Here is a 72,089-nt window from a genome sequence, read left to right as displayed (position 1 = left end):
GAGTCTTCAAAGTGGGAGATTGTTAGTTAATTGAAGACTAATTAATTATTTCCTAAAGTTAGCCAATGATATTTTAGGAAAGGAGTTTCCTAAACCGGTTATAATTCTTAGTGGCCAAGTTTGTAACCTATATAAATAGGTAATTAGGCCTTGTAGAATTGTATTGTGTAGAAAACGATTAAGAGGTCGGTGAGAGATTTCTTGTACAACTTTTAGGGCTAAAGCTAGGGTTTCGTTGTGAGAGCATATTGGTGAGGAACAAGAGACAAGGTTATCATCTCGGGTAATTATTGCGGTGTAACCAAGGGTTTGATGGGATTCACACGATGTTGTAATCGTTTTTCTTCGTAGTGGATTTGAGTTGGTGCGTCTCAAAGTGGACGTAGACAATATATACACGTTGTATGTATTGGTCGAACCACTATAAATCTTGTGTCTTGTGAGTTGATTTATTTTTCTCATATTTTCATAGTTGCTTGTGCTTGGTTTACTTATTATTCATCATAATACCTCAAGATCCGTTATTCCGCAGTTGTCAGTGATTCTCTAAGAAAATCCTGACATTTAGCTGCTGGATGATCTATTAGCATTCACATGTATTTATAAATTAATATTAATATTAGTTTTTAGTGGTATACATCAGTTTTCTTTTTCTTAAAAATTGAAATATCCATTAAAGTTCTTAATTAATAGATAAAACTTAATGATCCATGTTAAAACGTCAAATCATACACTAGAACCCAACTTCCACGGTGAGGAAGGTCGACCGAAGAAAAACGAAACACCGCTGATTTCATAAAGTGTTATTTTTTTTTTGTTCGAATGTTATTTTTGAGGCATATACATCGTTTTAGTGGTTGCATAACCAAATTAGTGGATGCATGAATTAAAACACGACTGTATAAATTGTTGTGCATCCTTTGTGGTGGCTTCATAATTCGTTATGCATCTTTTTTTTCGTTGGAATGATATTTTTAGGCATATACATCGTTTTATTAATTGCAGTGGAAAATTAGTTGATGCATAAACCAGAACATGGCTGCGTAATGTGTTATGATCCTTTGTGGTAGTTTGCATAATGACTATGCTTTCAATTTTCGAAAATTGTGCCTAAAAGGATAAATACCTCCGAATTTTTTTGTAAAAGCTCTAAATTTAATATTGTTGTTTCTACTCATTGTGTAAATCCCTTTAAAATCTTTCCAACGAAATAAAATTTGTAAAATTCCTAGGCATGGATTTTTAGATACGTTATATTCTAGTTTGCTTGCCAATTATACCCCTGGAAAAATATGATACATAAGAAGTTATCACATTTGACTAAAGGGGAGGGTCACATAAGTAATTCAATAGAAGACTTCACCAAAATGGTTTGCGTACCCGTTTGCAAACTGTCGGCTTGTGACCAATGTCCGGAACCTAAGTTCACGTACCCGTTTGCAAATTTAAGCAGTTCTTAAATCGGTTAAGTATGATTTCATAATCATGAATAAATACATTTACAAATTAAGGAATGCAATCTTTGTAAACCGTGGCTCAAATGTTCATGAACTGATGCTTTTTAATCAATCCGATTTTGCTTCAATTGTGTCTTGTATACTTCTATGAGAATATAAACAAATGAATAACTCTATGAGTAACACAATTAGATTCATTTTATTATCAATTGATCTAGAGGTGTTAAGATGGACAAGGTTAAGAAAAAAGTGTGCATATGGCTAACTTCGGTTAACTGTTATTGAGCCAACTCAATATACACTGAAAAAAACGGGGTCCAACAACCACACCCAATATTTCGCTTAGCAATCTATATGGACTAACTCCAATATACTTTCAAGATAATCAACTAGACAATTAAACTCAATCTTAAGAAAAATATTTCAAAGAGTTATATCTCAATTTCTCAATTCAATCTGCAATCAAACAAATAGGAATTTGCGAGCCTGATTGAATAAGAGAAATAACTTGGACAGTATCAAAAACCAATATCCAAGTGTCAATCAATTTAATCAACAACCAAAGGTTTGGATTCACAGCTGATTGAACTTACGCAAAACCTGTGATATTTCAATTATATAAACGAATATAATGCAGAAAAGAAATAACACAGACCCCAGAAGTTTTTTTAACGAGGAAACCGCAAATGCTGAAAAACCCAGGGACCTAATCCATATTTGAACACCACACTATATTAAGCCGCTACAGACACTAGCCTACTCTAAGTTAACTTCAGACTGGAATTTAGTTGAGCCCTAACCAATCTCACACTGATCAAGGTACAGTTGCGCTTCTTATGTGTATGAATCCCAGCAGGACTCTACGCACTTGATTCCTTTAGATGATCTCACCCACAACTAAAAGTTTCTACGACTCAAAGTCAAAGACTTGATAAACCAATCTGTCTCAGACAGAAAAGTCTATTGAATAGATAAATCTGTCACCCACATATAAACATATGTGTTTTGTTCCGTCTTTTGATAAATCAAGGCGAACATGAACCAGTTGATGTACCAGACTTATATTTCCGAAGAACAACCTAGAAATATCAATCACCTCACAATAATCTTAATCGTATGGTAGAGAAACAAGATATTGTGGAATCACAAACGATGAGCCAAAGATGTTTGTGACTACTTTTTATCTTGCCTATCGGAGATTAAATCTCGAGCAAATCTTAGAAAAGATAGTACTCAATCACGATAAAAAACAGTAAGATCAGAACATGCAACTAAAAAGAAAATAGTTGAGTCTGGCTTCACAATCCCAATGAAGTCTTCAAGTCGTTAACCTACAGGGTTTTGGAAAAACCTAAGGTTAAAGGAGAATCGACTCTAGTCGCAACTATTATCACACAGGAAGTGTGGGGATTAGGTTTCCCCAGTTGCTAGAGTTCTTCCTTATATAGTCTTCAAATCAGGGTTTGAAATCAATGTTACCTTGGTAACAAAGCATTCAATATTCACCGTTAGCTGAAAACCTGATTAGACTCAAGATAATATCTTTCAATCGTTAGATCGAACTTAGCTTGTTACACACAAATGAAAAGTGACTTCATTTAGATATGAGTAGCCGTACCTAAACGTGTACACCTTTGTTGGCTCAACAATAGTTAACCGAAGTTAGCCATATGAACACTTTCATATCAACCATATTCATCTTAACCATAACTAGTTCAAATGACTTAAATGAAACTAGTTTTAGAGTTGTTCAATTGTTTATATTCTGATAGAAGTATACAAGACACAATTGAAGCAAAATCGATTTTGATTCACTCGAATCAAGTCATGAACATTATAGCCACGGTTTTCAAAAAATTGCATTCCTTATTATATAAACGTATTAGTTCATGAACAAACCGATTTTAGAACATAACCACTCAAGTATGCAAACGGGTATGCATACCTTAGTGGTCGGACAAAGTTTGGGTTCACCAATATGCGAACGGGTACGCAGACCACCAAACTCAGTAAAGTCCCGGAACTTGAACCTCCCGCCAGTACGCGTACCGGTATGCGTACTTAGTTCCCGGACCGCTACTAAACCAATCATTACGCATACGGGTATGCATACCACGGTTCCCGGACTTGCATATGCAAGTACGCATACTTTGCTTATATCCAATTGTTCTAAACTCTCATTTCAACCATTGAAACATTCTCGAAAGACGAAAATAGCTGTCTCACACAAACTGTTAGCTTCAAAGAATTTTTCAAATGATCGAATGATCAATACGAAACATTCCGAGTCTACATCAAATGACTATCTCACACAAATCATGTAAGATGTTACCAGGAGATTTTCACATGATCATCTTTTAACTTTCGTCAAGAATATAAGATGAAATTGGTTAAAGCGAAAGCTTACCAACACATATTTCGAAAAATATATAAGCGAGTTAAACTCAGCTCGCAATATCAAATGTATATAATTGAAGTCTATACAACTATACGACTTTTGTTTCAAATAGGAGATAAAGTAGATAGACTTTTGAGTTTCAAGTCTCCGCATACCTTTTGTTGATGAAGTTCCACAATATCCCCTTAGTAGTTCTTCGTCTTCAATCGATAAACATCGTGAAGTCTAATGCTCAACTGCACTTTCTATCCTAATCCGAGACTTAGCTATAAGTAGACTATAAATCAAGACTTGACAAACAAGCTTGAGATAGAAACGCTTGCGAGTTCGACCGAGCAGTGCTCTAAAAATCTCCCCCTTTGTTAATTTTAGTTACAAAATTATCAGTACATATGGAATACAAAATAAATAAACTCTGGAGCTCTCAATCCAAATGCTTGATTTCCTTGGTTCTTCAACATTACTCGAGATCTTCGTCACTTCCAAGTACTCTAGTGATTCTGAATGTGTTCAAATCAGCATCATAGTTGTTGAATATCCGTAGCTATAAAAATGAGAAAACAGTATCTCTCAATCATTGTTATACAGCGCCATAGTATTATTACACAACATCGAAGTCCAATTTATCACAACTTTGATAACAATACTATGATGATATGTATCACTCACCCTTAGTCAATACTTCATCTCACATGAAAACCACTTCCCCTTACATAATGATCCATAAACCATATGTATTTGTAGTGTGAACTACACATTAATTCTCCACCTTTTTTTTCAATATAAATTGGCAAAGGAACGAAAACTAGCGGGATCCTATGAAATTTTCATAGAGATACTTCATGACCAAAAGAGAACATATCAACTTTGTTTCGATGATTTCACACAGCCGAAACTAGTGTATTCATCAAGGAGTTTATAAAGATACAAGAAAACTCCTACAACATTCCACAACCGCACTCCCCACAAAGATTTTGCAATTAAGCACAAGTTCAATTAAGAACTCTCCCCCATAAAATGTCATTCCCGAAAGAACAATAAGAGCGACCTTACTTTCACAAGAAAAGAAGGATTTAAAAGAATACTTTGATACCTAACAGAAGTGTTATCTACGTAGGAACAAATGTGAAATTGAAAAAACACTACACTGACGTTCTAAGCCTTGATTGCCCAAAAGATATGAATGAGTCTAAGGTCAAAAGGCTAGAAAACTAGTGAACCAAAACAACACCAATAGACTTCCATAAGTGTTGAAACGTAGCAATATCTTAAGGTTTGGTGATAATATCATCCAATTGTTGTTCGGAAGGCACAAATTCCATATTGATGATACCATTTTCATAAAGATCTCTAATAAAATGATACCTTATGTCAATGTGATTTTTTCTTGAGTGCTCAACATGATTCTCAGTGATGCGAATCGCACTTGAGTTATCATAAAATATCTTCATTACACCAATGCCAATTCCATAATCACCAAACATTTGTTTCATTCATAGAAGTTGAGTACAACATGAACCTGCAGAAATGTATTCTGCTTCGCATGTAGACATGGATTGTGAGTTTTGTTTCTTGCTATACCGTGCCACAAGATTCAACCCAATATAGTAAAATCCCCCGAAGTATTCTTTTTGTATTCTACACATCCTGCCCAATCTGCATATGAATAGGCAGTAAGATCAGTGTTAGTATCAAAAGTATAGGATAGACCATACCCGCTAGTATGTTGGATATATTGCATAATCCTCTTCGCAGCTGCAAGATGAGATTCCTTTGGATTAGCCTGAAAATATAGCACAACAACCATCACTAAAAGCAATATCAGGTCTAGTAGTTGTAAGATGTAAGAGGCTTCCAATGATAGATCGATAAAGCTTTTGATCCACATTTACTCCTTTCTGATCTCGATGTAGTTTACCAGCAGTGGGAATAGGTGTCAGTTTTGGAGTTGACTTATCAAGACCGAACTTTGTCACAAGATCCTTAGCATATTTTTCTTGAGATAAGTAGATTTCATCCTTATGTTGTTGAATCTGTAATCCTAAAAAGAATTTTAATTCACCAACATTGCTTATTTCAAACTCCTTTCCAAGAGAGACTTGAATTTTTTTTGAAAGTTTCCCAGAAGTCGATCCATAGATGATATCATCTACAGAAAATCGAGCAACGACAACATCTTTCCCACTCCACTTGGTAAACAAGGTTTTATCAGCTCCACCTCTCGAAAAACCTTTCCTGAGAAGGGAAGTAGTTAGTTTTTCGAACCAGGCAAGAGGTGCTTGTTTCAACCCATATAATTCCTTTTTGAGTTTAAGGACATGATCTAGGAAGTCAGTATTTTCAAATCCCTTTGGTTGAGCAACATAGACCTCTTCCTTTAAATTTCCGTTTAGGAACGCGGATTTTATGTCCATTTGAAATAGCGAAACCTTAAGAAAACAAACATGAGCTAATAGTAACCGAATGGAATCAAGGCATGCCACAGGAGCAAAGGTTTCGTCAAAGTCGATACCTTCAATCTGTGAATATCCTTGAGCGACAAGTATGTCTTTGTTTCTGACAATACTTCCAAATTCATCAGACTGGTTCTTGAATATCCATTTGGTACCAATAATATTGATATTTGAGGGACAAGGTACGAGCTCCCATGCATATTGTCTTTGAAATTAGTTTAACTCTTCATTCATTGCATTCAACCAAAAGGGATCGCTAAGAGATTTATCAATATTTATAGGTTCTACCTGTGAAAGATAACAACTTGAAAAGACGAGGGTACCCAAATATACCTCAATCTAAAACTTTTCCACATATAAGTCCTTTCTCCGAAAGTGATTGTCTATGGACCGAGTCGATACAATTCAACGAATCGGTTCACACTTCGTGTGATCATCTATAGATACGAGATCAAGACAACACGACAACAAGATAACTTGCGTGATTGACTATGGATACAAGATCGAGACAATACAACAACGAAGTATGATTACTTGATAATAGGTTCAGATTTAACCAAACACAATAGGATTGCTATCAAGTAATTAGGAATTAACGTTTGTGTATTTTACTTATAATTATTATAAAAACAATCAAATTATGTCTCGGTATGACATGTATTTCTATTACTATGAAATTCATAAATGAAGTAGTTAAAATGGCGGGGTTACCATTCTCCTTTTTGTAGTGACGAATCTTGTGTGTGCTCATAAGAAAATAAATTTTTCCATTTTTCGAGGTCTCAACGGGGTGTGGAAACACATAAGAAATATTGAATAAAAATTGAAAAGAGATGTAGCTTCAGTTTATTCGGAAACGCATTTCGTCGCTTGCTACGCCCTTCCTCGTCTCTGGTGCCTAGATATCCGCCGTAAGCCTTTCCTCGTTTGAAAATAATTGCGGAAGCAGAAAAGTAAAATACACAACAATATTTTGTTAACGAGGAAACCGCAAATGCAGAAAACCCCGAGACCTTGTCCAGAATTGAATAATCTCAGAATTAAGCCGCTATACAAAATCTAAACCAACTTCGTTTGGTTGATACCAAGAAACTAAACCTATAGTTCACCTAGTTCCCTCAGTATCCCTACGCCTCCAACTTGCAATAAGTCATGCACTTAGAACGATTTCTCTGGTTCGTATTCCAAACAATAAAGAAACAAAAAATATGTTCGGTAACAACTCTTTTCAAACAACGTGATATGAATTTGACAAAAAGGCTCTCCCGTTTATCCCAATAACTCCTTTGTCAGGTTCTTAGATCAATCTATTTAACAACTACCAAAGTAATTGTTTAGACTATGCAATCAATACTATTAATCACAACGAATTGTATTGATGATGATCTACTCAACTAATCAATCAAGGTTATCACAAAGATAAACCGATTATAGTTAGATCCCCAGCCGACCAAGTTTTGTGCACACCAAAGATTATGAACTCAAATAAGAAATCTTCTTTATCTTGAAATCTTCTTAGATCTTCAATAAACACCTGCACACAAACAACTTGAATCTCTTATGATCAATCACACACAGAACGGAGTCTGTTAACAATGGATTATCACAAGACTTCTTTAGATCTAAAAACCGTTCTAAATATCCCAGTCGATACTTCGATCTAGTTTGAGTGAATCTTATATCAGAAGAGAAGATTCTCAAGCATAAACAAACTAGTTGCAATCAAAGTTCAACAACCGTTAGTCAATCAACTCAATCGAAAACTAATAATAAACTGAAATTATCTAGTTTCCCACCAACGGTACTCGAAGAGATTCTCAATCCCAAAAAAGTCTTTAAAACGAGCGGTCGTAAGAGATTTCGCCTAATTAGGGTACTTTCCTTTCCGAATAGACGGCTCCACCAGTAACAACACAACTTGGTAGTTTTTCTGACTCTGAGGATTAGTTTGATCGAAATGCAAACTTCAATATTTATAGACCAAGGAAGTTTGGACACCAAGGAATTTCCAAAACCGAATATTCTCAAAGATATGCAATAAACACAAAAAAGGTTTTCATAATTCCTGGAAATGCTCTGTCCAAATATTGATTGAAATCTCAGTAGAAAATCTCCAATTAGTAAATGCACATTACCAATTTTTATTTTCTAAAGATATGCATTTAATTGCTGGAAATTAAAAGTATATAAAACTAAAAACCTTAATTAAAAGATTCTCAATTTATTTCGATCTGGGATTCTCTTTTAGTTATTAAGGAATATCTTTGAACAATAAAAGATAGTAATTACTGCATATGTTCAAAGTATGTCGACATATTTACTTTGTAAACCCTTTTTCATATTTACAATCTTGGAACCGATTTTCCACACTTCCAAACGAGTTTAGAATTGGTTCATATGACTTCCAAGAACTATGTGATTGATTATTCTATCAAATCACCATTAATGGGTTTCACGGTTCTACCAAAACACAAAGCTTCGGTTCTACCTCCATGTGGGTACTAGGATCGGTCACACTAGCTTTCCAAAAATTGGTTAACTAGGTACTAGAATCGGTTACCACATATTTATGGTATTTTACTTGTGATCGGTTGCACAATTCATATGATCGGTTACCAATTACTAAGACTTGTTATACCTCTTACAAGGATTGATTCCACATACTTGTGATCGGTTGCACATCTTACTAGGATCTGTTCCCCAATGTCTAGAGTTGGTCATACCAATTACAAAATATCGATCATAGCATCTCAGGTGATTACTTAAGATCGGTTTCACTAATAAAAGTCATACCAATAAAAAAGTCAGGCATTGTGAATAGTTTACCAACATACATATTGGTAATCCAAAGATTTGCAATGAATAAAAATACCAATAAGCCTAGCGATTTCCCTTTCGATTCACAAAAAAAGTTTATGAATTGTACTTCATTTAAACAAATGTAAAACATTGTTTCCTATGACGAAATATTCACCCATACCCATACATAATCACAATAGCTTCATACGATTATGTCGATGTCTTATATACGAAGTTCAAAAGATAGACGTTATACTTCGTATTGTAATTCCTTAATATTATGTCTAACTAGAGTATAATCATTCACAACTTCACAGTTATGTTTTCAATATGCACGACTTGAAAGATACATTAGGAATGAAACAGTTCAAATCAAATATTACTAACCTCAAGAGGAAGGATGATGTTGTCGATGTAGCTCTTTACTTCTTCACATTCTTCAGTCTTCACGTAATACTTGTAAGTCTCATATCCTAGTAACTTTCTAGCTAACCTATACGAAGTTGACTCTAGTAAATAATCAAGCGACTCTTTAAATGAGTTTTGCTTCACTAAAATATGACAACCAAACTTGACATACAAACGCTTGGTGGGCTCAACCGAGCTATGCTCCAAAAATCTCCCCCTTTGTCAATTTTAGTGACAAAACTCTTACATCATATGAATAAACAAATTAAAAGAATTCATTACACATACGCTTGATTCCAAGTTTCAACAACACAATAACCTGTATACATTCAATCCATAAATGACGTTGTTAACATTATAATAAAAAAGCTAATACTCCCCCTAAAGGTAAGATAAGTAGATTTGCAATCCACATATCTTTTTTATTCCCTTTGTAGTTAAGATAACCACAAGTATTAATATGATATGTTACTCCCCCCTAGTCTATGCTTTACTCTTTCGTTAGATATAACGTTTAAGCTCCATTATCCTTTCCTTAGTGATACCAAATCACTTGTTTACTCCATATATTTCTCCCCCTTTTTGTCACAAAATTACAAATATACGAGCAAATAAAGGACAAACTGAAAGGATCTTACAAATCTTAAAAGACTTGCAAAACCTATAAGAGTAGAGCACGAGGGTTCCATACAACATTTTAGATAACCAATATCAAAACCGAAACTACAAAGCAATTTTTTTTTTGATATATTACCAAGGAAACAATTGCCCGAAGCAATTTTCCCTAATAGTTTAGCAAATTAAAAATTAACTAAGCACCTTAGTTCTTTTGCTAAACTGATTTTACAAATACAATCGCTTGTTTGATAAGACCAAAATAAAGATTAGAATTAACTTTATTTTTCTCATCAGGTTCTAATTATTCGAAAAATAACTTAGACCTTTCACTTTTAAATAAGACAAGTACTAGGTTAGTTAACTAGCATTTCTTGTTAAGGCATTCGATTAGACTTGAATAACCGAAACCTCCACTTTGATAAGTCTAACTAAGATCATAATTAACTTGGTTTCTCTTATCCGGAATCAAATTGGACTAAACAATTGATCCCGAAAACCTTTTTGTTAAGCCATAAACAATTCATACAAACCAAATAAATCAACTTGCATAATTATTTACCTCAACCGGAAGCAATTGAAACAAACATAGACATTATAGTACCGCAATTGCACCGAAATTTCGTAAGCCTAAACAATTGATATCAAACCATAAAGAAAGATAACAATAGTTTTTCTTAACCGAAAACAATTGAATCACGCACACGTCCATACACAAATAATGGAATAAACATCAATTGTACTGAAATTTTGTTAAGCAAAAGCAATAAATATATGCAATAAAAACAGGCTTTTCTTAAACAGGAAAACGATTAACTAACAAATTTGTTACCTCAAGTTCTGCATCCTCTTCCCCTTTTCTTTGCATATTTCCTGGGAGGAATATCATTGTGTTTTCATCTTCTTGCAAGACAAAAGAACAACAACAAACACCAACCTTTACCAGAGAAAGGTTGAAAATCGGTTTTAACTAATGCATAGAAAAAGTTGAAACCCCGAATCACATATGATTTTATGCTAAACCAAACAATTCAACATATTGTGACTTTTCATATATTAGTTTCAATCGGAACCCCTTATGATCCTTTGTAAAGCATACCAACATGGGCTAGAACTTAATCCTGCTAAACCAAAAAGTCACCCAAACCATAAGGGTTCACATAATATGAGATCGAATATTAAAGTTATGAAAACCGAAATCAAACATCCCATAAACATACATAGCAATAATATAAAGCATTCAAGCACAAGTTATGTAATCGAAAACTATCACAAGAAAAATTATAAAATAATAATTTTATTCATAAATAAGATAGTTTATTCATAATAGAGCTTAACAATTTATTGATGGAAATAAAAAACTGATGTCTATTCTCTTTCTAATCTCAATTCTTGTGAAGATTATTTCAAAAATTGGATTCAGATTCTTCTGAGCATTTCCTTTCCCAATAGACGATTTGTTCATCTCAAACAGTTGAGAAGGAAAATAAGATAGTACTTATTTTGAATCCTTTATCATCAGCTCATGATGTCTAGTGCAACTTCTAACAGTAAGAATCTGTTTTCTTAGAGAATCTTGAGGATTATCATGCTGAGATACATCATGATTTTCAGTCAGAACTGATGCACAGAGTGCTAAATCATCAACAAACGATCCTTCTTTTGCCGAATTTTCCATTGACACAATATAGTTTACTTTCAGCCAAGAACAATATATATATATATATATATACAATGGAATAAAATCAAGGGATAATTGGGTTTATGGAAACCGGATGTATTTTTCCCAAAAGTAACAGATATCGGTTAAGACTATTTTTACTTAAGGAACAAATATGTACATCCTGCCCAGATTTATGCTTCCTCACAATCAGAATTTTGGGCAACAAGTGAGGAAGCATTTTTCAACACAATCAGTGTGTGTTGAGATGAAAATTATTCTCACCATTGGTAACAAAGACATCCTTAGAATGACTTATGAACACAATAGACTGTGTTTCCTTATGTTCTTTCTTCCTCTTGTAATTGCAAGAGTTTGCAATTCCCTTTTGAGATTTAATAAACTTACCATCCTTCAAAATATTTATCCCCTTGCGAAGAGCCTTGATAATTTTATTTTCATGGAAGATTGTAGTGTGGTTATTTCCTCCACATGAAGAACTTAGTATATTATCAGAACAACTAGTTTCTGACCCTTTTGGTTTGTCAACCAATTTTTCTTGCTCAGACTTCACCTTTCGGGTTTTATCTGATAGGAATTTCAAAAGGTTTTCAGATCTAGGCTTAACCTTTTATTTTCCTTAATTCCCAACTCAAGTTTTTCTAAAAAGTTCTTTAGGAGTTGATTAGACTCACATGATTCATCAATGTTAGAGTTGGAAAGAAGTGCATTATAGTTAGATATTCCTTCATAGTGTTCTTCCTCCGGAATATCATCAAGAGTAGAGACATAAGCCTTGTTGCACTTCTGAGCTCTTCTGCTGGAACAATGTTTAGCCATATGACCGAATCTACGACAATGAAACATTGGATTTCTTCACTACCCTTTTTATGGCAAAAAGATAATGTATTAGGAACATATTTATCATTAGATAAGATGTCCTTAATTCGTTTTGCTAGAAGCACAATTGTTGAGTCAATCTCCTTTTCAACAAGTACCTTGTCCTCTTGACAACGTTTCTCAGTTTGATTCTTCAGCAGAATTTATCTATCAAAGATCTTTAACTTTCCTACAAGAGAGCTTCGATAAAGTATAGAAAGATCATTTGCTTCTATTATTGCATGTTTCTTGGACTCGTAACTGGATAACAACGATCTGAGAATTTTGCATACTATTTCCTTTTCAGGTGTAGTCTTTCTAAGCAAGAAAGAGGCATTCACAATCTCATAAAGTTTAGAGTTAAACTCCTCAAAGGTATCGTTATCATCCATTTTAAGATATTCCCATTCAGAAGAAAGGGACAGAATTCGTGCTTCTTTCTCGGAATCATTTCCTTCAAATACGGTCTCAAGAGTATCCTATACCTCCTTAGACGTTTCACATGACATAATATGATGAAGAAGATAATCACTTACTGCATGTATGATGGCATTAAGACCATCAGAGCTCTGTTGTGCAAAATCTCTTTCTTCGTAACTGTAGAATGCTAAACGTTTAAACTCTACTTATGGATATCCTACTCTTGGACTTTGATATCCGTCTTCGATTAATAGCCAAGTATTAGAATCCGGGATTGAAGAAAGGTTCTCATAGAAGCTTTCCAAAATGGGTAATTCATCCCATTAAATCTTGGTGGTACGTTAACTGAATCATTCATAAGATTCATTTTCTTATAGGTTGGATGGCACCAAACACAGATTGTTAGATCTTTTCGTGTTTGCCTGCTCTGATACCAATTGAAAAGACGAGGGTACCCAAGTATACCTCAATCTAAAAATTTCTCACATATAAGTCCTTTCTCTGAAAGTGATTGTTTATGGACTGAGTCGAGACAGTACAACGTATCGGTTCACACTTCGTGCGATCGTCTATGGATTGAGATCAAGATAATACGACAATAAGATAACTTGCGTGATTGACTATGGATACAAGATCGAGAAAATACAACAACGAAGTATGATTACTTGATAATAGGTTCGGACTTAACCAAACACAATATGATTGCTATCAAGTAATTAGGAATTAACGTTTGTGTATTTTACTTCTAATTATAATAAAAACAATTATAATTGCGGAAATAGGAAAGTAAAAGACACAACAAGATTTTGTTACCGAGGAAACCGCAAATGAAGAAAACCCCGGGACCTTGTCCAAAATTGAATACTCTCAGAATTAAGCCGCTATACAAAATCTAAACCAACTTCGTATAGTTGAGACCAAGCGACGAAACCTATAGTTACCTCAGTATCCCTGCGCCTCCAACTTGCAATAAGTCACGCACTTGGAACAATTATTTTGGTTCGTATTCCAAACAGTAAAGGAACAACAAATTTGTTCGGTAACAACTCTTTTCAAACAACGTGATATGAGTTTGACAAAAAGGCTCTTCCGTTTATCCCAATAAACTCCTTTGTAAGGTTCTTAAATTAATCTATTTAACAACTACCAAAGTAACTGTTTATACTATGCAATCAATATAATTAATCACAAAGAATTTTATTGATGCCGATCTACTCAACTAATCAATCAAGGTTATCACAAAGATAAACCGATTATAGTTGGATCCCCAGCCGATCAAGTTTTGTGCACACTAAAGATTACGAACTCAAATAAGAAATCTTCTTTGTCTTCAAATCTTCTTAGATCTTCAATAACCACCTGCACACAAACAACTTCCATCTCTTGTGATCAATCACACACAAAACGGAGTCTATTAATAATGAATTATCAGAAGACATCTTTAGATCTACAAACAGTTCTAAAGATCCCCGTCGATACTTCGATCTAGTTTGGGTGAATCTTATATCAGAAAAGAAGATTCTCAATCATAAACAAACTAGGTGCAATCAAAGTATTAGAGCACTACTTGGTCGAACTCGCATGCGTTGCTATATCAAGCATGTTTGTCAATGTTAGTGATCAAAACTATAAGTCTTGATTTCTAGTCTATTATAGCTAAGTCTCGGACTAGGATAGTAAGTGTAGTTGAGCTCAAGGACTTCATGTAGATTCATCATACAAGTGGAAGAACTACTCAAGGAACCGGTGGAACTTCTCGACAAAAAGGTATGTGAAGACTTGAACTTATCTGTCACTCAAAAGTCTATTATTCTATCTCCTACTTCTTGAGACAAAAGTCGTATGCTATATATATAGACTTAGATTATACACATTTGATATTTCGAGCCGAGTATACCTCTCCTATCTATATCTCGAAATATGTGTTGGTAAGCGTTTCGCTTCGACCATGTTTTTTCTTTACCTAGTGACGCAAGTCATGATATGTTTCAATCACTTTGAAAATTGCTTTGACGATAAATAGTGACAACTATATAACGTCCTCTAAGAATGTTTCAATGATTGGAATGAGAGTTTAGATTACATAACCATAATGGACATAAGTATGTTGTGGAAACACATATGTGCATAAGCCCTATACTGGAGAATGGCTAGTAGCCAAGTCCGCGAACTCATTCTGCGAACAGCCGAAGTTCTAAAACCCGAGAATTTCTGTTGAGTTAACAAAATGTTGCGTGAGCCAATTCCGCGAACCGGCGAAGATCTCGAACCCGAGAATTTCTGATGGAGTTTGAAAACTCTTTCCAGTACTTCAAGTCCGCGAACCTAGTCTGCGAACTTGTGAAGGTTATATATCTGAAAATGATTTCTGAACTTAAACTTATAAAGACTAAGGAATGCTTTTGCAAACCGTGGCTATAAAGTTCATGAACCGATTCATGAGAATCAAATCATCTTTGCTTTAATTGTGTCTTTTGTAGTACATGAGATTTCCTTGCAATTGAACAACTCTCTAACTAGTTCATATGAGTCATTTGAACTAGTTATGGTGAAGAAGAAAATGGTTGGTATGAAATGCTCAAATGGGTAACCTTTTGGTTGACTATTATTGAACCAACAATGTACACGTTTGGGTGTGGTTAACAAAACTAGGTGCGTGCATTTCATTTGTGTATAACAAGCTAAGATTTTGATCTAACGGTTGAGATATATTAGCTTGAATCTAAAACAGGTTTTCATCTAACGGTGGATAGAGTTTGCTTTGTGAGCAAGGAGAAACCCTGATTTGAAAGACTATATAAGGAGACATTTAGCGTTGTGCAAAATTAATCCCCACACCTTACGTGTGATACTAGTTTGCGTTCTAGAGTCGGTTCTCCTTTAACCTTTCGTTTTATTCTTCTAAAACCAGGTTAACGACTTAAAGACTTCATTGGGATTGTGAAGCCAGACCGATACTACTTTTATAGTAGTTGTGTGTTCTGATCTTGCATCTTCTATCGTACGATTACAATTAGATTTATTGGATTGAGATTTGATATTTCCGATAGGCAACATATAAAAGTAATCACAAACATCTCCGTCTCATCGTTTGTGATTCCACGACGTCTTTTTTCGCTACCATACGATTAAGATTGTTGTGAGGTGATTGATTAATTTAGGATGTTCTTCGGGAATATAAGACCGGATTATCAATTGGTTTCTGTTCACCTTGATTTTATATCAAAAGAGGAAACAAAAACTTTAGGGTTTTTCTGTGGGAGACATATTGAACCTTTGATAGACTTGTCTGTGTGAGACAGATTTGTTTATTGTTAAAGCCTGCGATTTGGGTCGTAGCAACTCTTAGTTGTGGGTGAGATCATCTAAGGGAATCAAGTGCGTAGTATCCTGCTGGGATCAGAGGCGTAGGGGTGCAACTGTACCTTGGATCAGTGGGAGACTGATTGGGGTTCAACTACAGTCCATTCCGAAGTTAGCTTGGAGTAGGCTAGTGTCTGTAGCGGCTTAATACAGTGTGTATTCAATCTAAACTAGATCCCGGGGTTTTTCTGCATTTGCGGTTTCCTCGTTAACAAAACTTCTGGTGTCTGTGTTATTTATTTTACGTATTATATTTGTTTATATAATAGAAATAATACAGGTTGTGCGTTAGATCAATCAATTGTATAGTCCGACCTAACGGTTGTTGATTGATATTGATTGATCCTTGGACATTGGTCTTTGGTACCGTCCAAGTTTATCCCTCTTTGATAAAGACTCGCATATTTTTATTTGCTTGAGTAAAGATCAAATCGAGAGATTGAGATATTAACTTCTTGAGATACTTTTACCTAGATTGAGTCTGACTGTCTAGTTGATTCTCTAGAAAGTGTTTCGGGGTTAGTCCATACATATTTCTAAGGAGAAATATTGGGTGGTGTTGTTTCACCCCCGATTTTTCAATTGGTATCAGAGCAAGCAAACACCATAAACCTAATAAGTTTGTGTTTGTTCGTTCCTCATAAATTATCCTATGGGAAATTTCTTTGGAAAACTTGCTCTTGGCATCTGTAACGCACGCCAGAATTCCTTAAATTTTTTTCAAATATTATAATGGCTAAAACCTCTAGTTTCTCATGATAATCTCACTTCATCTAAAAGGGAAGTTTTAGATGTTGAGGATCAATAAGAAGGAAAAAATAAAAAGAAGGAAAAATTGAGAAAACGCTCAATACGCTCAAGGATATGGAACCTCACTAGATTAACTCTTGATCTCTATGAGGAATACAATCGCAACAGATCAATTGATAAAGATTTTTTCCAAGCGTTTGAAGGCGTTTTTAAATTCTTAGAAAAACTTAAATCGGTTAAGTATAAGAATCTTTCCGAAAAGGGGTCTGTTTGTGTTAATGCTATGCAACCCAGAAAACGGAGGTATCCTTCTGCTATCCAGGACAAACAAAAGATAGAAAGCTCTAACTGTCCTGACTATCATCGTTATTTTGATTATACGACAGGGATTGTTCACACATATCAACCAAAGATGTCGCATGAGAATTCCTCTGCACAGTTTTCCTCTTGGTAACAAGACTGGCATTTCCCCATTTGTAGATATCTTGGAATGGGGCAAGAAATGGTTTGAGTTGTGTACAATTTTGTTATTCATTATTTGAGTATCAATTTTAGCTTTCTATTGTATCCGTTTGTTTGTACATGTGTGTTGTCACGGATTGCATAACCTTTAAATGTGTAAATGGCTAAGAAAATCATTTTTCTTCTGGTGGGTCGCGTTTCATAAACGGGTCCAAGCCCATGTACGGTCTTTATAAAGGAGAAGTTCGCGCACCCTAGTCTTTTTCTCTACCCGTCCGCGTACGTGAACCTAGGGTTTTGTGCTTGTTACTCTATTAAAGCTTCCTTGAAGAAATTGAAAGAAAGGGTGTTAAAATCTCTCTCCAAGTAAGTAAAATCCTCTTTCTCCTTTCAATTTCTTAGATCTATGATGAATTCTAAGGGCACAAAAAGGAGTTCTAAAAGGTCAAAATCCTCTAACTTGAATTCATCTTGTGACCAAAACTCTCTTAGAATTAGGTTTGTGAATGATTCTTGTGAAAGGATGTTTGATATGATTGATTCAAAAGGTTTCATTCTAGAAAAGAGGTTGGATGTCTCTAGTAGGTATGAAGAGGATTTGGTATGCTTTTCAAAATTCAAGCTTGGAAATATTTTTTATGTCCTTGGTCAAGGATTTGATTCTCTTACAAGGATTTTCTATGCCAATATTCATGATGTTGATCACAACAAGATGGAATTCAAATCCATGATTGGTAGAAAAATGTTCCTTTTTAATAGAGAATTCATTTCAAGGATTACCAAAATCCCGTTGGGGAACGTACGGCTTCCTAGACCATCTGATGAACGTCCTTCATGTGATGATATCTCTATTGGGATTTGTGGTAAGAAGTTCGGTTGGAGTCAAGGAAAGTTCCCCACTAATGATCTTAGTATTGCCTTGATGGCTTTTGGAAAACTTGGTATTTCCAATCTTTGTCCCTCCACAATTGAAAATTCTTGGTGGAGTCACGAGTTTGCAGAATTGGTATATTTCCTTGATTCGGGTATTTCTAGTCTCGATATTTGTGGTTTCATTATCTCTCAAATGATTTCGATGACTTCACCCGTCAAAATGTTGGATTACCCTTGCTTGATTAGTCGTATTTTCCGTGATCATGAGTGTGATTCAATTGGAAACTCTCTTGGGGTCCCCAAACCGGTTCTCCCGTGTACCTTTAGGCGCATAAGGGAAAATGCTTGTAAGCGACAAAGAATTGCTTCTCTTGATTTTAGTGACCCTACTACCATAAGCCTTCTTCAAAAAATTCATAAAGGTGTGTGTAAGGTTGATTTAAGAGTAAAGTGTGTTCAAGAACAATTGTCCTTGGTTGCAACAAAGTTTCCCGAGGTCAAGGAAGATTTGAATGCAATTCAAGCATCTTGGAGTATCTCTGATAAGGAAGAAGAAGAGTAATTCGTGTTTCTTATTTTGTGCCTAGGATGTCTTCTTTTTGGTTTAGTTGGAAGAATAACTAGTGCTTTGAATAGCAATGATTGTGACTACACATAGCTATTATTTTCATCTTATTGTATTATTTTTTAGGTTTATTGGCTTTAAATTCTAAAAATATTTGGAGGATGATGGTTTGCAGTATTTAATCTTTATGGTTTGTTATATTGCAATTTGTTATGGGATATTTGTGTTTACGACTGTGAACTTTGTTGTCCCATATTTGTCAAAAGTAAAGTCGTTCATGATCGGTATTCGTGTATTTATTTAAGGATGAATAGACTTTTGACAAATACAAAATTTAAGCCTCTATTGTCAATTCTTTGATGGAAGATAGGTTAAAATCTTTTGTGTTCAAGGATGATATCTATCAAATATCGTTATCCAAATAGTGATAGAAGATAGAATGAATCCTTGTGTATTCTACAGTATTGATCTTCATTGATTCATATTTTATGTAATACTGTGAGGCTCTGTAGTATGTCTTATGTTGAGCACGATACGACTAAGATGATTAATCTTTTGATTAGCTTGGTTGGTTGTTCCGTAAGGTATGTTATGTTGAGCATTTGTGAACTAAATTAATCATCTTGTTTGGTTATTTAGTTATTGCTCTGTAAGTTCTCTTATGTTGAGCAAAACAATTGACAGTTAAATTGATTACTTTCATGATTAGTTTGGTTGTTTGTATTCCAATTAGATTAATTATGGGTTCTCTTGTAATTAGTCTAGTAGAATATTCATATATTCCATAAGTTTTCTTGTGTTGAGTATATGAACCGTTATCCTAATCGTTTTCTAATGGTTATGTTAGTCATATGTTCTGTAAGTTTTCTTATGTTGAGCATAATCAATTAAGTTGATCACCTTGTGTGTTTAATTTGATTGCGTATTTTGATTAAATTAATCATGGGTTTACTTGTGATTAATTTGATTGAGTTTTTTGGATATAGAAAATCATTATCATGGTTTTTTGGTGTCCAATAAAAATCCTTCTTTTCTCTCGAAATTAAGGTCGCTCTTGTTGTTCCCTTGGGAATGACATCAAATGGGGGAGAGTTCTTTTGAACTTGTGCTAAATGGTCATATCTTGAGGGGTGTGCGGATGTGGAATTTTAGAGGGGTTATATTGTATCTTTAAACTCCTTGATGAATGCTATTATCTTCGGCTATATGATTGCATCTAAATTAAGATGATGTACGTCCTTTCTTTTAGTCATGAAATGTCTCTTGTGGAAATTTTATTATGATCCCGTTCTTGTACCTTTGCCAATTTTATTGACAAAAAGGGGGAGAATTAATATGTAGTTCACACTACAAATACATATGGTTTTCGGATCATTGTGTAAGGAGGAGTGGTTTCCATGATCGAGATGGAGTATTGACTAAGGGGGAGTGATACATATCACCATAGTATTATTGTTGAAGTTGTGATAAAATTGGACTTTGACACTATATAATAATACTATGACATTGTATAACAATGATCGAGACCAATGCTTTCTCATTGTTATAGCTACGGATCTTCAACAACGGTGATGCTAAACTTACAACCTTTGGGATCATTGGAGTACTTGGAAGGACGAAGATTTCAAGGAATGTTGAAGAATAGACTTATGGAATAGGAGCTACTAAAGTTTCATTATCTTTTTGTATTCCATATGTATTTATAGTTTTGTCACTAAAATTGACAAAGAGGGAGATTGTTTGAGCACTGCTCGGTCGAACTCGCATGTGTTGCGATCAAAACTATAAGTCTTTATTTCTAGTCTATTATAGCTAAGTCTCGGACTAGGATAGTAAGTGTAGTTGAGCTCAAGGAATTCATGGAGATTCATCATACAAGTGGAAGAACTACTCAGGGAACCGGTGGAACTTCTCGACAAAAAGGTATGTGAAGACTTGAATTTATCTGTCACTCAAAAGTCTATCTATTCTTTCTCCTACTTATTGAGACAAAAGTCGTATGCTATATATATAGACTTAGATTATACACATTTGATATTTCGAGCCGAGTATACCTCGCCTATCTATATCTCGAAATATGTGTTGGTAAGCGTTTCGCTTCGACCATGTTTTTCTTTACCTAGTGACGCAAGTCATGATATGTTTCAATCACTTTGAAAATTTCTTTGACGAGAAATAGTGTAACAACTGTATAACGTCCTCTAAGAATGTTTCAATGATTGGAATGAGAGTTTAGATTACATAACCATAATGGACATAAGTATATTGTGGAAACACATATGTGCATAAGTCCTATACTGGAGAATGGATAGTATCCAAGTCCGCGAACCCAGTCCGCAAACTGCCGAAGTTCTCAAACCCGAGAATTTCTGCTGAGTTAACAAACTATTGCGTGAGCCAAGTCCGCGAACCGGCAAAGCTCTCGAACCCGAGAATTTCTGCTGGAGTTTGAAAACTCTTTCCAGTACTATTAGTCCGCGAACCTAGTCTGCGAACTTGTGAAGGTTGTATATCTTAAGATGATTTCTGAACTTAAACTTATAAAGACTAAGGAATGCTTTCGCAAACCATGGCTATAAATTTCATGAACCGATTCATGATAATCAAATCATCTTTGCTTCAATTGTATCTTGTGTAGTACATGAGATTTACTTGCAATTGAACAAATCTCTAACTAGTTCATATGAGTCATTTGAACTAGTTATGGTGAAGAAGAAAATGGTTGGTATGAAATGCTCAAATGGCTAACCTTTTGGTTGACTATTATTGAACCAACAATGTACGTGTTTGGGTGCGGTTAACAAACTAGGTGCGTGCATTTCATTTGTGTATAACAAGCTAAGATTTTGATCTAACGGTTGAGATATATTAGCTTGAATCTAAATCAGGTTTTCATCTAACGGTGGATAGGGTTTGCTTTGTGAGCAAGGCGAAACCCTGATTTGAAAGACTATATAAAGGAGACATCTATCCTTGTGTAAAATTAATCCCCACACCTTGCGTGTGATACTAGTTTGCGTGCTAGAGTCGGTTCTCCTTTTACCTTTGGTTTTCTTGTTCTAAAACTAGGTTAACGACTTAAAGACTTCATTAGGATTATGAAGCCAGACCGATACTACTTTTTATCGTAGTTGTGTTTCTGATCTTGCATCTTCTATTGTACGAGTACAATCAGATTGATTGGCTTGAGATTTGATATCACCGATAGGCAAGATATAAAAGTAATCACAAACATCTTCGTCTCATCGTTTGTGATTCCACGACGTCTTGTTTCGCTACCATACGATTAAGATTGTTGTGAGGTGATTGATTAATCTAGGCTATTCTTCGGGAATATAAGACCGGATTATCAATTGGTTTCTGTTCACCTTGATTTTATATCAAAAGACGAAACAAAAACTTTAGGGTTTTTCTGTGGGAGACAGATTGATCCTTTGATAGACTTGTATGTGTGAGACAGATTTGTTTATTGTTAAAGCCTGCGATTTTGGGTCGTAGCAACTCTTATTTTTGGGTGAGATCAGCTAAGGGAATCAAGTGCATAGTATCCTGCTGGGATCAGAGGCGTAGGGGTGCAACTGTACCTTGGATCAGTGGGAGACTGATTGGGGTTCAACTACAGTCCAGTCCGAAGTTAGCTTGGAGTAGGCTAGTGTCTGTAGCGGCTTAATACAGTGTGTATCCAATATGGACTAGGTACCGGGGTTTTTCTGCATTTGCGGTTTCCTCGTTAACAAAACTTCTGGTGTCTGTGTTATTTCTTTTCCGCATTATATTTGTTTATATAATAGAAATAATACAGGTTGTGTGTTATATCAATCAATTGGATAGTCCGACCTAACGGTTGTTGATTGGTATTGATTGATCCTTGGACATTGGTCTTTGTTACTGTCCAAGTTTATCTCTCTTTGATAAAGACTCGCAGATTTCTAGTTGCTTGAGTAAAGATCAAATCGAGAGATTGAGATATTAACTTCTTGAGATACTTTTACCTAGATTGAGTCTGACTGTCTAGTTGATTCTTTAGAAAGTGTTTCAGAGTTAGTCCATACAGATTTCTAAGCGAAATATTGGGTGGTGTTGTTAGACCCCCGCTTTTTCACAAAGTTCCACAACCGTTATTCAATCAAATCAATCGAAAACTAATAATAAACTGCAATTATCTAGTTTCCCACCAACGGTATTCGTAGAGCTTCTCAATCCCAAAGAAGTCTTTAAAACGAGCGGTCGTAAGAGATTTCGCCTAATTATGGTACTTTCCTCTCCGAATAAAGGGCTCCACCAGTAACAAAACAACTTGGTAGTTTTGCTGGCTCTGAAGATTAGTTTGATATAAATGCAAACTTCAATATTTATAGACCAAGGAAGTTTGGACACCAAGGAATTTCCAAAACCGAATATTCTCAAAGATGCAATAAACACAAAAACGGTTTTCATAATTCCTGGAAATGCTCTGTACAAATATTGATTGAAATCTCAGTAGAAAATCTCCAATTAGTAAATGCACATTACCAATTTTTATTTTCTAAAGATATGCATTTAATTGCTGGAAATTAAAAGTATATAAAACTAAAAACCTTAATTAAAAGATTCTCAATTTATTTCGATCTGGGATTCTGCTTTAGTTATTAAGGAATATCTTTGAACAATAAAAGATAATAATTACTGCACATGTTCAAAGTATGTCGACATATTTACTTTGTAAACCCTTTTTCATATTTACAATCTTGGAACCGATTTGCCACACTTCCAAACGAGTTTAGAATTGGTTCATCTGACTTCCAAGAACTATGTGATTGATTATCCTATCAAATCACCATTAATGGGTTTCACGGTTCTACCAAAACACAAAGCTTTGGTTCTACCTCCATGTGGGTACTAGGATCGGTCACACTAGCTTTCCAAAAATTGGTTAACTAGGTACCACATAATTATGGTATTTTACTTGTGATCGGTTGCACAAGTCATATGATCGGTTACCAATTACTAAGACTTCTTATACCTCTTACAAGGATTGATTCCACATACTTGTGATCGGTTGCACATCTTACTAGGATCTGTTCCCAAATGCCTAGAGTTGGTCATACCAATTATAAAATTTCGATCATAACATCTCAGGTGATTACTTAAGATCGGTTTCACTAATAAAAGTCATACCAATAAAAAATTCAGGCATTGTGAATAGTTTTACCAACATACATATTGGTAATCCAAAGATTTGCAATGAATAAAAATACCAATAAGCCTAGCGATTTCCCTTTCGATTCACAAAACAAGTTTATGAATTGTACTTCATTTAAACAAATGTAAAACATTGTTTCCTAAGACGAAATATTCACCCATACCCATACATAATCACAATATCTTCATACGATTATGTATGTCTTATATATGAAGTTCAAAAGATAGACGTTATACTTCGTATTGTAATTCCTTAATATTATGTCTAACTAGAGTATAATCATCCACAACTTCACAATTATGTTTCAATATGCACGACTTGAAAGATACATTAGGAATGAAACAGTTCAAATCAAATATTACAAACCTCAATAGGAAGGATGATGTTGTCGATGTAGCTCTTTACTTCTTCACATTCTTCAGTCTTCACGTAATACTTGTAAGTCTCATATCCTAGTAACTTTCTAGCTAACCTATACGAAGTTGACTCTAGTAAATAATCAAGAGACTCTTTAAATGAGTTTTTCTTCACTAAAATATGACAACCAAACTTGACATACCAATGCTTGGTCGGTTCAACCGAGCTATGCTCTAACACAACCAAAATTGCAAATATTTTGAAGTTTCCCTCTTGCCTTATCTGTAGAATCTTTTTCTCCAATAATACTGTTAGTATCATGATTCCTATGAACCCAGAGGTGTCTTGGAGGAACACGTTCTTGTTGAACAGGAAGAGCATGATTAGTCCTCTTCTCTTCGTTACTGAAAATATCAGGATCAACGACTGTTGAAACAACTTCAAATGATTCTGCGATTTCCTTGACATTCTCAATTGTCTCAGTTGGAGGCAATTCAACAGGAGGACTATCATGAAGAAAATTGCTCAGATCACCAATGATGACATTTGCAGATTCCATCATAACTTGGGTTCTGAGATTGAATACTCGAAAATAATGACTATCATATGCATAGCCAAGAAAGATTCCTTCATCCCTTTTAGAATCAAATTTTTCTTTCTGTTCTCGATCTTTCAGAATGTAGGACTTACTTCCAAAACTCTGATATAATTTAAGTTGGGCTTCCTACCTTACCACAACTCATAAGGAGTGTTTAGGGGTTTAGACCGTAGGTAAACACAGTTGATCAAATAACATGCTGTGAACACAACTTCTCCCCGAAACTTTAATAATAGGTTTTTGTTGTGGAGCATTACCCTGGCCATTTCCTGAATGTTCTTATTCTTCCTTTCTGCAACTCCATTAGCACGAGGAATAATGGGTGGTGAGTATTGTTGAATAATCCCCAGTTTGTCACAAAATTCAAACACCTTAGTATCCTTGAATTAAGTTCCACGGTCGCTTATAATTTTCTTTAACTTGCGACCTTGTTCATTCTGGATTCTATTAACAATAATCTTGAATTCACCAAGGGTATCATTCTTATGAGCTAAAAATGCCACCCAAGTGAATCAGGTGTAATCATCTGCCATAATTAAAGCATACTTCTTCCCAGCAACCGTAGGTTTTTGAATAGGACCAAAGAGATCCATATGAATTAAATCAAATGGAGCTTTAGTGAGAATGTCTCAAGATGATTTATGTGGAACTTTCGTTTGTTTACCCTTTTGACAGGGACCACATACACCATCAATCTTTGCATTGATTTTGGGAACGCCTCTAACAAGCTCTTTGTTAATGATCTTAGTTAGAAGGCGATAATTGATGTGACCAAAACGCTCATGCCAAAGATGTGTAGATTCCACCTTAGTCAAATTGCAACAATTACTAAACTGAGTATCAAGAAGATAAAAATTATTTTTACCACGAGTTCCCTGAAAAATTACTTTTCCAGATTTGTCTACAATGTCACATCCATTCGCATTGAAGGCAACTTTATGGCCTTTGTCACAAATTTGATTAACAGAAAGAAGATTTACAGTCATACCTTTAACGTATGTTACATCATCGATTTCAGGAACACCGGGAGGTTTGATCGTCCCATTCTTGCTTATGTAGAAACAACTCCCATCTATGAATGTTACAGGACCTCGTTCAAAATCGCTTGAATTCACAAACCATGAAAGATCTCCATTCATATGTCGGCTACATCCACTGTAAAGAAACCATTGAAAGGATGATGTTGATTTTAAAGGAAAAGCTCCTATACTAATTAACACTACTATCCCGTTTGGGATTTCTTGTTAGATTTAGCAACCTTTAAACTTTTCCTGAAGGATGTACATGTATGTTGAAAACGATTGTGAGAATCACAGAACATACATGGACCAACATATTCAATCTCATCTGAGTGGTTATGAGTCCTACCAGGTTTTACAAAGCCTAAACCTCGCTTATCCCCTGACTTGCGATAATCCTTCAAAGAAGAATTAGAGGATTTATTCAAATCCATTGAAGGTACTTTGACAGACTTCAAATCCGTATACTTTGCGATTTCTGCAATAAGATCAGAATTGATCCGGATTTGTTCATCCAACTTCTTCTGGAGAATAACCATCTCTTCAGAACTTTCTCTAAGATCAGAGTTAAATCCTGGTGAAGCGTTTATTGAGACTTTACTATCCATAAAGTCAGATTGCTACAAACACATATTTATAAGGTTTTAAACGTGTTTTCCCGCTCTGATACCAATTGAAAAAGCGGGGGGTCTAACAACCACACCCAATATGTCGCTTAGCAATATGTATGGACTAACTCCAACATACTTGAAGAGAATCAACTAGCCTGTCAGACTCAATCTTAAGAAAAGTATATCAAAGAGCTATATCTCAATTTTTCAATTCAATCTGCAAACAAACAAATAGGAATTTGCGAGCCCGATTGAATATAAGAAATAACTTGGATGGTATCAAAAACCAATATCCAAGTGTCAATCAATTTAACCAACAACCAAAGGTTGGATTCACAACTGATTAAACTTACGCACAACCTGTGATATTTCAATTATATAAACAAGTATAATGCGGAAAATAAATAACACAGACACAAGAAGTTTTATTAACGAGGAAACCGCAAATGCAGAAAAACCCCGGGACATAGTCCATATTTGAACACTACATTGTATTAAGCCGCTACAGAAACTAACATACTCCAAGTCAACTTCGGATTGGAATGTAGTTGAGCCCTAACCAATCTAACACTGATCAAGGTACAATTGCGCTCCTTACATCTCTGAATCCCAACATGACTCTACGCACGTGATTCCCTTAGCTGATCTCACCCACAACTAAGAGTTGCTACGACCCAAAGTCGAAGACTTGATAAACCATTCTGTCTCACACAGAAAAGTCTATCGAATAGATAAATCTGTCTCCCACAGATAAACCTATGAGTTTTTTGCCGACTTTTGATAAATCAAGGTGAACATGAACCAATTGATATACCATACTTATATTCCCGAAGAACATCCTAGAAATATCAATCACCTCACAATAATCTTAATCATATGGTAGCGAACAATATATTATGGAATCACAAACGATGAGACGATAATGTTTGTGATTACTTTTTATCTTGCCTATCGGAGATTAAATCTTGAGTAAATCTTAGAGAAGATAATAATCAATCACAATAGAAAACAGCAAGATCAGAATACGCAACTACATAGAAAATAGTTGGGTTTGGCTTCACAATCCCAATGAAGTCTTCAAGTCGTTAACCTACAGGGTCGAAAAACCTAAGGTTAAAGGAGAGTCGACTTTAGTCGCAACTAGTATCACACAAGAGGTGTGGGGATTAGGCTTCCCAGTTGCTAGAGTTCACCCTTATATAGTCTTAAAATCAAGGTTTGGAATCAATTTTACCTTGGTAACAAAGCATTCAATATTCACCGTTAGATGAAAACCTGATTAGACTCAGGCTAATATCTTTCAACCTTTAAATAGAACTTAGCTTGTTACACACAAATGAAAAGTGACTTCATTTAGATATGGTAACCGTACCTAATCGTGTACACCTTTGTTGGTCAGCAATAGTTAACCGAAGTTAGCCATATAAACACTTTCATATCAGCCATATTCATCTTAACCATAACTAGTTCAAATGACTCAAATGAAACTAGTTCTAGAGTTGTTGATACATGTGTATCTTCCTCTCCACGGGAACCAATAAACCTCAAGATAAGTTGAGGGAAGAATCCTATATTAGGAAGGATTCCTTATTTGGACAGAATTTTTTGTTGGGAAAGGGTTTTGTTTTAGGCAATACTCTTAGTTAGGAAATAGATTCCTAAGAGGTTTGAGAAACCAAACCAAAGTAAGGAAGTATACCTAGATAAGGAAATACTTCCTAGAAAAGGTATTATTACTAAATAAAGAAATATACCTAGAAAAGGTATTATTCTTAGATAAGGAAATAGATTCCTATAAGGTTTGGGAAACCGTTGAAGCTATAAATAGAGATGTTTAGCTCATAGCTAAGACATCTAGAGTGTGGTTTGTGATAAAGACACACCTAGATATAGAGTGTGGTTTGTGATACAGACACACCTAAGTCTAGAGAATGTGGTTTGACACCTAGAAAAGGAGGTTGAACGCACATACCTAAAAAGAAGTTTGTGAGGCAATTAATTATTGTAAAAGCAAGATTAGAAAATATTTTAAGGTTATTTACCTAGAGAGATTGTGAGCGTAACAAATAGAGAATTGTAATAGTTTTCTTGTTCATAATCTAGATAAGATATATTTCTTCGAACCTGGTTTCTAGTGTGTTCTGTTTTCTAGTTTTCGTCTATTATTATTCTGAGTTCCGCCTCTATAATAATAGTCAGCAAGGTACAGAGATCAATATGTATCAAGTTGGTATCAGAGCAAGATTCGTTCTTTTAGGGAAGATTCATGTGGTTTATGGTTTTCACTAGGTCTCTCTACGTAAACTTGGTGAGGTGCTCGAGAAACTAAAAGACGTTAGGAGAACAAGGGAATCAAAGATTGGAAAGTCAGTTGATGATCCTAAGCATAGCGAACCACAAATTATGGAAGAAAAGGTGGATGAGCTACAAACAGGCACACAGTCGGTTCAAGTTATCCTTAAGGAATTGACTGAACGTATTCATTCTCATATACCCAAGCGGAAGGCGAAGAAAAAGACTACGTCTTCATCTGGTATTTTTGAAGAAGAAGAGAAGGAAGAAGAACCGATCAAAGAAGATTGCATCATGGAACAAAGAGTGACTAAGACAAGACGAGGAGATATGGACTCTTTTCAAATTAGATGTCGAGGTCAAGTTTCCAGCAAGGAGAGTTGGTTCAGTTGGATGAAAGGAACTTCAGGGTTCCCTAACCTCCAAGTTTAACTTTCACAGGAGTTCAAGTACTTGAAGGGGGTCGCATAATACATGTGTATATTCCTCTCCCCGGGAACCAATAAACCTCAAGCTAAGTTGAGGGAAGAAACCTATATTAGGAACGATTCCTTATTTGGATAGAATTCCTATTTGGGAAAGGGTTTTGTTTTAGGAAATACTCTTAGTTAGGAAATAGATTCCTAAGAGGTTTGAGAAACCAAACCAAAGTAAGGAAGTATACCTAGATAAGGAAATACTTCCTAGAAAAGGTATTATTCCTAGATAAAGAAATATACCTAGAAAAGGTATTATTCTTAGATAAGGAAATAGATTCCTATAAGGTTTGGGAAACCGTTGAAGCTATAAATAGAGATGTTTAGCTCACAGCTAAGACATCTAGAGTGTGTTTTGTGATACATACACACCTAGATCTAGAGTGTGGTTTGTGATACAGACACACCTAAATCTAGAGAATGTGGTTTGACACCTAGAAAAGGAGGTTGAACGCACATACCTAGAAAGAAGTTTGTGAGGCAATTAATTATTGTAAAAGCAAGCTTATAAAATATTTTAAGGTTATTTACCTAGAGAGATTGTGAGCGTAACAAATAGAGAATTGTAATAGTTTTCTTGTTCATAATCTAGAGAAGATATATTTCTTCGAACCTGGTTTCTAGTGTGTCCTGTTTTCTAGTTTTCGTCTATTATTATTCTGAATTCCGCCTCTATAATAATAGTCACCAAGGTACATAGATCAATATGTATCAGTTTTTCAGTTGTTTATATTCTCATAGAAGTATACAAGACACAATTGAAGCAAAATCGATTTTGATTCAATCGAATCAAGTCATGAACATTATATCCACGGTTTGCAAAAGATTTCATTCCTTATTATATAAATTTATTAGTTCATGAACAAACCGATTTTAGAACATAACCCACTACGCATACCTTAGGGGATAGACTAAGTTTGGTTTCGCCAGTATGAAAACGGGTACGCATACCACCAAACTCAGTAAAGTCCCGGAACTTAAACCTCACGCCAGTACGCGCACCGGTATGCGTACTTAGTTCCCGGACCTCTAGTAAACCAATCAGTACGCATACGGGTATGCATACCATGGTTCCCGGACTTGGATTATACATATGCAAGTACGCATACTGTGCTTATATCCAATTGTTCTAAACTCTCATTTCAACCATTGAAACATTCTCGGAAGACGATAATAGTTGTCTCACACAAACTATTAGCTTCAAAGCAATTTTCAAATGATCGAATGATCAATACGAAACATAACGAGTCTACATCAAATGACTGTCTCACACAAATTATGTAAGATGTTACCGGAAGATTTTCACATGATCATCTTTTGACTTTCGTCAAGAATATAAGATGAACTTGGTTAAAGCGAAAGCTTACCAATACATATTTCGATAAATATGTAAGCGAGTTAAACTCAGCTCGAAATATCAAATGTGCATAATTGAAGTCTATGTATCTGTACGACTTTTGTCTCAAATAAGAGATAGAGTAGATAGACTTTTGAGTGATAGATGAGTTCAAGTCTCCACATATCTTTTGTTGATGAAGTTCCACAAGCTCCCCTTAGTAGTTCTTCGTATTCAAATGATGAACGACATGAAGTATAATGCTCAACTACACTTTCTATCCTAATCCGAGACTTAGCTATAAGTATACTAGAAATCAAGACTTATAGTTTTGGCAACTAAACTTGACAAACAAGCTTGAGATCGCAACGCTTGCGAGTTCGACCGAGCAGTGCTCTAACATACACGTTTAGGTATGGTTACCCATATCTAAATGAAGGTATATTTAACTTGTATGTAACAAGCTAAAGACCATCTAACGGTGGAAAGATATTAGCTTGAATCTTAAATCAGGTTTCATCTAACGGTGAATATTGAATGCTTTGTTACCAAGGTAACATTGATTGCAAACCCTGATTTGAAGACTATATAAGGGAGAACTCTAGCAAATGGGAAACTTAATCCCCACACCTCCTGTGTGATACAAGTTGCGACTAGATTCGATTCTCCTTTAACCTAGGTTTTTCCTAATAACCATTATAGGTTAACGACTTAAAGACTTCATTGGGATTCTGAAGCCAGACCCAACTATTTTTTATATAATTGCGTGTTATGATCTTACTTTATTCTATCGTATTGAGTACTATCTTCTCTAAGAATTGCTCGAGATTATCTCCGATAGGTAAGATATAAAAAGTAATCACAAAGCTCTTCGTCTCATTCTTTGTGATTCCAAAATAACTTGTTCTATTACCATATATTAAATTTATTGTGAGGTGATTGATATTTCTAGGTTGTTCTTAGGGAATATAAGACCGGATTATCAATTGGTTCTTGTTCACCTTGATTTTATCGAAAGACAGAACAAAAACTTCATAGGTATTTCTGTGGGAGACAGATTTATCTATTCTAATAGACTTTTCTGTGTGAGACATATTTGTTTATCAAGTCTTCGACTTTGGGTCGTAGAAACTCTTAGTTGTGGGTGAGATCAGCTAAGGGAATCAAGTGCGTAGAGTCCTGCTGGGATTCAGAAGCTTAAGGAATGCGGTTGTACCTTAATCAGCATGAGATTGGTTAGGGGTCAACTACATTCCAGTACGAACTTAACTTGTAGTGGGCTAGAGTCTGTAGCGTCTTAATACAGTGTGGTGTTCAAATCTGGACTAGGTACCATGATTTTTCTGCATTTTCGGTTTCCTCGTTAACAAAACTTCTGGTGTCTGTGTTATTTCTTTTCCGCATTATATTTTCTATATAATTGAAATATCACTGGTTATGCGTAGTTCAATCAATTGGTAAATCCAACCTTTGGTTGTTGATTGACACTCGGATATATGGTCATTGGTACCATCCAAGTTATTTCTCATATTGATCCAACTCACAGATTCCTATCTGTTCGATTGCATATTGATTTGATAAATTGAGATATAACTCTTGGATATATTTTCCTTGATTGAGTCTGACTGTCTAGTTGATTCTCATGGAATTATATTGGAGTTACTCCATACATATTTCCTAAACAAATATTGGGTGTGGTTGTTAGACCCCCGCTTTTTCAGCATCAAATAGGGAAGAGTTCTTAAATGAACTTGTGCTTAATTGCCATATCTTTGTGGGGAGAGCGGTTGTGGAATTTTGTAGGAGGTAACTTGTATCTTTATAAACTCCTTGGTAAATACACTAATTTTCTATTATGTAAAATCATCAAAACAAAGTTGATATGTTCTCTTTTAGTCATGAATTATCTTTTGAGATTTTCATTATGATCCCATAGTTTTTGTACCTTTGCCAATTTATATTGACAAAACGGGGAGAATTATTTGGTAGTTCACACTACATATATATGGTATACGGATCATTATGTAAGTGTCAATGGTTTTCATTATAATATGGAAGTATCGACTAAAGGGTAGTGATACATATCACCATAGTATTATTTCAAAGTTGTGATGCAATTGGACCTTGATTCTATATAATAATACTATGACACTGTATAACAATGTTTGAGAACTTTCGTTTTCATATCATGAAAGATAATCAAATGAATCTAATTGTGTTTCATACAGTTGTTCAATTGTTGATAATGACATAGAAGTATATATGATCCAATTGAAGCAAAATCATAATGATTCATAATGTACAAAGTATAAGAATCAGTTCATGAACATTAACCCACGGTTTGCAATGACTGCATTCCTTATATCATAAATGTATTTGTTCATGAGTATGTAAACATACTAAAACGTTTTAGAACATTGACCACTTAGTTTGCAAACGGGTACGCAAACTTTAGTTCCAGACTTTGGTCTTGTCCAACAGTTTGCAAACGGGTAGGAAAACTGTCGTCCCGGACCTAACTTAGGTAGAACCGTTCGCATACCGGTATGCAAACTTGGTTCCCGGGCTTTAACAGTTAAAACTATTCGCATACTGGTATGCAAACTTGGTTTCCGGACCTGAATCATACCAACACAGTTTGTACACTACATACGCATACTGTAATGTTTTTAAGACATGGGTTTTAGTTCTAAACTCCCATTAAATCATTGAAACATTCTTAGAAGACGAAAATGGCTGTCTCACACAAACCATTAGCTTATAAGCAATTTTCAAGTGATCGAATGATCAATACGAAACTTTCCAAGTCGACATCAAATGACTGTCTCACACAAATCATGTAAGATGTTTCAAGACAATTGTCACATGATCATCTTCTGACTTATTATTTAGTTTCCAACAAATAAATTGTTTCCAACTAAACTCGTCAAGAACAATGATGAATGTAGCTAAAGAAAAAAGCTACCAACACATATTTCGAGAAATAGATAAGCGAGTTATACTCAGCTCAAAGTAACAAATGTGTATGATATGAAAGTTTATATCTCTATACGACTTTTGTCTCAATGTGAGATAAAATAAAATAGAATAAACTTATGAGTGATAGATAAGTTTTAGTCTCCACATACCCTTTGTTGATGAAGTTCCACTGAATTCTTCAGTAGATCTTCGTCTTCAGATGTAAGCGCGGTGAAGTCTAAAGCTCAACTACACAATCTATCCTAGTCCGAAACTCCTATAAGCAGACTAGAAATCAAGACTATAGTTCTGATCAACTAAACTTAACAAACAAGCTTGAGATAGCAACGCTTGCGAGTTCGACCGAGCAGTGCTCTAACAGATAGTGTAGTTGAGAAACGAGCCAGTCATCATTTGCGTTCTACCGTTTGAAGACGAAGATCAACCGACGCTTTTGGAGAACTTCATCGATAAAAGGTAAGTGAAGACTAAACCACCTGTTTCTCAAGTTATATTCATTTTTTTATCCTTGAGACGTTTTTCGCATAACTAAAGCTTTCATAGACAAGAATTTCGAGTCGAGAACTAATATTTAGTTTACGAATTTCTCGAAATATAATGACTAAGCATAATGAACATTTTTTCATACTTGATCAATTTCGGCGGAGAACAATTTATTGTTCGGGACTAAATCATGATTCAAGTTTATCATTCAAATAGCTTGGAGTAGTGATGTATGTCATTGATGTTATTAAGAAATGTTTTGAATTGAAATATAGAACTACTATATTCGGAATACAAGACAGTGTTATCAGTCTTACAAACTGAGAAAACTATTATATGTCTGAAGTTGTATTACATGTACTTGTACACGTAGCAGAGTAGCTATATATCGACTTTCAGATTTGTGTGATACGCATACTCATATGCACATCACGGGAAAATCTGTTTGTTTCGTGATCCATATAGGTATGCATATTCTCATGCAAACCATTTTTGGAACTGTGGTAAGGGAACCGGGTTAAGGTATTCAAATCGGTCTGCGAGCCAATAAAGTTCTGTGTTCTAGAACCAGTTTAGTACCCAAACTGGTACGCAAACCGAAAAAATTATGTGAACTCCGGAACCGGTAAAAGTCTTAAGTTTGCAAACCGGTACGTGAACTAAAAAAGTTCTGTCAACTCTGGAACTTAGAGTTGCACCTAAGTTTGGAAACTGGTACGTAGAATGAAAAAGTTCTGGAAACTCCAAAACTCGGTTTTGCTTATAAGTTTTTAAACCGGTCTGCATACTATGACTTAGCCGACTCATGAACGATTCAAGTATTTGTACCTTGTAAATTTACCAACTATGTTGATTATGATTCAATTGCGATTAAATTATTTCTATGAGATGATTTGCATTTTGATCAATTCTCTATTAACACTAGACTCATTTGATCACATAATTGTTACTCAAGATTAATGTCCTTGTGAACATGAAATGAGTATTAACCATGTTGGATGTAGTCTTTATACACGATTCGGTCACGGTTTACCTAACCAGAGTGTACATCTTGTTTATTTGAATAAGATTCAAAGCTTTCATCTAATGGAGAATATTGTTTGCTTGGTTCCAAAGTTATCTTATCTTAAACCTAAAGCAACCTAGGATTTGAAGTTTATATACGGGGAACTCTTGGCAACTGGGATCTTTAAATCCTGATACTACTTTTTGGTGTGTCCTAGTTGTAACTAGAGTCGTCTTCAGAAACCCTTTTAGGGTTTAGCGACTATCAAAGACTTCATTGGGATTCGTGAATCCAGGCCCAGTTATCTTTTATCTTCATAACTTGAGTATCCTGATCTTGATTGTTTGTAGATCTTGTTCCATTGATCAATATAGATAGAAATCACAAAGTTCTCTTCGTCTGAAAATTTATGATTCCGCAAGTTTTGTACTTGTGAGGTGAATAATAATCTAGGCTGCACTTTCAGGTTGCATAAGTCCGAATTTTGAGGATAGCCAGACTTCTGTCAAGTTGCTATCGATTTTCATCACCTTGATCCTACATTTTATCTGATCATCCGTTTCGATCGTAAATCAGCAAATCAATTATAGGCTTAATCTGTGAGAGGCAGATTTGGTTTAAAGTTTTCAATTGAGTTGAAGCAACTCTTAGTTGGTGGGACTCCTTCTAAGGGAATCAATTGCGCGGAGTCCTGCTGGGATTCAAGAGGCGTAAAGAGCGTGATTGTACCTGAATCGGTGGGAAACTGAGTTCGGGATCAACTACATTCCATACCGAAGCTAATTGATAGTAGGCTAGTGTCTGTAGCGGCTTAATACAATTTGGTGTTTAATCTGGACTAGGTCCCGGAGTTTTTCTGCATTTGCGGTTTCCTCGTTAACAATTTTTTTGGTGCCTGTGTTATTTCTTTTTTCGCGTTATATTATTTATCTTTATAATTGAAATATGATAGGTTGTGCGTTGATCAATCACAGTAGATAGATTCGACCTAGTTTGTTGGATAAGACTTGATTGATCCTTGGATATTGGTCTTTGGTACCTTCCAAGAACTCTCTTTGTAGTTAGGTTCACGGATTCAGTTCTGTAAATGTTCTAACAACAACTCTAGGCACTATCCTTGATTGAGTTTTTTACTCTCGGAGTTGTGTCGAGTTTATCCATACAGATTTCCTACGAAAAAGTTGGTGGTGTATTTTGGTACCCCTAGTGTCTTCAATTGGTATCAGAGCAGGCAAACACGTTAAGACCTAATAAGTTTGTGTTTTAAGCAGTCTGACGATATGGGCAGAGACGAAATATCTATAGACACACACAAGAATTCCTTAGCAATTCTTCATAATCTATTTTCCTCAAGACTTAGTGTCTCACAAGATGCTCTTGACTCACTCAAGATTTTTTATACCTTGAGTGATTGTAAAGAATCGACAGGAAAAATTAAAGAATCCTTTACAATTGTTAAAAACAAGAAACATCATGTTAAGAGTAAGAAGCTTCGCAATCTTAAAATATTGCTAAACAGTCTGTTTAAGGAATGCAACATAAGAGGATCTGTTGACGAAGATCTTTTTATGTCTTTTGAAAAAACATTTAAGTTCTTGGAATACATTGCAATAATCATAAGTAAAGAGGTGCCCATTCGTGGTTCAGTCTCTGATGAGACTTGCTATCAGTGTGGGAAACCTGGGCATGTCAGAAAAACTTGTACAACTGCTACAGTTTTGACTACTCCAGATGATCTCGGTAAATCATATTTTGGTTAATGAGTTGACTGCTCATCCGACCTATTGTTAGCAAGATTCTGGTTTCACCCCATCATGCATCAATTTGAGATGGAGAAAGTTGTTCTAAGGGGTTGTTTCTGGGTGTTTCTATTTGTATGTTCCGTAATATATCTATCATGTGTTTATAACCGATTCTAGGTAAAAGAAGAAACCTATAACAAATTATGATCATAAAATCACAAGTTGTTGAGCTTGCTCCAATTTCACGATGTTATAAGATCTATATAAATTACAGATCTTCTATTTCTGTGATTGTCAATCTGTTATCTTGTGCTCTGGAAATTTTTTCATTGAGCAAAGAATAAGATTAGTTATCTTATTAAATTGATAATTTTATCAATTTTTGGATTGACCCGGAATTCAAAAACATGATGTGATTGTATTTTCTAACGGAATATTTATTTTGAAAATATAATAAAATAATGATTGAAGTTGAAGTTCCAAACCCGAACCCGACCAAGCCCATTAAGGATTTATTATAAGAGTACGCGTAATCCCCTACTCTTTCTTCTTCCGTGAGTTCTCGAACGAGATTAGAAGTTGAGGCTAGGGTTTCCGAGCCTATGTGAAATCTTCATGAATTAAAGGTTGATTGTTTCACTTTTTCTTATTTTCTCTCTTAATAGCAAGGAGGTGTATCAAGAAGAACTCAATGCTACCATCATCTTCAAAAGTAGCTATTCATGTAAGATCAATTCACTTCTCCTTGTGTTTTATTTGACAATTACGACAAGAACTAAAGGAGTGAGTAAGAAACCCAAACCTATGGAAATCTTTGAACCCAATCTTCAGAAAGAACCTAGAGTCCTTTTTGGTAACAAGGATTGTAATGAAACATTTGAGAGAACTAGAGAAATTATTCTGGAAAAAAAATATAAGAAGGGTATATTAGGAAAAAAGATCTAGCTTGTTTTGATAAATACGAACAAGGAAACATCTTTTGTGGTTTTGGGAAAGGTTATGACCTTCTTACTAGAGTATTTTATGGAAACATTTATGATGTTGATCTTAATAAAATGAGCTTTAGAAAAATGATTGGGAGAGGGAAAATTGTTGTTAACCGAGAGTTAATTTCGGAACTCACAAATATTTCTCACGACGAAGTTTTCCTTCCAAGACCAAAAGGAGAAAAATCATTTCTTGAAACCATTTCTCTTGAGCTTTGTGGAAAGAATGTTGGTTGGAAAGACGGGAAGCTTCCTACTGAAGAGCTTAGCATGCCTTTTTAAGTTTTGGTAAATTTAAAATTATAAATATTTGTCCCTCCATGATTGGGGATGCTTATTGGAGTTGTAATTTGCGAAATTATTTTATTTTCTCAAAACGGATACTCGAGGTCTTGATATATGTAGGTTGATCATTTCTCAAATGACATCAATGACCGTATCCAAGAAGAAACTGGGTTTCCATGTCTTACTGAACGCATTTGTGAAGATCTCGACATTGACATTATTGTAAAATTTATTGGCACTCCTACTTTAGTTCGTGAAAGTACATTCAAACTTATGAGAACGAACGTGAACAAAAGAAAAATGGAATCTATTTCACCTCTTGACGATTCTTGTGATCCAACAACCTTGAGTCTTCTTCAACGAATGCACAAGGATATTTGCAAATCAACTACAAGGTAAAAGGTATGCAAAAACAATTATGTGTGATTGCTACAAAATTTTCCGATATCAAGGACGAAGTAGACAAGATTCAAGCTTCTATGGGTGATTCCTATGATGAAGAACATGAATAAACCTTCGGCCAACTCTCTTTTGTTTTTGTCTAGGAAACTTCTTTTGAGGATTTTATTCTTCTGAAGAATAACTAGGGTTTGGTAATGCAAAGATTGTGATTACACATAGCTATGTCCAACGTTTTTCATCTTGCATGTTTTTAGATTTATTTATTTAAACTCTAGAGTCGTTGGAAGATGAACTTGCAGTATGTAATCATTATTGGTTTAATTATTGCAAAATTCTTATGAAAAATTTGTGCCTTTACGTTCTCGTGAATCGAGCTAATATTTCATATATGCTCAGAAGTTAAATCTGTTATGTTTTTATAAACGTAAAATAGAACAAACTCTTTGAGATTTTTCTGGCAGTATTGATCTTCTTGTGATCACACTTTTGTGTTTTTGTTGCTTGGCACACCTTATGAGCTTCTATTATGTTGAGTAAAATCGAGTAAAACTATCTCTTTGTTCGTAACTGGCCTCGAGATTAATTTATGTCGATACTATGGATACAAATCCTTGTGATTTGTTAATGTCACGAAAATCCTTCTTTTACACAAAAGTAAGGTCACTCTTGTTGTTCTCTTGGGAATAACATTTAATGAGGGGAGAGTTCTTAAATGAACTTTTGCTTTCATAAATATATTTTCCGAAAATGCTATGTCTTGGAGTGCAACACCATCGATGAGAGGTTGAGTAAAATAAACATAATTCCTACAGATACATTGATCTTCCGCAGTAGTAAATTTTCTCCTTCTTATTTGATTTTGCACATTTTGATTTTCGGTTGTATGTTGGTATTCAATGAACTCGGCTATGCTCATATTTTCACAAACTATAAGAGTTTTTTTTTTTTTTTTTTAGAAGAATTGGAAGACTTATGAAAAGTATGAAAGAGGTATAAGTTGAAATGAATCTGAAATTGAGTATTTTAAAGGGAGTTGATTCCTGAATGTTAGATGATGAACTATATGCGATAATCAAGTTCCGAGCGATACCAAAGACTATCATTGGCGCTTTAATAACCACCGAACGATATCGAGATCATCGAACGATGGAGTCTCTATCACATATGCCTAAGGTCGGTTCCTATGGGCATGCCAAAGCCCCAAGTTTTCCACTTTTCACCCACTAAGGGTGACCAAGTGTCGACCGAGCGACCTAAACTGGATCACTGGCGGTTGAGCTGCTCAATATATTTTTTAGTACTTTAAAATTTCTTCTCTCCTACTTTCTGTTATTCTAATATTGTTTTTATTAGATAAGGATGAAGGCACAATTGAGGGATACTCAAAGTTAAATGGGGTTGTATTTTAGTTAAGAGGTCCTTTTTTTTAGGTGTGAAATAACCATATTATCCTTACCCTAATAAAAATTAAAAAGAAAAATTGAAAACCTATTTTTTTTAGTATCCCCCTTCACTTTTCTTCCTCATCAAAAAAACCACAAAAATTATGATGAATGATTTTTGATTTAGGTTATAAAAAAAAATCGTTTTGAGTAGCAACGAGCGACGCAAATTATGATAATCAAAAATGATTTGAATCAAAACCATCTAGCTTATCATAAAAACGTCTAAACTATATTTATATAAAAAAATCGAAATTGAATTTCAGTAGCAGGTTAACTTATGGTATTATTTTGTCGGACGAATACAATACCGAAAGTACTTTCGGTATTGTTTTTTCAGATGAATGCAATACCGAAAGTGGCTCTGTAAATGCAAAATTTGATTGACTTAGTGTTTGAGTTGGGCTTTGGTTTGGGGTTTTTCATAAATGAAAATTTGATTGTCTAAAAAAGGTTGCAATTAGGAGTCATTATAATCAATTTAAGCACCTTCTCATATTACACAAATCTTCCAAAATTCTTCTTGTTTTTCTTCTAACCAAAATATATTATTAAAAGTATCCCCAAACACACTTAGATAAGTGACAATTACTTCATAATGTTTTTTTTTTGTTTTTTTCTTTTGAGTATCCGCCAATTTGGGGAGGTATCCCAAATTGTGCCTTCACAAGGATTCCACTAAATATATTAAAATCATGATTTCACTCTTTGGTGTAAACTGAGTGTAAGAATTAGCTGTGTAAAACCATGAACACATTTGATTGGGTGGAAAAATCAGAATGTTCCATCATTTTTGGTTTATTTAAGCTAGCCCGGTAGTTGATTAGAAGTGTGACCGCATTAATAAGAAGAGCTCGATAATAAATAGATTACTGACTGGATTCAACAAAAGTAGTACTTAGCAGGAGTTTATGTTTGTATGAAATTCTCTCCTAATTTTGATCTGTAAAAGGGCATTGCATTAATTGAACGAATTCTCTTATATTAAAAAAACAAAGGCGTCTTTTCTCTCGACACATCTCTCTGTCAAAACTCAAAGGAAGAAAAGTAAACCATTATCTCCTGTGACTGACTGACTGGCTTCATCGATTTCCTTCCCCCGCCCCATTTCATCAATTGAGGGAATAACAGCATGGCTTTGATGGAATTGATGAATTCCGCTATTGACTGGGAAAAGGAATCATACCCAGTCTATCAGGATTTTGTTGCTCTTCCTCTCTTTGCTGTCTTCTTCCCTTCAGTCAGATTTTTTCTTGATAGATTCGTCTTTGAGGTAATTTATAATAAACCCATTGTGTTGTTTTTTTATATTGATTCTGGGTTTTTCTTTGTTTTGAATTTGGTTACTGTTTTTTGTAATGAATTTGGGTTTGTGTTTTGGGTAGTAGATCCATCATTGAGTAGTTATTATCTATTCCCGTGATCTGCAATGGAGTTAATCCTTTGAGCATTACTTAGTTTGAGGTGTTATTGGATTGTTTAATTAGGTGCTCAGTTTTTTATTTGGGTGTAGTAAACAATTGAATTATAAATTTGAGTTATAATTACAGAGTTAATGTTATGGAATGTCATGCTTAAAGACATTTGTATGCTCCGTTTTATGAAATCAATACAATCTACTGTTCCTAGAGATTCAGTTGAAACAATTTTTTTACTGTTTCCTAAATTAGTTGGAAGTCGCAATTGTTGGTTAATAAGATATTTCTGTTTATTGAATCAGTACTGAACAAATTTTTTACTGTTTCCCGAATTAGTTGGAAGTAGCAATTGTTGTTTTTTCTGTTTATTGACAAGTGATTTCATGTTTGGAAATTCAAATTTGAATGCGTAAGAGAGTTTGAAACGTCTGTAATTTGAGGTATTACGGGTGACTAGTGATAATAGTATTCCTTTTGAGTTGTGTTTGATAGAGTTCGTATTCTATAATTTGGACTTTGATGCTAGGAGATTCAAAAAACATAGTAATGTAGAGTTTAGTGATGGTAGGGGTGGTTGGATGTTGGAGGTTTGGGTTTCCCAGATTATGTTCCTTACTCATTTTATGTTACCCCTTTATAATTTTTACTTATGCCTCTGATAACTTTTGTTGATTGGGTCATAAAAGATATTTGTCCACCAAAGTATTGTTATTTACCTTACTTTGAAGTGGATGCATCTGTTTCCTGCAGAAATTAGGAAGGCGGCTTATTCTTGGAGCTGGGTTTCAGAAAACTGATATTGAAAAGGATGACAGGAGAAGAAAGGTTAACAAATTTAAGGAGTCAGCATGGAAATTGATTTATTATCTTTCAGCAGAGTTACTTGCGTTAATTGTCACCCACGATGAGCCATGGTTTACAAACACCCACAATTTTTGGGTAGGACCTGAGAATCAAACCTGGCCTGATCTGCAAGTAAAGTAATATTTCGCCACTATCTTGCTTTCTGTACTTCTGTGTTTGTTTATCGGCTTAGCACTATGTACATTTATTTGTTAGTTTTTTATATAACAAAGTAGTCCAGCGTTCTTAATTCCATTGGTGAATGTATAATTTGAAACAATCAGTTGACATACCTGTTTTCCTAATTCCAGAACGAAACTAAAAGGTCTGTACATGTATACTGGAGGCTTTTATACATACTCGATATTTGCTTTGATGTTTTGGGAAACAAGGCGTTCAGACTTCGGGGTATCCATGGGTCATCATGTTGCGACAGTCATTCTCATTGTGTTATCTTACATACTCAGGTAAGGTTTCAGTATAGTTGGTTGACATTCTGTGTTAGAAGAACGTAAATACAGAAACAGAGTTAGGCAACAGGATGTAGTCAACATACTTTATTAGGGAGTGCTACCTATAAATTTACTGATTTAGTTTTTAGCCTATTCCTAGTGTACTCGGGGAAGTCGGCTGTCTTAATTCACCTGTTTATTGTTGTAGGTTTGCTCGAGTTGGTTCAGTTGTTTTGGCTCTTCATGATGGGAGTGATGTGTTTTTGGAAATTGGGAAGATGTCCAAGTATGGTGGCTTTGAAAAGATGGCTTCCGCTGCATTCGCTTGCTTTGCGTTGTCATGGTTCATACTTCGCCTTTTTTATTATCCATTCTGGGTCCTTTGGAGTACAAGGTGAGTTTCTTCTTGATAGTTATATTATGACACGACCTAAACGCCAAAAGCTTACTTTTAGAAATTAAAAAACCGAGGTTATTTAGGATTACAATGTACTACTTGAGTTTAGCATTACAGTGTACTATATGTTTTTTCTGCTCCTATCTGTGAATATGAAGAGGGAATACTGAGGATAAACCTTGTAGTTTTAATAAATTTTTGGTTGTTAAAAATGAAAACAATGATATCATTGTCCATTGGTTTCTTCTCTGTTTAACTATTCTGCGGCGTTATTCGACCTTTATAATTCTTATTTCGTTCATGCAGTTATGAAGTCCTCCAGACATTTGATCATAGTAAGCACCAAGTGGATGGACCCATCTACTATTATTTATTCAATACACTTCTCTTCTGCTTGCTCGTTCTTCACATCTACTGGGGGGTGTTGATATACCGGATGGTTGAGAAACAAATCAAGGCAAGAGGTCTGGTGAGCGATGATCTTCGATCAGGTATGTGTCCAAATGCTTTAATAGTTTGTATATGGGGTTGAAAAAACACAAGCATGAGCTCATGTACAAAAGTAGAAAATTCAGCCAATACTTGATGAGGTTTTTCTATACCTTAGTGTTTCAGGTCTATGATTTCGGGACCTTTGTCACTGCTCACATCATGTCATGTCATGTATTTTCTTAAAACGAGAAACTTTTTCTTACAGATTCAGAAGGTGAAGATGAGCATGAGGACTAATTCCATATAAAGATTGACAAGCTCCACTCACGCAGCTGAAGGTTAAAAATTTCTTGCATATAAAGCACAGCGATAATTTCCACAAAGAACTTACTCATGACTGAAGGGGTTGGTAATTTCAGGTTTGATACCAAGTGGAACAGATAGCAACAAGCAGAATCATTTTATTTGTAGTATATTCTTTATGTGTTTGGCCATTACAACAATCTTAGATTCTTAGCTGTTCATTCACAATTAATATTGTAGATATAGGAAAATTGAACATATGATGTTTATCTATTAGGTCAGTCGAACATTGTCTTATTGTGCAGGGCATGAATTTTTATGTCATGATTTCCCCCCTTCTATTTGGTCTTCTCTTTTCTCCATCTCTATATTTGCCTGTATATATCAGCAAAATCAAAGCCAAAGGTAATCCTACTCATATAAAAAAGTGTTGCTTTATTGAACCTGATCGGTTCGTCTTGTTGATTTCTCTAAGAAGATTCAATGTTATCGATAGTACCCAACTACCCATATGTAATGAGAACGATTAATGCTTTAGCACTATGTGCAGACTCAAAAAGCAAAAATTAGGTAATGCATGTAGTTTTCTCACAGACGAATATCCCTACTGAGATCTATCATCTTATCACAAGGTATGATTCTTGCTCAAGAAAAAGCAATGAAGCTAGCCAATGGTAGTTCAGAAATAGATGAATAAAGCAAGAAAAAGCGCAATAAATGAGCAAGATCAGTAAGAACCCAACTGAAAAGCTTTAAAAGTACGACACCGATAATGATCAATCACGGTCAGTTAAAGAAGGAATTAGATGAGGTCTCAAGAACCATTCCTTCCCTTTCATTTCCATTCCATGTATGCTGAACTTTTTCTTTATTTCTGACTCATGTTTCTCCCACCATAAAGCTTTACAAAAGTGCAATGAACTTGTAGAAAAGTTTAAAGCTCGCAATTGTGAACTTTCTTCTTTTCTTTCTAGTTCCATTATGCTAGGAATCTCTGCAAGTTGCTCGCAGTTTGACATGGATGGGGATTTAGCACACACCCTTAAGTCCTTATGATGGTGCACCACATAGGGTAATAGGGCGTCAGGTCACCATGCGTGAGCAACAAGCGTGCAAGGGGCGAGCACTCTTAACATTTTCGGAATCAAAACAAGCGGTGTTTCAGAAGATAAGGAAGCAAATACATTTCTGTAAAACTAAACCTTCAAATTCATTGATAATACTACTGAGTATTTACAGAAGAGGAAGAAAATGATCAGCAATTACAAATTACAATGCGTAAATTCTCAATTTATACTTGATGGCTTAGAAAAACAAAAACAACAAAAAATAAAAGAGACATAAAAGATTAGTACAATTGTTACCAAGTGTATATATACTATAAGCTCAAATTTAAAATGACGGTACGACGCCGTATCCATTTTCTGACATAACACTAGAAGAAAACATTTGATCCACTTCAAATTCTGCATCTGTTCTTTTTGCAAAACGGCCTTTAATCCGAGGCCTAGTCTCTGCATAAGCTTTTCTTGAAGCATATCTAATTGTCTTCTCAAATTTTCTTGTTTTCCTTTTCTCTCTATATCTTAGTACTCTGGCTTCCCTATCACTGGAACTGAATTGGGTTGGCATCTGAACTGGTGGGTTTGCAAAGAGATCAATTGTTCCTTTCGAAGAACAACCGTTCGAATTTGACACTTCGTTTAAGTTGATACTGTCTGGCGCAATGCTGGTATCCATTGATGACATTGAAACCTGACAAATAGAACACAAAGAACCTTGTTAGTTTGTTGAAAGATGATTTAAGGAAGTTCTAATACCAAATTTTAAAGAGAAATGACTAAAATGAACTTACACTCTGGCTAATTGAAGTATTGCTGTAGTTGAATCCAGATTTGGAAGCTTCAAAATCCATCTCTATCTGAAAATTCTGTTGTAAATGCTGTGGCAGCTCTTGTTCTTGTTGCTTTACTGTGACACACTGAACTGGAACAACACTGTCATTTACATAATACTGAGAAGTCTCAGTACATGAATTATACTCATCAAGATCCAAATACTCTTCGACTTCGTTTCCAAATACAAACCCATTGTTGTTATTGTTACTTTGATTCTTACTCTTTACAGGGTTAAGTAACAGCCAAGAGCTTGTTTCATCTTCTTGGTCTTCGTCCTCCTCCGTCTTTTGAGCCAAGAACACATCGTCGACATGAATTTTAGGTCCGTAACGCCTACTCCGGTGGGTGGCAGAAGGTCCATCAAGGATCCCAGTTATGGGCAAAATAGGAACTCGTTGATGTCGACGAGCAAGAGCATTAGCAGAGTGAATTTTTGCATCACAATTGACACAAAGTGCTGCTGCATCAGCCTTACAGCTGAAAGACGCCGGTGCACATTCACAAGCTTCACATACCAGCACTCTCTCATGCATCCACGCACTGGAATTGACAGCATGAATACATGTATCACAGCCAATACATAAGTAGGCCAAATCAGCTTGGCAGTAAACAGTGCAGGCAGCGGCACGGCAAGAATCGCATACACGTGTCCATCCGCCGGCTCCCACTGCCTCCTTTAGCATTTTTGAACCTTCTGACATCATATCTTCTTCTTCTCAAATTCTCCCTCTCTAGAATTTTATTTGCTCTTGCTCTTTTCTCTGTTGTTTGAGTTGGAAGGGGGGAATTCAATAACTGTAAGTAGGCAATGGTGGTTGAAATAGGGAGAATCCAACTAGTAACACGTGGCGTTATTCTCTTGGGTAAGAATTGCTTGGACCAATATCATGTGGTTGGTTGTGTTTTAAGGGTGGGTCTTTGGTTTGAGTGGAGAGGTGTTTTTTTTTTTTTTTTTTTTGTGTGTGTAGGGTCTAAAATAATTTCATAGCTTTGGCTTTTGGAATCATTCAATTTCTAATACAAGGAGGAGATAAAAAGTGAGGGTTATAAATTGCATTGAGATTGAACTTAGATAATAATGGCTCTCATTTATCAATCTTTCTTTTGCTCTCTTTCAACTTGTTTTGCTATAAAGAGCTCTCACTTTATTACTGTTTTTTTTCAGTTTTTTCTCCTCAAGCTCATGTGAATGTGATGTATTTACACTTTCTTATCCTCCCTTTATATTTTCAACTCCCAATGGTAGGAGATAGGTTCTTGTTAGTGAAACTGTTGAGTTGGCAAATAAAAGGGGTCATACTAAATAAACCATGAAGAAAACATAAAAGAAAAAGAAAACGTGATATTCTTGTGGACGAAAAGATTACTGGTAGGATAGTCTTGGCTTTGCCGCGTTGGATCTTAAAACAGGTCGGTATTTAGTTTTTATTATCCAACAAAACATAATTGTCAAAGTTGTCTTTTGTCAGGGACGAGAAAGGTCTTTCACTGGCACAATACTGTCAAGAGGTACTTCAACAAAACCTAGGACCAAAGATGTCTTTGATTAGCTGAAAATTTGATTGATTCAATAATGGCCAATGATGTTCATTCGATTTTCTTAGATTTCATTCCATTGACCTGCCAATAAGGGCATAGATGGAACTTATACTGAGCCACCTTTATAAAAACCACGTCAGAGTATCCTTCACCACATAATAGTTGGAGGCAATTGACGGCGACACTTATCTGCTTGTGTGGCTTCAAGAAAAACCCCAAAACAATATGCCCTCCTGGAAGACATAATAATAATAACTGTAATCCTGTTGTCAACTCCACTGAAAGTTGGGACAATAAGCAGTAGATTTCCAAAAAGCAGCAAATTATGGGGGAAAAATGCAACTTAAAAGAAATTGTATAAGATCAATCAAGGTGATCTCTAGAGGGCGTTGTGCATTCTGTCTAGAAATTACCGGACGGTAAAAACGATTGCTTATTGTGCATCTCGTGGTCAATGTCCATGAGGGTTCTATGATCAAGAAAATCAAGCTTTCTCATGCTTCAAAAAAAAAAAAAAAAAAATCAAATTAAGCATAATAAGTGGTAATTGGCTCTCATGCTTTCTCAATTTTATAGTTGGGAGGGAATTGGCTGTGACACTTAACGGCTTATGTGGCTTCAAGAAGAACCCCAAAACAGGCTTCCTGAAAGGTGAGGGAATTAGCAATTAGCAGTATAAAAGAAATTTCCAACTGAGAATAGGCAATTAGCAGTGAATTTCAAAAAAGTTGCAAATTAGGGGCAAAAGAAATTTCATAAGATCAATCAAGATGATCTCTAGCGGGTAGTTCATAGTACAAAACAACCCACAGGAGTACGAAATCGAATTTGGAAAAGAGCCGGAGAAACAAGCTCACATTTGCTATTTAGTACAATAAATAATAACAAAAAGGTTTTAACTTTAGACAACATAAATAAGAAACGGTAAGCCAAAAGTACAAAAAGAAAAAGAAGGATGAGAACTCAATAACTTACACTACCAATTCACCGTTTTTTTGACATCTATAGGGTTGTACTTTCACCTGTAAATTTTTGCAACTCGACCTTTACTATGAGGAAATGCTCGTAATTTTGAAATTTAAGTTGAATACTTTGTGATCAGCTTGTCAACATGAATAATGATGTCATCGATGCGAGGACGGAGTGTGGGTGGCTGGAGCATCCATTTAATGAATTGATGAAGTGGTTCCGGGTATGCAGATTTGGGCTCGACTGGCCACTTTATTTGTGCATTTTCAATTGCGAACTGTAAGTTACCTTCAGCTTCCTCGAGCACATACTCAAATGGAGATTGCCCATACCTGTAAGTGAAAGATAACCAGAACCAAACATATAATGAGAATTGTGAAGTGCGATGAAAGTGAATTCTAATGAAGTCTAGGGAAAATGGTCTAGTCCTTACATTATGGCATATAAAGTACACCCAAGAGACCAAATATCTGTTCTCTCGTCAATACTCGAACGGCTTGTGCAATCCCACAACTCAGGAGCTCGGAAAAGTTCAGGACAGTGCTGGGCTGCCCATTCCTACATACAAAACCATCAAGAAATCGAACAACTGTTAGACTGTGAACAGCTGATACTAGGTTCAAGTAATCTGAAGGTTCAACAGTCATCCCATTGATGCATTTCTGAGGTGTGCATACAGAAGTTTGGATTACTTTCTGTAACTTGAAATGACCAACAGCTAGTATAAAAAAACAGGTCAACTCCACCAATGTTCGGATCTTCATATATTTGAATGCAGGTATACGACCTTATGAATTACTACACGAGCTATATCACTGTTCGATTTTGTATCCTCCAATTAGGAAAGGAAATGCCTACATTATATTTTTATTACCTAGAAGCTAGAAGTTTAAATAATACCAGTTAATTGCCTATCTCTAAGAAATGTTCTACAAACAGATTGCAACAGAAATAAATGAGGATATCTCAGATGATATACAAAGAATGAGTAGAAATATGCATATAAGTAAGAAAAAGCAAAGTGCAAACACCTGCAATTTCAGTGCCTCGGATTGAGATTGAATTTCCTTTCTTGCAGGCCTAGCACTTTCAAAGTCCATCAATATGGCAAGTGGTGATTGCCCCTTTTTGTTTGTGAGAAGAACATTTCCTGGTTTGATGGCATTATGTGCATAGGGAGGGTCAAGACTGTGCATGTACTTCAGTCCTGCACATAACTGTAGCATAAAATGTTAAATGTTTCGTGTTTTTTTATCAATAGGTAGTATCGATTGGGTCAGTTAAAACTAAACTTTTGCTACAAAAATCAGTCTGCAAAACTCTCGATAACTTTCATGCAGGAAAATGGGCATGGGTTTAGTAATTAGGATGATTCAATCACCTGCCGGAATATCTGGAGAACTTCCTTCGTAGAAAATCGTTCATTCTTTATTTTCATAGCTTTCGCATGATCCACCACGGTTCCCTCCAAATGAGCTGGAAATAGCAAGTATGCTTCGTTATTCCAGGTTTTATCTGTTGCGACCTACACAAGCAATAGGAAAACAAATCTTCACTAAGAGCCAGCAAGAGCCAATTCTATTGATCAATGTAACAACAGACATTTACAGGTAACACATTAGTAGTATTAACCTAGGCTATCGAGATCTATGACATGCTCCTTCTTAGTTCCATTATAACATACAATACCAGTTACAAACTGCAAAGGGCAAGCGAGAGTAAAAGTCCAAAGATATTTATATATTTTGTTAATTTTACGACAAAATAAGATCCGTCCTTCAAAGGAACGAATTTCATATACTCTCCTTTTGAATGAACATGACCATCAAGAAAACCCCAGAATAGGCTTCATTCAAATATCTGAGTTGAAAACACCAGAATAATTTGGAAAAAAAGTCAACTAGCAGTACAAAATCTGGAACAAGAAGTAGCATAGTACCCTAGATTCTTAGAGCGCAAAGAAGCAAAATGAAAATGTGAGACATATAGAGTGTTGGTATAAATCGTAAACCAAAATTAACTACATTGTAAAATGCAGGGAAAAGCTTGCCTAGCCACGTAACATAAACAAACGCAAGTAATATTGCATTTCATGTGAGCTAGAAAATTGATGTCTTTCTCAGTCGTGGATTCATAAATCTCCCCAAACTGATCATTACCTATGTACTACAATTACATGAGAATTAGATCTTAAAAATGTTACCTTGACAGAAATGATAGCATGATCGAGAAGAGGAAGAAGATTGGGATGACTAAACAAAGAAGAAACACGAATTTCTTCTCTCACAGTCTCTAATTGTTCTTCATTCTCAATTAAAACTTTCTTAATTGAATAACTTCCATCAGCTGAACCAACAACAAACCACAAACAAAGTTAATTAATCAATCAAATCAGAAAAAAACAAAACCAATGAATTGAAAGAAAGAGAATTAGGTTCAGACCTGAAACATGAGAAGGGTCTTTAATTTTCTTGCTCAAACCACCACCGACAGCTGATTCATTACGGATCTCTTTAACTAAATAAAGAGAATCAGAACCACCTTCACCGATTTGTTTAACGATTCTAAAACGATTTTCATTGATCCATATATCTCCACCTCCATTCACTGCATCATACAAATTATTCAACCCAGATATTGAGCACCCCATTTCTCTTCCTCTTTTTCTCTCTGAAGTCTACACAATAAAATAGATCTTCAGTTTCTCTACTCCGACAGCAGATCTCCCTAATATCGTTAGTTGTTGACAAAAAAAATTAACCCCTCGTGCTACCCCAAATTTTACTCTGTCTTAAAACTCCAACCCGAAATTTATTAGACGAGTACTTTTCGGAATATTCAGATGTTTCCGCCCCAACTTATTTGCCATTAGTTTGCAGTACTGTGTGACTGTGAAGTTAAGCAAGTTGGGTGGAAATATCTGGACTACCACAGTGTGTCATTGTGTTGTACGTTGCTGAGCAGACACCTGACTTACAAGGATATGTGCTCTTTGGGAGCTCTTTAACTTCCATTAGAATCAACACAAAAATAAATTTTCTTTGAGTATGAAATGAGGAAGAGCATTGACCTTCTTCCATGATCAGTGGATCTCATCAACAAAAAGATTACTAGTAAGAAGCTTAGGAATTGGTAGATTCTTCATTCTTAAGCAGTAAGCACAGACTGTTGCTGTTATTCTTTATTAGACCTTCTTTTTGTACTTCTGTATTTCTTGGAGTTTTAAAAGAGAAACTTAAAACATAAACATCTTCTTCCCCTTCTTTTTATTAAGAAATAAAAGTTTTAACTTGTTTAAACCCATTACAAGTTAACAATTACAGATGTGACATTTACAGGTCACAGTGGGGATGTAAGCTTTATTGGCTTATACCCTACCTGTTACATTGAGACCAACTTAGAGGTTAAGAAGAAAAAGAGAAAAAGCAACAGTGTATGATACCACGGGTATAACTCATGTGTTAATTATACTGCTAGAGGGGGCTGGCTGTTGCTGTGTTATGCAGTGTATGTTCCCACCCGCCAAAACAATCTCCCTGGCATCTTTAATCATCACTACCTGAATATGTAAAAGCATTTGGTAAGATCGGTTTACTGAAACAAATTTTCCAGAAAACAGCTCAACATCTTAGAACAAACAAAGCTGTTCCTCGTGTTTGTCATACACTGCTATTAGGTTTCATTGCAAAAGGCATTTTCCTACATCAAGCATGTTTCTGGGATATAAACATTAAAAATTAGCTATCGTTGGACTTTCTGGCAGGCGAGCCTACAATTTCAGAGTGGTCTGACATGCCTAACAAACACGAGTGGTTTGGATCTCTGCCCTTGGATTGTAGGGGGGATGCATTGAGCATTCTATATCTCAACATGTAATTTGCTGCTGCCACAAAATCCGAAAGTGAACATTTTTCAAACTGTTTCACAGATAAAACTCTCACCTTGTGATCTGGAAAGGCCGATGAAAGGACATGAAATGCTTCTTTATCCCAATTTTCATCCCCAAATTCTGGGGCTATGATCCCTCCATTTCCTATATAGAAATTTACATATGATGCAGCAAGTCTAGTACCAGGAGGTCTAGGTTTAGCATCACCATCCTGTAGTCCAAAACACAATCACCGTGTATATATAACACAAGCTTATGGGTGCTTTTCCAACCAATAATTCCATTCTGGATCAGACAACAGAAAGACAAAATATCCGAGCATGCCTTGTGCTAACCTGAATAACTCCAGCTGATTCCTCTTCAGCCATATAAAGTGGCCCAGGAACATGGATTTTGATTATTTCTAATTTTCTACCACAAGCATCTGTAGAGCTGGAGGGAATGGAGAAGGCCTCAATTGAACGCTCGTACTGGGGGTCTAATTTGTCATTAGTCCAGGACAACATAACGACACCAGGTTTCACAAAGCAGCACATATTGTCGATATGGCCATTGGTATCATCATCACCTACACCACCATGTATGCAAACTTTAAGATGGCAGAAGCATGACATTTTTAAAACAAAATGATATGTACTTTTGTGCATATTTTTGTGCATGTTGATGACCTACATAGAAATAACCAAATTGCCCTCAAGAGATATGAAGTAAAAAAGCTCATATTCAGTATTCATTTGATGCGTTTGAAGTATTAAGAGCGGCCAAAATCCATGTTTAGAGCATGTATGAAGCATGACATCAGGATATACCAAAGAGAACAAATTAGGGGTCTTGTAGCAGTTACAGGGATTTCTGTACTATGTCTCCAAAATGAAGCTTACCAGCACCTAAAATTACTCGACGCCAAATAACTATTAGTTTTAAATCAAGTGAAGTATTTGTAATAGTCCTGTCCCAACTTGCTAGCTGAAAACATAATTGCAATACGCCAAAACCATCTAAAAAAGAGTATGTTTATGTAAAATGGATATCAAAGGTTCCTAAGCAAGCAAAAAAAGCCTAAAAATGCTTTACATCGATTATGCCTTGAATCAATCAAACGAACTTGGAAAGTAAATTATACATCAGTCAGAAAATTTTTTACATGTAAAGATGTAGTCAAACTGTAACGATGACATCAGGATATACCAAAGAGAACAGATTAGGGGTCTTGTAGCAGTTACAAGGATTTCTGTACTACGACCCCAAAATGAAGCTTACCAGCACCTCAAATTACTCGACACCAAATAACTATTAGTTCTAAATCAAGTGAAGTATCTGTAATAGTTCTTTTCTAACTTCCAAGCTGAAAACATAATTGCAATACGCCAATACCATCTAAAAAAGATTATGTTTATGTAAAATGGATATCAAAGGTCCCCTAAGCAAGCTAAAAAATGCCAAAAAAATGCTTTACATCGACTATGCCTTGAATCAATCAAACGAACTTGGAAAGTAAATTATAGATCAGTTAGAAAGCTTTTTACATGTAAAGATGTAGTCAAACTGTAACGATGAGGACAGTACCATATAATCCACGAGGTAACCAAATGAACTTTCTGACTCCAAGGTAACTTTTAAGTTCATCCTCTATTTGGTCTTTAATCAGATGCGGATTGCGATTCGGATTTAAAAGGCACTCTTCAGTTGTAAGGCAAGTCCCTGTGAAACAAACGTGAGAAAAGCTCAAAACCCTACAATAATATAAAAGTTAAAAACGACCAAGTTCGTTTTTTTCCTTAAGGTAATAAGGAGTTTTGGCTAATTTTAAGTTAATGTTGAAGGATATGCAAACTCTAGAATATGCAACCGCAACAATCTGACGAGAAATTTGATAAGATATGGATGAAATTTGAGCATTGATATGAAAAAGATATATATTTTTGCATTTGATAAGATAGACATGTTTTGAACAATGAATGCAATTAACTTCTCATGAACTTATGGTAAAGTTACCTTCTCCATCTACATGAATGCTTCCACCTTCAAGAATGAGGGTATGGGGGAATCTCGGGACCTTCTCAATTTCCAAAATCTAAACATCAAACATAAGACTAAGATTAAATTCAGGAATTTGTTGCCAAAATGAGCAGGAGTAAAAGCACCAGATACACCAAGCAGCAAATTCAAGTTGCACACAGCTGCTCCACCTACCTTTTTTGCCACAAGAGAGTCATGACTCCAGTCCTTGTAGCAACCATCATCAACACCTTGAAGTCCCAAAAACAATGATAAAGGATATAACTAACCAGAAAATGCAAATCAGCTTCTTTAAAAATGAAACAAAAAATATCTAAAGACGTACCACCCCAACTGTTAAAAGTCCAATCAATTCCGGCAACCTTGGGTGCTTTATCTTCCGCACTTAGTGCTTTGTTAAGAACAACAAACTATTCCGAAGTAAAAAGAAAGAAAAAAACATGTCAGTTGATTTAATCTACATACTAACCTAAAATTAAACAAAAGAAACATTGGAAGTATTACAAGAATAAGGAAAAAAATGATGCACTCACAGTTGGACCAGTATCACAGAACCATGAATCATTCAAACTCATCTCCACCACTCTGATATGATTTGGGATCTGAGTACGTGCATTTTCCCACTAGAGCACACCAAGTTAAAGTTTGAAAAGCAAAAAATGAGAATAAGAACGGCATAATTGATGAAAACGGACATGATAACCCTCACTTCTACCAACCTGAGCAGCAGTTGCACAAACAGTGACAGGCACAAACTTTGAGAGTGCAGTAGCCACATCTGCAAACACTCTTTGAGCAGGAACAGCATTATCTCGCCAGTTATCAGGACGTTCCTATAATCCAAACAAATAGAGTGTGAATAAGAATTTGAACAAATGGACCATGATTTGTAAATTGGTTAACATAAAGAAATCGATTTCTTAATAAGCTAAGAAACCCAATAATAATCCATTTTTTACAGAACATACCTAGGCACCAACACTAAGGATACAAAAACAAGTCACTGAAATCAATCACTAATAGAATTTGCCAGAATCCCTAAATAGCAGAAGAAGAACAACAAACGTCAAGACTAAGCTAGGTAAAATTTTCCTTTTTTTTAACTTGAATATCATACAATAATTAAAACCAAATAAAAAAACAATTACAAGGAAAAAAATATAAAATAATCAACAGAAGATAAAACTTACAGGCCAACCAATCCAACATTGAGAATGAGGTTCCCATTCTGCAGGCATTCTGTAACCAAGTAAACCTGGTTTCCCTTCCATTTCCATCCTTCACCAATCAAACCTAGAATTCCCACTTTCTTCTATTTCAAAGTAAAAAAAACACACTAACTCCACTCAGTCAGTCTCTCACTACAAAGTATATCTGTACACTATAAGAGCAACTGCAATGGACGAGTAAACCCAAATTTTCAGTCGAGTCGGCTGGCATAGTGGAACGGACCATCGATCAAAATTTGATCAAAGAGTAAAATCTGGACCAAATTTGGTCTGCGATCAAGACAAAATCCAAATATAGTCGGGCGTTGATATAATCTCCGCTACACATCGGGCGTTGATATAATCTCCGCCATTCATCGGACGTTGATATAATGTCCGCTACATAAGGGGCGTTGATATAATGTACGCCTGAAACGGGGCGTTGATATAATGTACGCCCGATGGGGCGTTGGTAAAGACAACGCGCGAAATGGGGCGTTCATATACTTAACGCCCCACTTTCACAATTAATAAAACTTGCATGGGGCGGGCTTTATACCTCCGCCCCATTTTTTTTTTTTTTTTTTTCTGAAGCGTATACTATACCAACGCCCAACTCGCGTGTTATCTTTACCAACGCCCCATTCGGGCGTTATCTTTACCAACGCCTGATCCCAGGCGTAATGTTTATCAACGCGCGACCAAATATACTCTTTTCCCACTACGCCACATGACGGACTAAACCCAAATTTGGTCTTTTTTTTTATTCTTTGGTCTTTGGTTATACTCGCACCACTGTGGACGCTCTAATAACACTAACCTATAGATACCAACTCCGTTACAAATGACCGGAAAGAAAACCTCTTCCACCGGTAATCCGGGTCAAATAAACTGAACGGGCCCTGTTCCGGGTTTCAAGTGCTACACCCATATCCAGGGTTATATCCGTCATTTAGATTATAATCTTAACAACTTTTAGTAACAGAAGTAACAGAAAAGTTGCACTGCAATGAAACAACCATTTGGCGCCACGTGTTTTCCCGCCAAAATTCTGTTTCATCACATCAATCTCCGTACTACTACCACTAGATATTTATCTAGTTGTCTCTCTCTTTCTCTAATATTCTCATTCTCTTGAAATCAAGAAACAGAGAAAAACTCAAGAAATTCCAGTTTCTTCTTCTTCTTCTTCAGTAATGGCGTATTTTTTGTTAACCCTAGCACTACTAATCTCATTGATTCAAGTAGCAGAACCAGCAGTAATTCAATCAGAACTAGTAACAAAAGCGATCAGAATTCTTTCGGATTCAGGCTACGAATCCATGTCATTAACACTTGACCTCGTTAGTCGTTTCTCAAACTTCGGCATTTCCATCATCATCATCAGCACTTACTATCTTTGCTCCTTCTGATACTGCGTTTGTCAATTCAGGACAACCTAGTTTGAATCTTTTCCAGTATCATATCTCACCATTGAAATACTCAATTCAAACCCTAAAATCACTTCCTTATGGTACTAGAATTCCTACTTTGTTCCCAAATCAGAGTTTGGTGGTTTCTAGTTTTGAGAATGGAGGCAAAATTTCAGTAAACGGTGTTAGAATCAATGAATCTGCTATTATAGATTATGGATCTTTGTCGATTTTCGCTACTGATGGTTTCTTTGATCCATTTTATCAAACTACTCATGGATGTCGGTTCTATCCTGACGATGATTATTCTGAATTTGATACTGAAATTGCTAATGCTTCAAAGTTTCTGTTATCAAGAGGTTATTTTATAATGTCTTCGACTCTTGATCTTCAATTACGCGGATTAGTGAAAGAAACTACAGATCTGACGATCTTTGCTGTTGCTGATTCAGTTTTGACGCCGTATTACATGAATTTGAGTCTTGGATCTGTATTTCATCGTCATTTTCTCCCTTGTAAACTTACTGAGAATGATCTTTGGGGTCTTGAAGACGGAACGACTTTACGGACACTGGATAAAGATTTTCCAATCCAAGTTTCGAAATCTGGAGATCTACTGTTATTGAATGATGTTCCTATTGAAGTTTTTGTTTCAAATATGTACTTGAGTTATTCGATAGTTGTTCATGGTCTTGATCAGATAGTTACTTCACTGGATGAACAACGCCAAATTGGAGAGGCTCTCTCAATTGGAGATGATGATCGCAATATTGATTACGACGAGTTTTGGGGAGTTAAAGATTGAAGTAGTTGGTGATTCTGATGCAACGTCTTTGAAGTTCTGGTTTTCTTTTACCAATTTCATTGCCTTCATCTCAGAGACAAGATCTCGTCATGTTCAAATCACTTCTCGTTGAACTTGGTCGGGATTAATATTGTAAGTATCTTGTTGCAGTACAATCAGAAATAAGAGTAGTTGTTCTGTTGTCTTAGTAGTAGTAGTTACCTGTTCGCTTATCGTAAACCAGTCGGTGGTTCTATGTCATTCCAAGCTTTAGTGTTAACTCGTGTATGCAATTATGCAAACTAAAACGGCTTTTCCAGGAATATGATGGATGGATGGGATTTTTCAGGCCTGATGCTCAATTATCATCTTAAAAAGAATGCTTGAATGTTTTTCTTGCTTTATTATTTTACTTTATTATGTTTTTTATTGGAGATTGTTGAGATTCATATGCTGCATGATAATAGTAGTTGAGAGACACCATTTTCACTTGTGACAGAATGCATCTCTGGTTGCAACATTTATTCTTTGTGGGTATACACTTTGTTCAAAGAGGTTCCAGTTATAAGTTTAACAAAGGATCAGCATCTTTAGAATGATTCTCCTCTAGTGATAGGTGGAATTAGTATTCTCTGAGTTAATGGGCATTAAACTCTTTAAAAAAAGAAGGCTGAATGAGTTACAAAGGGTGTAATATCCCTGGCACTCTGACTCTCTGGTAGACATAATCTTGGGTACCTCTCAAATTGAGAAAATTTAGTTATGTGGGGAGCAAAAATGAACAACTGACTGGAAGCTTAGCGACAATGGCAAATTTCATATTTACATATACTTTGTTTTTTACTTCCCTCTCCATTGTTTGCTTTTAACAACATGCACCAAAAATAAAATCAACATGTTATGTCCTGTCTTTTGTTGTACTCTGCATTTGGAAACTGCATTGAATATCTTGGGCATTTTAATTTTCTGCAGCATTACTGTTTCTTGACTCCGGCTTATTTATGAACTTTGGATGGTTTGTTTATCCTGCTCGTACTTTATTGGCGTCGAATCACATAAATGTCACCCATGAAGAACATAGCTAAATGATAATTTTGTTTTTTTGTCAATGAAGTCTCAGTGTTATTTTTATTGTTGCTCTGGACAACATCTCGTCAGGTAATTATGCGTCTTGAGTCAATATCTGACTGAGATTTGAGTAAATTCTGGTTAAGTTTTCAGAACTCATTTCTTCACCTTATGCCCCACCTTCACCCAGGCTTTCTTTATTATTCTTGTTACTTGACGGCTGACTAGGTTAGTTTTGTTGAGATGGAGCTCTTCCATAAGTTGGAGAAGCTAAACGTGAAAGAGCAGCCACAACTTCCCGCATGGGAGGTCGTTTGGTAGCTACCTGTTGTACACATAAAGCTGCAAGAGCTAGAGCTCTGTTAAGGCCACTTGTAGGATAGCGGCCTTGCAGTTGTGGGTCTACCATGTGTGGGAACTTCCTAGGATCTTTCAACAATCGTGTTGCCTGTAAAGACGTAATCCAGAAGATGTTAGTGGGAGAGAGGGATAGAGAGAGAGGGAGAGAGAGAGAGATGTTAATATGTACCCAGTTAACTAGAGTATTCTCTTCAGCTGGCAGGGTAAAGTCAATCGCCTTTCGTCCGGTGATGAGTTCAAGCAAGAGAACACCAAAACTGTAGATATCAGATTTAAAAGTGAGTCGACCAGTACTAGCATACTCTGGAGCACAATAACCATAGGTTCCGACAACTCGAGTAGTAATGTGGCTGTTCTCACCAACAGGACCAAGCTTGGCTAGACCAAAATCTGAAAGCTTTGGATGATAATCTTGACCTAGAAGGATATTATGTTAACACAACACCTAGTCCGTGTATATTGTGACCCAACAATTATACACGGCTAAGCTTTCAGAGTTTGTTATTTTTAGAGTTTGTCAGTTTCATCTCTTCTTTCTCTTGGTATCATTAGGTTAGTCGATCCTCTTTCTTCCGCAATGTCCACAGCTTCATCATCTATTTCAACTGTTCTCAACTCTGGTATGTCTTCTTTACAATTATCCCAGCCTCATCACATCATAACAGTGAAGCTGGATGAAACAAACTACAACCTGTGGCGTGCTCAGTTTCTGCCCTACCTTCAAGGTCATGATCTTGAAGATCATATCACTGCTTCCACATCTTGTCCGGCTGCTCCTGTTGACGGTGCTGCTCCTACACCAGACTTTCTCTCTTGGGTTAAACAAGATAAAATCCTTGTAAGTTGGTTATTCTCTTCACTCACTCCTTCTGTTTTTAGACACGTTCATCGCCTTAACACAGCAAAAGAAATCTGGGGATACCTCGAATCATTGTATGCTTCAAAGTCAGATGCTCAAGTCCATCATCTTCACTGTGAGTTGCGTGCCCTTAAGAAAGGGTCCCAAACCATGCGATCCTATATTGATCATGCTAGGGACTTGGTTGATAGTCTTGCTGCTGCCAACACTACCGTTCCAGATAAGGAATTCCGTCATTGTCTTTTGGCTGGTTTAGATAGTTCTTATGATGCTATTGTCACTTCATTAACGACCACTATGAGCTCTCTGTCTGTGGAGGATTTCCTTACTTTTCTTTTGACTTTTGAGCTACGGGTTACTCAGCAAACTCAAGCTTCTGCCTCTCAGCCAATTGCCAATGTTGCTCAACAGTCTCGACCATATTCTCCGAAGGTTTCTTCCTCTGCTGGTTCTTCTATGTCTTCTGGGTCTTCATTCAGTTCCTCTCGTGGGCCTGGCAACAACAGAAATTTTAACAACTATCGTGGGCCTGGCGGCAATACCTCTCGTGGACTTAGACCTGTTTCCTTTGATAACTCTCGTGGGCCTCGTTCTGACTGTTTTCGTGGGCCTGTTACTTCTGATAATCTTGCTGTTGTCTGCCAGTTATGTGGGCGTTCTAACCATGCGGCCCAAGATTGCTGGAACCGTTGTGACAGGAGTTTCCGTCCATCCAGACGTCCACCACCATCCTCTGTACCACGGGCCTACGCTGCTTATGGGCCTGGTCTTCTACCATCACCTTCGTGGACACCTGACAGCGGTGCTACAGATCACATCACTAATGACTTCTCTCGTCTTCAATTTCCTACTGAATACACTGGTCCTGATCAAATTCAGATGGGTAATGGTTCCTCTATACCAATTTCTAATGTTGGTTCCTCTGTTTTGGGATCTCCCAACCGTAAGTTGCAGCTTCGTAATGTTCTCTTTACACCAAAAATCGCTCATAATCTCTTATCTGTTTCTCGTTTCACTTCTGATAACAATGTCTTATTTGAATTTCATCCAAATTTTTGTCTTGTGAAGGATCGATGTACCGGGAAGGTTCTTCTTCGCGGCATTAGGAAGGGTGGTCTCTATCAACTTGATGTTTCGTCCAAAATTCCTCAGGCTTGCATTGGAGAACGTGCCAGTTTACAGTCTTGGCATGCTAGGATGGGTCATCCGATGATGCGCACAGTTCGCAAAGTTATTTCTCAGTTTTCTCTTCCAGTTTCGAGTCAAACCATTAGTTTTTGTTCTTTTTGTCATGAGCATCGGAGTCACAAATTACCTTTTCCGTCCAGTCGAACAGTTTATTTGAATCCGTTAGATTTAATTCTCTCCGATGTATGGGGACCCTCTCATATTTTATCTAATGAAGGATATAAATATTATGTTATATTTATTGATGCATATAGTCGTTTTACTTGGATGTTTCCTATGTCTCAAAAGTCTGATGTTTTCTCCATCTTCTTTCTGTTCCAAAAGCACGTTGAAAATCTTTTTAGTCGACAAATAAAAATCTTTCAATCTGATAATGCTGCTGAATATCAGAAACTTACTCCACACCTTCAAGAACTTGGTATTTTTCATCGTTTCTCTTGTCCTCATACTTCTGAAAAAAATGGTTTAGTTGAACGTCGTCATCGTCATATTCGTGAAACTGGTCTTACTATTCTCAATATGGCCTTTGCACCATCCTCGTATTGGTATGATTCCTTTTACACTGCTTGTTATTTGATGAATCGTGTTCCTTCGACCTCTGTCAATAACTCTTCTCCCTATGAAGCTCTTTTTGGTATTCCGCCTGATTACACTTCTCTTCGTGTTTTTGGTTGTCTTTTTTATCCTCACTTGCGTCCGTATCGGTCTCATAAAATGAATGCTTTGTCTTCTCCTTGTGTCTTTATTGGCTATAGTCCTTCTCATAAAGGTTATCGGTGTCTTCATATTCCCACGGGTCGTATCTACATCAGTCGACATGTTGTTTTTGATGAGACTACCTTTCCCTTTGCATCCGCGTCATCAACCTCGCCGGCGTCGTCTTCTTCCCAGGTAAACTCTTACTTTTCTGTTTTTCCCACTTTTGTGCCGTCTTGTATACGTCCGCAGCTTTCGTCAGCACATGCTTCTCCTGATCATCCGCAATCACCGCAGCCATTTCATGTTTCCGTTCCTCGTCCAGTGCCAGCACCTGCTTCTCCCGTTCTGCCGCTGCCAGTCCCTGCCTCCACTTCTACTTCGATGCCACCACCTGTTTCAACTCAATCACTGTTGGTCCCTACTTCCGTGTCTGCCTCTGCCCCCCTTCAGCCGTCGCCCACTTCCGTGTCTGCCTCTGCCCCACTTCAGCCGTCACCCACTCCTGATACCTCTCCTTTGTCTGTCTCCGATGATACTTCCGTTTCTATCCCAATATCTTCTACTGTTCCTCACTCCATGACCACCAGGGCTAAAGATGGTATTTTTAAACCAAATTCAAGGTATGCTCTTATTTGTGACTCTTCTCTTGAACCAACATGTATTTCTCAGGCTCATAAGGATCCTCAATGGCGTCAGTCTTCTGACGATGAGGTTAATGCCTTGCTTCACAATGGTACTTGGTCTTTAGTTCCGTATCATCCTTCTATGAATGTCATTGGATGCAAGTGGGTTTTCCGGATCAAACATAATCCTGATGGTACAATTTCTCGTCGTAAGTCTCGCCTAGTTGCCAAAGGATATAATCAACAGGAAGGTATTGATTACTCTGAAACGTTTAGTCCGGTCGTTAAACCGTGTACTATCCGTATTATTCTTACATTGGCTTTGTCCTCCAACTGGCCTATTCATCAACTTGATGTCCAGAATGCTTTCTTGCATGGAGAACTTCATGAAGATGTCTACATGAAACAACCTCCAGGTTATGTTGATTCTCGTTTCCCTACGCATGTTTGCAAGTTACATCGTTCTCTTTATGGACTTAAACAGGCTCCTCGTGCATGGTATCACAGACTTAGTAATTTTTTATTACAAATTGGGCTTGTTACTTCAAAGTGTGATTCCTCCTTGTTTATTTCTAAAGGAACTCATGGTGTTCTCTACTTTTTGGTCTATGTTGATGATATCATTGTTACTGGTTCTAGTTCTTCGGGTATTGCCTCTATTCTCACTCGTTTACAGCAAGAATTTGCAATTAAAGATCTTGGTCAGTTATCTTATTTTCTTGGAATTGAGGCTATTCGTACTTCTTCGGGGTTATTTCTATCTCAACAACGGTATGCTCATGATCTTCTTATTCGAGCCAAAATGGATGGGGTAAAGCCAATTACTACTCCCCTTAGTACTTCTGGAGACATTTCTTCTGATCGTAGTACTTTATTGACAGATGCTACTGAGTATCGTAGCATTATTGGAGCTTTGCAATATTTAACGTTTACTCGTCCAGATCTTGCATTTGCTGTAAATAAAGTTTGTCAATTTATGCATGCTCCTACTGAATTTCACTGGGGATTAGTCAAGCGCATTCTTCGTTATCTTAAGCACACAAGTACGTTTGGTCTACTTCTTAAGCCTTCTCCGTCTTTAACCCTATCTTTTAGTGCGTATACTGATTCTGACTGGGCTGGTTCACTGGATGATCGTCGTTCTACAAGTGGTTATTGTGTTTATTTGGGTGGTAACATTATTTCTTGGAGTGCTCGTAAACAGAAAACAGTTTCTCGTTCTAGTACTGAAGCTGAATATCGAGGTCTTGCTATTGCTACTGCTGAAATTATGTGGATTCAGTCACTTCTCCCTGAACTTCGTGTTTCTACTCACTCACCTCCAATATTATGGTGTGACAATCTTGGTGCCACCTATCTCACATTTAATCCTATTTTTCATGCTCGGACAAAACATATAGAAATTGATTATCACTTTGTTCGTGATCAAGTGGCTTCTAAACTTCTTGATGTTCGGTTTATCTCATCTAAAGATCAAATTGCAGATATCTTCACCAAACCACTTTCTACAGATCGGTTTTCTGTGTTACGGTTCAAGCTTACGGTTCAGGATAACCCGTTACGCTTGCGGGAGGGTGTTAACACAACACCTAGTCCGTGTATATTGTAACCCAACAATTATACACGGCTAAGCTTTCAGAGTTTGTTATTTTTAGAGTTTGTTATTTTTAGAATTCCTTGTATATTAGGCAATTCTCTTTAGTTAGGAAACCTGTTTACCTTGCATCTCAAGGAACTCATGTATATATATATATGCATTACAACTTTGTGTAATTTATTAAGTTTTAAGTGAATCAATAACAAGAAGTTATGTTTAAGTCTCATCTCTTCTTTCTCTGTGTTAGTCTCATCTCCTATATTAGTTTCATCTTATTAGAAGCCTTCAAGTCCCTATGAATCACTGGAGGGTTGGCTTTATCATGCAAGTACTCTAAGCCTTTTGCTACACCAAGTGCTATCTCCATCCTTGTATTCCAGTTCAGGGCCTCGTTCGGTGAAACATCTAAAATAGATCAGAATACATAATACAGTTAAAATCTTAGTGATAGTCTAGCTCGAATGATTTTTCATCTTCTACATTCTACTGCAATATATTTTGCTACGGGATTAGTGTGTCTGTGTCTATTACCATGTAAATGATATTCCAGAGACCCCAAAGGCATGAACTCATAGACGAGGAGTAGTTCATCACCTTCAGCACAGTAACCAACCATATTAACGAGGTTAGGATGTTGATAGAGGCTTAACATCAGAACTTCCACCACAAATTCTTTGTTTCCTTGAATCCCATTCCTGTCCAGGTGTTTCACTGCAACTTCTACCTGTTCCCCGTCACTCCCGGAACAATAACCCTTGTACACACGCCCAAAACCTCCTTCACCCACAACAGACTCTTCTCTGAAGTTTTTGGTAGCAATAGCAAGCTCTTGAAATGTGAATATCTTAGCAGCGGCATTAGTCATTTTGCCGTTGCTACCGCTGCTGCAGCTCCCATCATTGTTGGGAACTGGGAGGAATATTTTACAATCAAACCACAGCATTATGTGATGATTAACAAAATAAAAATCTAAAATTACGACTCATCTAAAGAAAGAGAGGAAACGGAAATAAAAAGAAGTACCTGAACCACCATCATCCTCAATTTTGTCATACTTATTCTTCTTGTTCTGATTCTTGTTCTTGTCAGTTTCTTTGATGAGACCTTGAGTTTTGATGTCTTTACCTGATGGCAATCTCAGGAAAGGAAAACAACACCCTTGATTTTTCTTCATTTCTTTTCCTGACAGGGTAATCAATGATTTGGGAAATTGAATTATGGTCAAATGATACTACTTTAACCTAACTAACGATCAAGGAAACTATAAATACTTGGGGGTTGAATACGCGGTACCGTGTTCGCATGTTTAGGCAGAGAGAGATCCAATAAAAATTGAGAATATTTCAGAAGGATTTCAAACGCGGGTACTATCTATTTCTAATTCTTCAAACTCCTCGGAATTCTGTTGTTAGTTATTTTGGTCGTTTCTTCATTTTATGACCCACTTGTGTATAAGGCGGGTAGGTGAGCAATCCCCATTTATCCCCGTCTAATTCTGACTCAGATCACCTAAATTTAACTTGAAAAATGTGTTTTTCCTGACTCACTTTTGTCTAACTCAAAAAAAAAAAGAAAAAAGAGTTTTTTCTGACTCAGGGCTGACTTGACTGAGAGAGTATTTTTTAACGTGAACAAAAAGGATTTATAAACCGACAATTAGGAAACACCAATAAAAAAGAGAAAATTAGGTGCAGGTCCAATTTTTTTTTTCTTACCCCCAGACTCACAATTATTTCAGGGTCAGTCGCATCCATAATTGTTTAAAAATATTTAAAAAGCGCATAGTTACTCTATTACCGCTGAACGATTTCGAGCAGTTTCATTAACTCCCTGAAACGGTCACTCACCACATTTATTTCGTTTTCACCCGTTATTTTTATTTCTTCTTCTCCAGTTTCTTTTTTCCTCCATTAACTCCGTAAAGACGGATCTGCAGAGAATTTATTTTCTCAATCATTCAAAGAAATAGATCATTTAAACCGATGATTGAAGTTGATTAAACCCTAGAAATCAGTTTCAAACTCTAAAAAACCCTAGAAACTACTTACAGTTTACAAACCCTAGAATTTAGTTCATCAAAAATGGATGAAACACCAAAAAAAACACGTCTTCAGAAGTCAAAAGAGAAGAAATCAGGTAATAAAAGTAGTTTAATAGATGGTATTCTTGCATGCATTCAGTAGATTTGATTTTTTTTCTTTCGATTTTAACTTTGTTCTTGATGTTGATGACCTAAAAGACGAAGAAGAAAAAATCAAGTCGAAGAAACAGCAAAAAAAACGATGAGATTTATCATTAACTTCATCTGTTAGTGTTTGATTTTATTTTTTCCAGTTTTTTTTTTTTTTTTTTAATTTTAAGTTTTGTTGTAGTAACTGCCGATGATGAACCAGAAGCCGGTAATCCGGAAAAAAAGAAGAAATCTAAGAAGAAAAATGTTTCTGGTGAGATTTTCATCCTGAATATGTTTGCCCATAATTTCTTTTGCTTTATAACTTACTAAATCTTTGATTTTAACATCATTTTTACATGTTGATGTTGAAGATGAAAAAGGAGAAAGTGATAGTGACCAACCACTGAAGGAGATGAAAATGAAGGCAAAGCACGATGCTGTGAAGAGAAAGGAAGTCTCTGGTATGCATCTTCACTAGTTCATGTGTGGTTCATGTTTGCATAACATAACAAGTTATGCAAAATAAAATAAATGTGCACGACTTGTTATGCAGTTGCATGACAACTTATGCTTACCAAAAAACCCTGCATAACACCCTGTCAAACTTACCCATTTTTAAGTTTTACTTTTTCATTTTAATCTACTTCAGTTTTAACATCATTTTTACCTGCTAATGATGATAACCTAGGAGATGGAAAAAGGGAAACTGATGGTGACCAACAACAAAAGGAGAAGAGAACCAACGTAAAGCACGACGCTGCCAAGAAGAAAAAGAAAGTCTCTGGTATGCATTTACATTCCTTCATGTGTGTATGCAGCAAAAAAATCTAAATAACATGTTATGCAGAATAAAATAAATGTGCATGACTTGTTATGCAGATGCATGACAGGTTATGCTTACCAAAGTTACTGCATAACCTGCCATGCACGGGTAACAAAAGAGATAGAGCGGACTCAGTCACTTGCCTTCGTCAAGCAATTCCCATGCAAAACAACGGCAGGTAAAGTGAGTACAGATCCCAAAGAACGGGTAACAAAGGTGTGGGTAGATGATATTCAAAGGCTGGTGTTGGAAAAACTTGATAATAAAAGTCGTGAAGAGGAAGTTGTCTGCCTTATCTGCCTTTACATTCTAGTCGTCTTGTTCTTTTGTGGGTCAATGGAAGATAATTTGGTCGTCTCATATATTGGTTTTCTGAATAATTTGGAAACCGTGGACTCTGTATCATTCCTGATCTGATTCACGAACACCTGATGGACGTCATCAAAACCGTGAAAGAAAAGAATCGTCTTATCAGGAATTGCACTGGTTGCACTATATATTCTCTTGTGAGTTGGCTTTTTTTTTACAATCTCTATCAATAAATCAAATCTATATAATATCTTATTAGTTATTGTTTTTTGCAGCTTTGGTTGTCTGAGCACTCTAGCATAACTGAGATATCATCTGACGTCAAGGTCATTGAGACTGCTACACCAAGAGTTGCGAGGTGGGACTTTGCAGCAATGAATAAAGCAATGCTCAAGAAGCATATTACAGATTTAAAGGTACTTGTTTATGAACATTTATAAATAATTGCATAACATCTTATGCATATGCAATTGTGAATGCATGACCATTTATGCATTATTTAAAAATGACAAAGTGTTAAGAAGGGTTGTGAAATATAAGTGAATAATATGTTATGTACCTTAAAAATAATAATTGCATAACTAGTTATGCAGCTCCAATGTTTAATGCATGATTATATTTGTTATGCATTCCCTGATGAGTGTTATTAATCATATCGCAGTTTCATGAGAACTTTAGAGATGCGTACAGTCCAATGGAGTTGGAACTCTGTGAACCAAGAGAAACAAGAAACAAGAAATATATACTCATCGCAATAAATCTTGAAGAGAAAAAGGACAAGTATGAAGAAGCATTTCATGATACGTTTCAGATCATTGAACAAGAATCATGTCCTGGTAGTCCTGGAAAAAGGTTGAAGATTATTCAATAAATGTTACAAGACATTAAAAAGACTCAGGAAACAAAAAGAAAGAATGGAGAGGCATTCAATTCTGGCTGGTATGATGATATGAAGAATTTTCTCATTGCTTCAGGCATAAAAGAGGAGGTGCGAGTGGAATCATCAGGTCGCCCTAGCGTCGATGCATTATCAGCTGAGCCTAGCGTCCCAATGAGTCAAAATTTTCCAAGGAATGAGACACTTGTTGAAGTGGTATCTTCAACCGATCAAACTATACAAGAATCATTTCCAGAAGTTATTAGACTTGATATCCAAGACCAATCTGCTAGTCATTGTAGTCAAGGACTCCAGTCTTCACCTTTCAAGTTCATGTACCTGGAAAAGGCTGTTAATCTCTCCAGCGACAAAGAAACAGACACGCCAGAGTAATTGGAAACAACACCAAATCTGTTGACAACTCAAGAAAGAATTGAAGCACAGGAAAAAGAATTTTTGGCTGGTGATGGTGGTGCTGGAGGAGAAGATGGTTCTGGAGGAGAAGATGATGAACATCTTCCAGAAACTCAGAAGAAAGCAGAAGCAGTTGAAGGGCCCACATTTAATCTCCATATTTCACAAGGAGATAGTGTTGGAGGACAACAACAACAAGCTGTTGAGATGCCAGAAGAGCCAGTCGCAGAAAAGCCGCAACAACCCGCTGTTGAAATGCCAGAAGAGCAAATCGCAGAAAATCCGCAACAACCAGCTGTTGAGACGGCCGTTTGTGCAGATAAAGAGATGGTCATTGAGACAGCCAGTGATGTGGTGAGGTACCTAGCAGAGAATCCTATAACTCCAGCCACAGAAAAAGCTGCTGAAAGTAAAAATGACACGAATAAAGCCGCACAAAATCCCTCAACTCCAGCCACACAAGATGCTGAAAACAAAGAAGACTCAAATGAAGCTGTAGAGATAGGGAGAATTTCACAGACAATGGTAGAGAAAATATAAAATAAATTATGTATTTTATAAAGCATAAACTGCTTGAAGTTTTTTTTAATGTCGAATCAACTATATACTATTTATTATTTTTAATCAACTATATATAATTTATTATGTTGCTGTTTTGTTGTTTAATCAACTACTATTTACTTATTTCAAAATAAATTGGTTATATCTAACACTTTGGCTACATGAATCTTTAGGAAGAAGAACTGGGAGAAGAATTTGTACCAAGAACAGAATTTGCGAAGAGGGAACCTGTGAAGAAATACCCAACAAAAAGAAAAACCCGTGGCAGAAGAGGATGGGGACAAGGAACATAAAGGGAAAAACCAACCAGGAAGCAAGGTAAAAAGAATCAAAAAAAGGACAACATGTAATGAAAGGACAACCAATATACTACTCAAAGATTTTGACCTAGGGAAGCAGCAAAAGATAAAAGACAAGCATGGTGAGAATAAAGTTGAAGAATAAAATCTTCGTACGTCTGTTGGCAGATCGTTCAGAAAATTACCTCCGCTGGAAACAATGGAATGCTTTCAAGATTACAAAGATACAATAGAACCATCTTTGATGGAATTACTGGAGACATACCTTGAGAATGCCAACAACCTGTAAGTATAAAAATGCATACCAAATTGTGCTTCAAAAAAACCCATGCATAATAAATTATGCTTCTAAAACAATCCATGCATAACACAACCCTCTAGTTTATGGTTATGCCGCATGTCACTTGGATTCACGGAGATGTAATAAGGCATCTAATGAACAATGAATACCTAGAAGAACAAGTAATATGCTACTACAGTTTCATGTTGTTCAAGAAGCGGAAAAATGAAGAGGATGATGTGAGTATTCAACAAAAGTATGCGGAGTCTGCATTCATGAGGCCAAATGCTTGGGCAAGTCAAAAAAAAGAAAATCATTTCCCAATACTTTAACTTTTAAAAATGTTACTTTTGTTAAATAACAAGTCACCATAGCTAGGTTTTCTGCATGACAAATTATTCATCACTGCATATCCTGTTATGCCCATATTATTACTTCTGCATAACAAGTTATGCAACTAGTTTTGAACTGAAGAACAAGTAATGCAACTAAATTTAAATTGCATAACAAGTTATTCACCATTGTTTCCTACACCTGCTGTGCACCCTTTCAATTGCATCCACTAACTTTTTTTCCCTAAAATATATTTCTTTTGCAGTTCTTCGTTTGAACAAAGGACAAAGATGGCATTTCCAAATATGTTGGAGAATTCATCTTGAATCTCCCTATCCCAGTTGAGAAAATGTCCATTCCAATGAACTATATGAAAAAGGAAAACCCTGATGGTACATATTAGACATTGTTAGAGTATGAATTTTCAGAGGGTGGGTGGAACTTCTATAACAGTATTTCAAGCAATAAATCTAAATACAAGAATTAAGCTCTTATAATGGCAAATGCTTGTATGCCTTATTTGATCGAAAGATATGACAAAATGAAGCTATCACTAGATTTCGTGGATATAATGAGGGAACCGCTTGTATACAAGGATATTTTTTCCAAGATTAATCCTGAACAAGGTCATCACCCCGACTGCCTCATATTTGTATGCTACTATATGAAGATGAGTATGAAGTGTGACGTCGGACAGAAATGGCTGAAGTTGGGAAAGGAAGAAGCAGTAGCAAAAGCCAACAAGAAAAGAATAAGCCTGGTATTGAAAAATGCTGACAGATCCTGATAACAGTTGGGCGATAGATGCAAATGAAGACATCTGGGATGAAGTTGTGCGTAAATGTGATGAAGTTGTGCGTAAATGTTCCTGATGTTGTGCATAATTGAAAGGTTCAAACATAACTTTGTTTTAGCAACCTGTGCGTTGTTGATATGTTGAGTAATTTAACTTGGGAGTGAAAACTAATGGGAAAGTAGTTGGTGTAAAGCTTAACTTCAGTCAGTAGTTATGTGTAATGTGTTGGTATGAACCTTGTATGAACAACTTATATCTTGTTATCTTACGATGTTTATATATATATATATATCAATGCTTGTTTCAGTACTTCTATTTGCTGCAATCTTGTTTCACAAAAAGTAGAAAAACTGATTGGCATTTAACTGTACTATGATAACGAGGGGGCGCTACCCCCTCGACCCCTGATTGTAAACATAACATGATATAAATCTTACAAGGAAAATGAAGGAACCAAAGGTTGCATGACTCATTCTGAAACCATCTTTAAAAGAATAAATGCATAACAGATTGTGCATCTTCGAAAAAGAATACATAAAAGATTATGCATCTTCAAAAAATAATGCATAACCTGTTATGCATCTTCAAAAACTAATGCATAATTCATTATGCATTTAAGAATAAAAATGAATAACATTATCTGATCGAAGCAGAAAAACACATAGTGAAAAGAGAAGTAATTTTCACAAAACCAATACAAAAAGAAACTAATTAAAGAAAAAGTACTTGTTCATAAAAACCAATACAAAAACTAATTAAAGAAAAATGAATTAGGATCAAACGTAAAAGTAATAGTCTGAAGAAACCAATAAGCTAATTGCTCTCCGTTAACTTCCATTAGGCTGCTTCGGCGGCTTCTTGTAACATGTAAGCTTTGTACATGTTTTCTTGTTGTGATGACCAATCTCACAACAATTACCACATCGCATAGCTCTCTTGGGCGGATTCTCATAACTTCTCAAATGCTTA

General features: G+C 35.9%; 6 protein-coding genes across 6 annotated transcripts; 2 read left to right on the top strand and 4 right to left on the bottom strand.

Moving 5' to 3' along the window:
- Positions 1–41,157: 41,157 nt before the first annotated feature.
- Positions 41,158–44,493, top strand: LOC113275699 (ASC1-like protein). The gene is made up of 6 exons (XM_026525244.1): positions 41,158–41,571; positions 42,467–42,696; positions 42,871–43,026; positions 43,220–43,405; positions 43,715–43,899; positions 44,106–44,493. Exons 1-6 carry the CDS (start codon positions 41,431–41,433, stop codon positions 44,135–44,137), a joined length of 930 nt encoding a protein of 309 aa, XP_026381029.1. The 5' UTR covers positions 41,158–41,430; the 3' UTR covers positions 44,138–44,493.
- A 925-nt stretch (positions 44,494–45,418) lies between these two features.
- LOC113275698 (zinc finger protein CONSTANS-LIKE 2-like) lies at positions 45,419–46,875 on the bottom strand. Its single transcript, XM_026525243.1, has 2 exons — positions 45,999–46,875; positions 45,419–45,898 (listed from the first exon to the last, which is right to left on the bottom strand). The coding sequence occupies exons 1-2, from the start codon at positions 46,743–46,745 to the stop codon at positions 45,536–45,538; spliced, it is 1,110 nt and encodes a 369-aa protein (XP_026381028.1). The 5' UTR covers positions 46,746–46,875; the 3' UTR covers positions 45,419–45,535.
- Positions 46,876–48,315: 1,440 nt separating this feature from the next.
- LOC113275697 (serine/threonine-protein kinase 16-like) lies at positions 48,316–51,328 on the bottom strand. The gene is made up of 6 exons (XM_026525241.1): positions 50,992–51,328; positions 50,753–50,895; positions 49,931–50,074; positions 49,581–49,766; positions 48,983–49,107; positions 48,316–48,881 (listed from the first exon to the last, which is right to left on the bottom strand). The coding sequence occupies exons 1-6, from the start codon at positions 51,197–51,199 to the stop codon at positions 48,659–48,661; spliced, it is 1,029 nt and encodes a 342-aa protein (XP_026381026.1). The 5' UTR covers positions 51,200–51,328; the 3' UTR covers positions 48,316–48,658.
- A 456-nt stretch (positions 51,329–51,784) lies between these two features.
- Positions 51,785–55,762, bottom strand: LOC113275696 (agmatine deiminase-like). Its single transcript, XM_026525240.1, has 10 exons — positions 55,648–55,762; positions 55,177–55,290; positions 54,991–55,080; positions 54,783–54,867; positions 54,632–54,687; positions 54,434–54,512; positions 54,005–54,139; positions 52,774–53,006; positions 52,491–52,649; positions 51,785–52,108 (listed from the first exon to the last, which is right to left on the bottom strand). The coding sequence occupies exons 1-10, from the start codon at positions 55,732–55,734 to the stop codon at positions 52,004–52,006; spliced, it is 1,143 nt and encodes a 380-aa protein (XP_026381025.1). The 5' UTR covers positions 55,735–55,762; the 3' UTR covers positions 51,785–52,003.
- A 1,099-nt stretch (positions 55,763–56,861) lies between these two features.
- On the top strand, positions 56,862–57,882 carry LOC113272604 (putative fasciclin-like arabinogalactan protein 20). Its single transcript, XM_026522417.1, has 2 exons — positions 56,862–57,008; positions 57,124–57,882. The coding sequence occupies exons 1-2, from the start codon at positions 56,862–56,864 to the stop codon at positions 57,880–57,882; spliced, it is 906 nt and encodes a 301-aa protein (XP_026378202.1).
- Positions 57,883–59,158: 1,276 nt separating this feature from the next.
- LOC113273940 (receptor-like cytoplasmic kinase 185) lies at positions 59,159–65,123 on the bottom strand (the record flags this gene model as incomplete). Its single annotated transcript, XM_026523504.1, has 4 exons — positions 59,159–59,377; positions 59,459–59,720; positions 64,534–64,660; positions 64,787–65,123. Coding segments are annotated over 4 exons (945 nt in total), but the record flags the coding sequence as incomplete, so codon positions are not given.
- Between the last annotated feature and the right edge of the window lie 6,966 nt (positions 65,124–72,089).

Source organism: Papaver somniferum, chromosome 4, assembly GCF_003573695.1.
Source record: "Papaver somniferum cultivar HN1 chromosome 4, ASM357369v1, whole genome shotgun sequence".
Classification (NCBI taxonomy): Eukaryota; Viridiplantae; Streptophyta; class Magnoliopsida; order Ranunculales; family Papaveraceae; genus Papaver; species Papaver somniferum.
Note: the sequence above shows the minus strand (reverse complement) of the source record. Positions and strands in the feature narration are given on the sequence as shown.

Coding starts and splice junctions, on each gene's coding strand:
- LOC113275697 (XM_026525241.1), bottom strand. CDS start 51,199: ATGGGGTGCTCAATATCTGGGTTGAATAATTTGTATGATGCAGTGAAT. Junction 49,767..49,930: donor TTCTCCAGATATTCCGGCAG/GTGATTGAATCA, acceptor TTTATGCTACAG/TTATGTGCAGGACTGAAGTA. Junction 48,882..48,982: donor TGTACTTTATATGCCATAAT/GTAAGGACTAGA, acceptor TTTCACTTACAG/GTATGGGCAATCTCCATTTG.
- LOC113275696 (XM_026525240.1), bottom strand. CDS start 55,734: ATGGAAATGGAAGGGAAACCAGGTTTACTTGGTTACAGAATGCCTGCA. Junction 54,140..54,433: donor CATTCATGTAGATGGAGAAG/GTAACTTTACCA, acceptor TTTGTTTCACAG/GGACTTGCCTTACAACTGAA. Junction 52,650..52,773: donor AATCAGCTGGAGTTATTCAG/GTTAGCACAAGG, acceptor TTTGGACTACAG/GATGGTGATGCTAAACCTAG.
- LOC113275698 (XM_026525243.1), bottom strand. CDS start 46,745: ATGATGTCAGAAGGTTCAAAAATGCTAAAGGAGGCAGTGGGAGCCGGC. Junction 45,899..45,998: donor ATACTTCAATTAGCCAGAGT/GTAAGTTCATTT, acceptor TCTATTTGTCAG/GTTTCAATGTCATCAATGGA.
- LOC113272604 (XM_026522417.1), top strand. CDS start 56,862: ATGGCGTATTTTTTGTTAACCCTAGCACTACTAATCTCATTGATTCAA. Junction 57,009..57,123: donor TGTCATTAACACTTGACCTC/GTTAGTCGTTTC, acceptor AATCTTTTCCAG/TATCATATCTCACCATTGAA.
- LOC113275699 (XM_026525244.1), top strand. CDS start 41,431: ATGGCTTTGATGGAATTGATGAATTCCGCTATTGACTGGGAAAAGGAA. Junction 43,027..43,219: donor GTGTTATCTTACATACTCAG/GTAAGGTTTCAG, acceptor TTATTGTTGTAG/GTTTGCTCGAGTTGGTTCAG. Junction 43,406..43,714: donor TGGGTCCTTTGGAGTACAAG/GTGAGTTTCTTC, acceptor TCGTTCATGCAG/TTATGAAGTCCTCCAGACAT.